The sequence below is a fragment of the Mus caroli genome, unplaced genomic scaffold, assembly GCF_978045245.1.
Source record: "Mus caroli unplaced genomic scaffold, Mus_caroli_1 scaffold_17, whole genome shotgun sequence".
Lineage (NCBI taxonomy): Eukaryota > Metazoa > Chordata > Mammalia > Rodentia > Muridae > Mus > Mus caroli.
This window is the reverse complement of record NW_028227272.1, coordinates 51321446-51393534: the sequence shown is the minus strand read 5'-3', so window position 1 is coordinate 51393534 and position 72089 is coordinate 51321446.

The window sequence follows — 72089 nt, the reverse complement described above, 5'->3', positions numbered from 1 at the left end:
TAGAAAACTGGTTAGACAATTATTTATGAATTATATTTCCATACATATGTGGAAATGACACAGTTATGTATTTAAAGGAATCATTTAATAAAAATAAATCTCAGAACAAATAAATAATAAAATTTTAATAGCATAAACTAATTCTATACACATAAGTGCAAAATATATTTTATGTCATATTAAATATTGTATGGAATACTCATTAAATTTTATTCTAGAAAATCCATACGACCTTGGCTAATTTTATATTTCTGGAATTTCGTTGCATAGTTTAAGAATTTTTATATCTTGCTGGGTGGTGGTGGTGCATGCCTTTAATCTCAGCACTTGGAGGCAGAAGCAGGAGGATTTCTGAGTTCGAGGCCAGCCTTGTCTACAGAGTGAGTGCCAGAACAGCCAGGGCTACACAGAGAAACCCTGTCTTGAGAAAAAAAAGGAAAAAAAAAAGAATTTTTATATCTTAACTCATCATCATTTAAAAAACACATTTGTAAAGCAAATTATGTGCACAAAAGTTTGCAAAATTCTTTGAGTGGAACTGCTCTTTGGTACAGCTTACCCCAAAATTTAATCGATCCATCCATGAAATTTGAAAAAGATTAATTGTATTTAATATGTTGTTTTTCTTGTGACTTCTGTTAAAACAAACAAACAAACAAATTAACAAACATAACCAAACTCATTCATTACTATGAGAAAAATTAAAATAGCCACCTTAATATATTGATACAAATTCTAGCAGAGATCAGCTTCATGATCCTAAATAAGACATCAAAACAGCATCCCCACACCACACACACACACACACACACTCAAAACACACACTCACGCAACATATACACATAAGACACACCACAACACATGCACACACCACACACAGACACACTCATACATGCACACACACACACATGCACACTTAAGCACACACACACTCTCATGGTTAAAGCACCTGCAGGTCATTTCTTTCTTCTCTTTATCCAGTTAAAGTTTTGCTTTTCTCATTGCTCCTCCATTTCTTTGTCAGCATATTTGGCTCCATGCAGTAAAAAAAATCTCTTATTGTTATTGAATTTCTGTTTCTGTATGCAGGGGCATGGAGTTTTCTGTGGAATGTCCCCAGTGCTAAAATTCCCCTCAGTGAGTGCTTTGAGAGAACCCATGGTTAATCCTTCAATTCAATATGCGAATCTGTTTTTGTTTTTTTAAACAGAGGACATGTGGGTGTTTCAAAAACAGATATGCATTAAATAAGTATTTCTGCAATGTTACAGTTGTTAGAGCTAAGAGACTTTTCTAAGCCATGAAAAATGAAAGAGCAGAGCCAAGGAGGAGGCTGAGTTTCCAAGGGCCTGGCCCTGCCCATGTGTCCACTAGGCAAAGCAAAATTGAAATGGTTGTGTTCTTTGAAAAGAACATGTGCTTATGTGTGAGCAGAGGTATTCAAGCAGTCTCCAATGCACCTGGCTGCCTGCCCAAGGTGGGAGAATTTCAGTTGGCATTTACTTCCTAATTCCTACTTTCACATAGTTACAATTCTCTCACAATCAGCATGCAATTTTTATATAATTACAAACTACATAAAGAAGCTATTTTTGCTGTGAAAAAAATAATGCTATTCCAATGCAATCCAATATGTCTTACAATAGTTTTATGAAATCTATTATATCTGCTTCTCAAAGAATAATTTGAAAGGAGAAATGATTTTATGTTGAATGGTCTCTTGGACTCTGTTTCTTGAAAATATTGCCTCTCATTCTCATTCTTAAGTGGTAACACTGAATGGAAACTTATTTTCATAATTTACTTGCTTTTTTATTGTTGAATTATATGTGAATAGATTTCCCTAGTGATATGTTATTTAAATTTGTATTTTTAAATATGTATCAAATGATTGATTCTGTGTGTATGTATTTTTCTGTTACTTTTACTTTCTACTTTGCCTTAACAATGAAAGGGTCATCTTGCTTGAGGCAGATATTATCCTTGGTTCTTAGCTTTCTAGAAAAAGGATGTTATATAATACATTGTGTTCATCAAGTCTATTTTCTGTATCCAAAGAAGAGTTTTATACTCTCTATCTATGTATCTATGTATCTATGTATTTATGTATCTATGTATCTATGTATCTATGTATCTATGTATCTATGTATCTATGTATCTATGTATATCTATGTATATCTATGTATCTATGTATCTATGTATCTATGTATCTATGTATCTATGTATATCTATGTATATCTATGTATCTATATATCTATGTATCTATGTATCTATGTATCTATGTATCTATGTATCTATATCATCTATGTATCATCTATGTATCATCTATTATCATCTATGTATCTATGTATCTATGTATCTATGTATCTATGTATGTATGTATGTATGTATGTATGTATGTATGTATGTATGTATGTATCTATCTATCTATCTATCTATCTATCTATCTATCTACCTATCTATCTATCTATCTATCTATCTATCTATCTAGTCACTACTTGTCTATTGATTTTTAGCATTTTATTAATATTTCACTACCTTGAGTATTATACTGTATAATTTTATTATACATATCTATTTTTTCTCAGATTTTCTTACATTGTAGGCATAAGAAATCAGTAAGAAACTGGCATTTCTTTTCAAACATAAGATTGAGGTTTTAAGTAAGGCTAGCACTGCTGTAACTGCATTCTAGAAACTGCAACATGTGGCGTTTTAGAATTCCCTTTCTTACTTCTTCCTTCCTTCATTTATCCTTCTTCCTTTCCTCCCTTCCTTCATTCCTTCCTTCTTTATATTCTTTTTCTCTCTCTTCATAAAATGCTAAGTATATTCTAATTTTGAAAAAATAAACAGTGCTATTTTTCAAACATAAATTATTTTTCTAGTTATATTTTATTTATGTATATCCCCAAATGTTTCACCTGCTTCAGGAACCCAGCATACTTTTTCCACCATCCCACATCCCCTTCGCAGTCATTCATCTGCCTTTTATGTGCCTGGGACGTCAGACCAGTCTTTATATGCTCTCTGGTTGGTAGATTAGTTTCTGGAAGCTTCCCGGGGTCCAGATATTTAAGATGTTTGGTATTCTTATGGGTTGCCAATCCCTTTTATTTCCTTCACTAATACTTCCATAGGGTTCCTGGACCTCAGTCCAATGCTTGGCTGTAAGTACTTGCATCTGTCTTAGATGCTGGTAGAGCGAGCCTCTCAGAGGAAAGTCATGCTAGGCTCCTATTTTCAAACACAACATAGCATCATTAACAATGACGAGGTGCAGTGCTGGGCAAAGGGATGAATCCCAAGTTATGCCAGTCACGGGCTGTCCATTTGTTCAGTCTGCTCCACTTTTGTCCTTGCAGTTCTTTTAGACAGAAGTAGTTTGGGGTCGAAAATTTTGAAGGTGGGTTAGTGTCCCTATCCCTCCACTGGGAGGCCTTATCTATCTGCTACAGGTGGTCTTGTAAGGTTCCATCTTCCCACTTTTGGGCATTTCAGCTAAGGTCAACCACATTAAGACCTAGAAGCCTCCCTGGGGTTTCTGGGGACTTTCTTGAGGTTCCTCCCATTGACCACCACCAGTAGCTGCATTTTTTTTCATTATTTTAATGGAGGGTTTCTATTTTGTCTCAACCCATACCCGATACTGTCTCCTTTTTCTCTCTTCTCCTCCTCCAGGTCTCTCTCTCCCTCTGCCTCCTATGATTGTTTTTTGCCCCTTCTAAATGGAATTGAATCATCCTCAAATTGGGCCTTCCTTCTTTCTTAACTTATAAGAGAATTTTGGATGAATCATAGGTCTTCTGTATTTTTGGTAATATCCACTTATCGATGAGGACAGACCATGCATGTCCTTTTGAAGATGAATTGCCTCATTCAGGATATTTTATTGTTACATCCATTTGCCTTCAGAACTCATGATGTCCTTGTTTTTAAGAGCCGAATAATATTCCATTTTGTAAATGGACCATACTTTCTTTATCCAGTCTTCAGTTGAAGGACATCTAGGCTGCTTCCAGTTTCTGGCTATTATGAATAAGCCTGCTTATGAATAGAGTAGAGCATGTGTCTTTCTGATATTTTGGAGCATTGATAGGGTATATGCCCAGAAGCAGTATAGCTGGGTCTTCAGGTAGAACTATTTCCAGTTTTCTGAGGAACCAAAAGGTTGATTTTCAGAGTGGTTGTACCAGCTTGCAATACCACCAACAATGGAATAGTGTTCCCCCTTTCCAAATCATTGCCTGCAACCTCTATCACTTGAGTTTTTGAACTTAGCCATTTTCACTGGTGTGAGGTGGGATCTTAGGATCAATTTGATTTGTATTTCCCTGATGACTAAGGATGTTTAACATTTTTTAAGGGCTTCTTTGCCATTCAAGATTTCTCTGTTGAGAATTCTCTGTTTAGCTCTGTACCACATTTTTAATTGGGTTGTTTTGGTTTTGGAGTGTAATTTCTTGTGTCCTTTATAGGTTTGGGATATTAGCTCTCTAGCAGATATAGGGTTAGTGAAAAAATTTTCCCAGTCTCTAGGTTCCTGTTTTGTCCTATGGACAGTGTCCTTTGCCATTGATATTGAGAGATATTAATGAGTAATGATTGTTATTTTATAATAATTTGTTGTTGGAGGTGGCTTTATGTATGTGGGATTCTCTTCTTTTGGGTTTGCTGTGAGCTGATTAATTTCTTGTGTTTTCATAAATATAGTTACCTTCCTTGTGTTGGAATTTTCCTTATATTATCCTCCGTAAGCCTTAGTTAGCGGGAAGATGTTTAATGGAATATCTAAGTTTCTCCATCTATGGTGACTGAGAGTTTTGCTGGCATCTGTGGTCCGTTAAGGTCTCTAAGGTATCTGTCTGGGATGTTCTGGCTTTCAGAGTCTCTGTTGAGACGTCAGGTGTGATTATTGCAGGTCTACCTTTGTATGTTACTTGTCCATTTTCCCTTTCAGCATTCTTTCTTTATTCTGTATATTTAGTGATTTTGTTATTATGTAGAGGGGTGATTTTCTTTTCTGGGTCAATATATTTGGTGTTCTCTAGCCTTCATTAATATTTGTATCTATTTTTTTCTTTTAGGTAAGGGAAGGGTTTTGTAGGGTTTTGTTTGTTGTTTGTTTTCTGATTTTGTTGAAGATATTTTCTTGTCCTTTGAACTGGGAATCTTTTACTTCTTTGGTTGCTATTATTCTTATGTTTGGTCTTTTCATTGTTTCCTAAATTTCCTAGATCTTTTGGGTTAGGAACATTTTAGACTTGGCATTTTCTTTGACTGATTTATTGATATCTTCTGTAGAATCTTCTGTGTCTATTATTTTCTTTTTCATCTCTTGTATTTTGTTGGTCTTTCATTTGTAATTCCTGTTTTCTTTCCTAGGTTTTCCATCTCTAAGGTTGCCCCCATTAGTATTATCTTTATTGTTACTATTTCCATTTTAGGTCTTGAACCAACCGTTGGTTTAATTGCTTCATCTTTTTGATTGTATTTTCTTGTATTTCTTAAAAGGATTTATTTGTTTACTCTTCAAGGGTTTCTACCTCTTTGCCTGTGTTTTTCTGTATTTTTAAATGATTAATTTATATCCTCCTTAAAGGCCTCAATCATCTTCATGAGATGGAATTTAGGGTAAGAATCTCTTTCTTCATATGTATCAGGATTTTCATGTGTTGCTGTCATAGGAGAGCTAGGTTCTGATGGTGCAAAATTGTATTGGCTTATGTCAGTTATGTTCTTGTGCTTGCTTTTTGCCATGTGGCTGTCTCTGGGGTTAACTGCTCTGAGCACCTTGGATTGGAGTAGGCTTCCTCAGAGGCAAGGGAAGTTGTGTGTTTCAGGTTAGAACAGGCTTCCTGGGAGGCAGACTGGGCTGAGGGGTTGGGGAACAGGCAATTGCATCTATCAAGGTTCAGGTGGAGGTCAAACCAGAAAGATGATGGGGCTCTGGTAAGTTTGGAGAGATTCTAAGTTTTTTTGGACTCCGTGGGTGTCCCAGGTACACTCATATGCACACACACACACACACATAAGTATATATATTATTGTGATTGTTTTTAATTCTATTAATGTAGAGAAAGTTATATTCAGTTTATACTCTTATGATTTTTATAAATTTCTTATACTTTTCTTAGATTTAAAATATATTTTTCTTCAGTTAAGTATTATGTTTTGTATTTTTGATTTGGCTTATGATATATTTTAGATATTTGTTCAAGTATGTGGTCTATTTCAAACTAAAAATTTTAAATATTTTCAAATATATATCCAGCACCATAGAGCAATTTTCTTCCCCACTGACTTAAATTTTAATCCTCCTTAAAATAAATATTTTAATACACTTATATAATCTATTTTGTGTAAGTCTTTAGAGTGGTGAGTTACGGGGTTAGATATGCTATAGTAGAGGATGAATATGATACATATATGTGACGTAAAACACTTAAAGGCTAAATAAAAATTATAGTATAAAAGTTAGAGATGTTCATTGAAACACATTGAATTTATATATTGTTAGCTCGTCTTACTTAGGTTTTCATTTCTGTGAAGAGACACCACGACCAAGGCAACTCTTCTGAAGGACAACATTTAATGGGACTAGCTTGCAGGTTCAGAGTTTTATTCCATTGTCATCAATGTGGGAGCTTGTTAGTTATAGGCAGGCATGGTGCAGGAGGAGCTGAGAGTTCTACATCTTACTCTAAAGGTAAACAGAAGAAGACTGGTTCCTAGGCACTTAGGAGGAGGGTCTCAAAGCCCAGCTCCACAGTAACACACTTCTTCCAACAAGGTTACACTTATTCCAACAAGGTCAAACCTCCTAATAATGCCATTCCCTGCGGGGCAAGGATATTCAAACTACCACAAAGTTAAAGTAGAAACTTCTCTATTTAAGATATTGAAAATTTGAATATATTGCCTCTACTTGTTTAATCATATTTAATTTTTCTAAACATTTCAGAGGTTGTATTCTAGAAAAATTTTCAACATTACTCAAGTAAAAAACCCCTTGTCCTCATAGACCATATGCTATCCCTTAATTATCATATAGTATGAAATATTTTGAAATTCCCCTGGCATCTATTTTGTTTTCCATGCATAACCAGAATTATGCTGCTCAACTATGCAATATTAAACCAGAATTATGCTGCTCAACTATGCAATATTTGGTACTTATCCAGAATCCAGTGATATTAAAACTTACTTATATTTAGGACTGTCACAGTCATGATTTAGTCATTTAAAGTATGCAATATATTCTTTATACCCTACATTAATGACTATCTTGGATAACAACGTACAATCCCATCATTGTTTGGAAAGGGGTAAAGGTGTGTCACTCATATAAAATCACAATATGCTTTCCTAGATAGATATTTATTTACAATTATTAACTTTCCCCATAGAGATATTTACTGAATTTCTGTTTGAAGCATGTACATTCATAGAGTTAATGACCTAATAATAAATATCCCCCATTTTTTAAGATAATACTTTATTCTGAAAGAATGTTGCATCCAAAACTAAAATATAATATACAAATCACATTTTCACTGTTTGTAGAGTACATATTTTCCTATATTAGCATGCATCAATATAAATTACACTCTTCAAATATATAAAAAAAATGAAACATATATCATGGTAAATATGGAAATGCCATTTATTTTCCTTTGACTTGCTTAAGTATACATGATTCCTTTTCAAATAATATATGTTTTATATTTATGGTACATTTCTTAACAGATTTGCCCATTCTGATATGCAATTTATAATTACTCATTTAAGCATCACAATACATAACTGATGACTATTAATTAATTTGTGTGAATTTTCTGCTTGTCAATCTGCTTTGTTGTAAGTATTGATATTATTTTAATTTTTCTTTACTTTATCCATAATTTGAGTGAAATTCAGTGTTTTTCTTTTTCTTTTATTGTTATCCCTTGAAACTGCACATTATTCTTAAATTGCACTTAGTATTTGTGATTAATCATTTGTTTGTTCTTCACAGACATGCATTTCCATATTTTTCATCTCCTAACTTCTGTTCTGCTATGTTTATCATGTATAGGCTATCACCATACATAGTACTTTAAATTAACCATTCATGTATATTTAAATAAACGAAAGCAAAATAGATGACCTTTCCATTTTACCATGATATGTTGTCTTGTTTTTTGAAGATTTGATATTCATGTATGCTAATGACATTAGAATATTTGTCCATGTTTTCTCATAAATAATGTTAATGATACATCTATCAGCATTTAGTTTTCTGTGACAAGATACCTAACAAAAAATATCAGGAGAAGGAAATAGAACCACAGGCTACATAAGTATAAAGTTGACTAAACTACTACTTTGTGATAAATGGTATTTTGCACTGTAATTTTCTGTTTCCTAGGTTGTTTGCTGACTCAGGGTCTCATGGAGAACAGATTGAGGTCAAACTTTGCATGTGCCTGAGGATGGACTTGAAATCAGGATGCTATTTCCTCTCCTACACAGTTACTGAAATCACAGGCTTTTGCTACCACATGTACTGATACCATTCATTTTCACGTTATACAGACTTATAAGATGAGAGTATCATTAATTAATACTTCTTCTTTATGGAAGTGTATTAACCAGTTGGTTGTACCATTCCCATAATTTCTCCAGTTTTGATTTCCGATCATTCTACTGCTTTTTGATGTTTTTCAAGCAAAAATTTTAAAACAAAAACATATTATGTGGTTTCAGAGAGACTAATTTTCTCATTCATATTCTGTTCCTGCATTTCCCAGTTGTAGGACCTCTCCACTCACTGTCTATTTGATATTTATTCTGACCAATTTCTTTTCTTTCATTGTGAGCCTCCACACATATACTGACTCACATGCTCCTCTACTTGTTTTTAGCTTATTAGTCTTGATCCTTTTATTACATGTCATACTTTTGACTTTAATATTTATAGTCTGTTTTTCTTGGTTACCATTTATCTATCACTAAGCTTATCTATTAAAAAGGAAACATGCATTGCTTTAAAATTGCAAATTCTTCATACAAACATAATACTGCCTAATTCTCTGGTGATTCTTTCAATACTAGACCACTTTTCTTATACTTTACTGGGTGTAATTATAATTGCTGCCTTAAATTAACATCCTCTCATAGGATTGTGGGGGCAACTTGAGTAAGTCAGTATGTCTGCATGCAAAACTGAGAACAGATCAATGTATTTGGATCCTTCATATGTACAGTAACTGAAGTTCCATTCCTAGAAGAATAACCTTGTATATGTATCAGACAATAAAATTTTACTAATTTTAATTAAAATATAATCTGATCATGTCTCGCATCCATGTTTCATCCATGTTTCATCCATCCAGTCCTCCCTTCCATTTCATAAATGTGAATTTCAATCCAGTGCACTTACTGATTCATTGGACTATTTATACTAAGAAAGTAGTTCAAAATTTTCTTGTTTTAATTCATCATTTTTCATTTGACCCTTATTGTTGAATTAATTATATCACATATACAGTTAGATTGCGAATATTGTCTCTAATTGTCTGAATAAATTACTAAAAATTCAGTCTCTCTAACCTGTAATTATTCACCTATTTGTTAATGAAGACTGTGGTATTCTGCTGGGGAAAATAAAAAATTTAGATGTAAATATTTTACTGGTTTTTGAGTTTCATTTTCATTATTTTTCTAATATATACTTTCTAGTCAATGAAACTATTTTTTTTTTGTCAAATACTTAGTTGACAGTCTCTGTCTGGCTTAATTTGCTTAATATGATTACCTCAAGTGGCATCAATTTGCATTCAAAAGATATATCTTCACTCGTTAATACAACTCAAAAAAATGTATTGTCTTCGTCATGTCTTTTGTTGAAATCTATGTTAAGTGACTATGGAGTTCATGTATGGAATTAAAAATCCTTTCAGTTTCTAGCACAACATTTAAGCATCGTGATATAGTTTTATTTACCTCTTAATAATTACAAATTATAACTCATTGAATCATTAAGAGATCTCTATTATTTTAATCATTGTACTTTTCTGCTGTAGTGGTTTTAAAGATAAAGTACTATTTTTCAGCTTTTTTAGTTTTCTGTGGTACGTCAGCTTTGTTTCACATACACTAAACAAGTGTGTTACCATGAGCTATATTTACCCGAACCACTTTCAACTTTATTTTTTAACTTACGAAGCATATCATGGATTTTTTGAAGATTTTTTAATTAGATATTTTCTTAATTTACATTTCAAATATTATCCCCTTTCCTAGTTTCCCCTCCAAAAACCCCCTATCTCCTCTCCCCTCCCCCTGCTCACCAACCCACCCACTTCTTCTTCCTGGCCCTGGCATTCTCCTATACTGGGTTATAGAACCTTCACAGGACCAAGGACCTCTGCTCCCATTGAAGACCAACTAGGTCATCCTCTGCTACATATGCATCCTCGGCTACATATGTAATTAGACCACGAGTCCGACCATATGATTTCTTTGGTTGGTGGTTTAGTCCCAGGGAGCTTTGGGGGTACTGGTTAGTTCATATTGTTCCTCCTATGGGACTGCAGACCCCTTCAGCTCCTTGGGTCCTTTCTCTAGTTCCTCCATTGGGGACTCTGTGCTTTGTCCATGGGATGTTAAGCATACCCTATTCACCCCTGTGTGACTATATTAAGCATCTTTTGCAATTTGCAATTTTTCATTCTTTATGATCCTGTGGTTAAATTTCCCAATATTTATCTTTTTATGTTGTCCTGTATGTTTGAAAAGCTGTTAGTAGTTAAATTTTCAACAGTATAAGTAATATATATATATATATATATATATATACACACATATATATATATATATACATACATATAAATGTGTGTGTGAAATATAAATATATGCAGAGTAACATGTTCACATAAACCAATCTAGCTTTAATATTTATTTTGTTAACATAAAAACAATCACAATTAGAGATTTGCAAAAGAATAATGGTAATTATTTGGGAGGAAGGGAATATAATTGTCATAGAAAGCTGTAGGCATATCAAAGAGATTATAGCTGGAAACAATTTTTAAAGGCAGGGATGAGAAATATTATACCAGATGTTTTCAAACAATAATTTTTTAACATAGCTGGGCATAATCCGTGTTGTCAGTCCTAAAATAAACAGATAGCCTGGATGATGTCCTTGGACACTTTTCTACACAAGGCTCATTTGACTGCTGTAAAGTTTGTGATATTCCTGCTAGACTATCAAAATTAAGAACCCTTCCATGGAGATGGATAAACAGGTCTATAAGTGAGATTTCTTGTTGCACAAACAATGGAAACTGAGTTTGCATCCTCAGAATCATTACCAAGCCAGTTATGGTTGTGGATGGTAATCAGTCCTAGTGGGTGGGAAAGAAGAGAGGTGAAGAACAGCTGAGGTTTGCTGATCAATCAGCCTACCCCAAGTTCCTATCTTATTGTTCTCTGAATAGTCCTGTCTCAGTAAAACAAGACACAAAGCCATAGACCAGGTACCCTATATTTGCTGGACTCCACATTCATGTATCCGTGCCTGTAGCTACACACACAATCTTTTGTACACACACACACACACACACACACACACACACACACACACACACACACACAATTATTATTATAACATATTTCTGGCTATATTTATTTTTCTATTAAATTTGACAAAGTTACTCCAATTGATTCTGAGTATGTTTGTGTTTCTTTCAGATTTCCCAGTATGCTTTTTTTCTCAGCTAAAAATCTTTCCAAAGGGCTAAGACTTGGATTTACTCAGTACTTCTTGCAAATTATGAAGTACCCAGGAATCTATTGACTAAATACCAGGTATGTATATATATTTTCAATTGAATATAAATTAATTTTATTCATTATTTCTTCATTGTTTTGAAGAATTGTATAAATATAATTCACTAGATTAAAGAAATTTAGATTCTTGATAAAATGTATGTTATTTTGAAACTGAGATGTTGAAATTAATAGTAATAATTAGTTTGGATCAATGAAAGTTGGCACTAAATTGAGTCTTTTAGATTGTTTAAGGGTGGCAAGATTACTTTAATAAACTATTGAGTTTTGAATTTTTCCAGCCTATGTTTGTGGACTTTCTTATCTAATTTACAGAAAATTGGTTGGAAAAAATGAAAAATATGTATGAAAGAGGGAAATTTTACTAATTATGGTCAATTAATTTTCACAATTTATGGGTATACAGCTGTACAGTTTAAATGTAAGCATACATTCCAATTTCTTTAGCAGAACTGACCCATACTTTGCTTTCAGCTCTGTAAAGGGAACTACAGTATAAGTTAGCAGACTAAAATGTCATTTATGGTCCTAAAATGAAGAAGATTGGATTTATTCATTTTCATCTCTCAACAATTGCTGTGTCCTTGAATTTCTCCTTCTCTGCATGTTATAAATGTGGTTAATCCATTTCAAAGCAGATGAACTAAGTCCTATTTGACAGCACACTAATCACAGAAATGATAGTAGGGAGGTTCAAATGCAAACAAATTCCATCTTGCGAATTTTTCTTCTTTTTGCATAGCATTTTGGTGTTAAAAGGATATGTAGATGAACTTACAACTACTTTTCTTTCTGACAAACATTAGGAAATGAAAAATATATACAATTTTAAAAAGCAAATAAATACTTTCAATATAGTTCATGTATTTCAGGCACAGTGTTTCTATAATGTCAAACAAACTTGGAAGACATAAATAACATATGAACAATACACACTCCTGTAATTTAACACCTGCTGCCTATGAATAGGCTGTGGCATTTTCATGCTGAAGTGTGTACGAATGCAATATGCTGCATTTTCCCTCCTACCATGGAATATCTTGAGCAATGCTGAGAGCATTTTGAACTTGGCTATATCACGTTTGTTCCGAGGCTCCATATGCACTCCCCCCATCCCCAATCAGACTCATGTTACCTTATATGCATTCCAAATTGTAAATGTCACTGCACTGTTTAAGCGTGACTCCTGCAATAAGAAAAGAGGAACTTTTACTTAATAAAAATGTAATAAAGAAGCAGATAGTTGGAAAATATTTATAACAAGATAAAACTTTTGGTGCAATATGCTTATAAGTTGTTGATACTAAAATGAAAATGTTGTGGGCAAGATTTTAGACGGCACAGAAGGTATGTAGTTTACTAGTACAGAAGGCATTGTTCTTTGACTATCTGAGACCTATTTTGAAATACATTGTATTTTATAAAATGTAGACTATTTTCCCTCCTCTTTCATATTTCCTTTAGGTTTGAGTGTCTTTGATACAAAAGGATGTGCTTAAAGTACCAGATTTCAAAGATTCCAGAAAGATAAAATGACATTTTCAGAACATTATGAAATCTTTTAAGTTTTATTATACTCTCTGGTCCTTAGAAATAGGAAATCACAAAGCTTTGTTTTCATGTTTAAAGTGAGAATAATAAAAGAAACAGGTATGGCTTATGAAGGATATTTACTGAGCATTTAATAAATCATATTTCTGTACTAAGAATGGATGAGCTCAGGAGATGCTTACCAATTTCTCATAACAAAGAGAACACACCATTCATCCTCATAACAACCCAAGACAGTACCAATGCCTTCATAGAGAAATAAAAGGTACACCAGGCAAGTAAAAGATACAGCCAAAGTCACAGCAAGAAGAAAATAATTGAGAATACCCAGAAGTAGAGTGGCTTTGTATTCTTCCCTATTTTGTTGCATTGCCTCTCAAGTAGACACTAACTGTGATACATAAGACCATTTTGTTCCCTCTTCCTCCTAATTCTTACTTTAAGCCCATGTGGAAAACACTCTAGATATGTGTCTTAGTCAGAGTTTCTATTCCTGGACAAAACATCATGACCAAGAAGCAAGTTGGGGAGGAAAGGGTTTATTCAGCTTACATTTTCACATTGCTGTTCATCACCAAGGAAGTCAAAACTGGAACTCAAGCAGGTCAGAACCCAGGAGCTGATGCAGAGAACATGGAGTGATGTTCTTTACTGGCTTGCTTCCCCTGGCTTTCTCAGCCTGCTCTCTTATAGAACCAAGAGTACCAACCCAGAGATGGCACCACCCACAAGGGGACCTCCCCACTTGATCACTAATTGAGAAAATGACCTACAAATGAATCTCATGGAGGCATTTCCCTAACTGAAACTCCTTTCTCTGTGATAACTCCAGCTGTGTCAAGTTGACACAAAACTAGCCAGTACAACTGATCCCTTGTCAACTTGACACATAAACACATCACTAGTAAGCCTCAACCCTTAGTTCTTATTCATCCCCTAGATCTAAATAACTTTGAAAGTCCCATAGTCTTTACATATTAAAAGTTCAATCCCTTTAAAATATTCAGTATCTTTTAAAATACAAAGTACTTTAAAATTCAAAGTCTGTGGGCTTCACTAAAAAACTTAACTTCAAGAGGGAAAAATATCAGGGCACAGTCACAGTCAAAAGCAAAAATCTATCTCCAACCGTCCAATGTCTGGGATCCAACTCACGATCTTCTGGGCTCCTCCAAGGGCTTGAGTCACTTCTCCTGCCATGCCCTTTGTAGCAAACACCTCCTCCTCTAGGCTCCAGCCACCTGTACTCCACTGCTGCTGCTGTTCTTTGTAGTCATCGCATGGTACTGGCATCTCCAAAACCCTGCTGTCTTCTACTGTAACTTGGCTTTAACAATAGCTTCTCATAGGGTCTCTTGATGGTGCTAAGCCTCAACTCCTTTGCATGACCCTTCAGTCCTGGACCATCAATTGCAACTGAGGCTGTACCTTCAACAGTGGTCTTCAATGGCCTCTCACAGTGCTGAGCCTCAGCTCTGCATGACCCTTTCATGCCTTCAATACCAGTACCACCTGGGTTACTCTTACACTTTACCAAGTCCCAGTGTAGCATGAGGTACAACCTTGGTTATCTCTGGAACACAGCCTCTGTGCTCTCAAAAAAACCACTTCACAGAAGATATGACCTCAATGATGCTGGTCTCTTTTTAATCTCCACTAATTTCTTAGCTCCAGCTAACCAGCATCAATAGTTCCAGTAATGTAAAGTTTTGCTTTAGTAGTTCTGGTATCTTGTTAATCACAGCTGATTCTTCAGCCCCAGCTAACCAGAAGCACAGAATCTTCACAATCCAAAATAGCAATGTTCTTGAAAAGAATCTTTAATTTTCCCGCTGAAATTTCACAAGCCAGGCCTTCATTTTCTGCACTGTTCTCAACATTATCTTCCAAGTTCCTACACAATGTCTCACAGAGCTCTTAACACCAAATGGATCTTCTAGCTCAAAGTTCCAAAGTCCTTCCACAGTCCTCCCCAAAACAGGTCAGGTCACAGGAATATCCCTCTATGCTGGTACCAATTTGTACTGGCTAGTTGTGTGTCAACTTGACACAGCTGGAGTTATCACAGAGAAAGAAGCTTCAGTTGGGGAAATGCCTCCACAAGATCAAGCTGTAAGGCATTTTCTCAATTAGTGATCAAGTGGGGAGGTCCCCTTTGTGGGTAGTGCCATCTCTGGGCTGGTAGTCTTGGCTGTGTAAGAAAGCAGGCTGAACAAGCCAGGGGAAGCAAGCCAGTAAAGAAAATCCCTCGATGTCCTCTGCATCAGCTCCTGCTTTCTGACCTGCTTGAGTTCCAGTCCTGAATTCCTTGATGATGAACAGCAGTATGGAAGTGTAAGCTGAATAAACCCTTTCCTTCCCAACTTGCTTCTTGGTCATGATGTTTTGTCCAGGAATAGAAACCCTGACTAAGACAAATTGGTACCAGTATAGTGGGCTATTCCGTGACAACCTGACCATGTTTTCCGGAGGACTGTGGAAGGACTTTGGAACTTTGGGCTAGAAGATCGGTGCTAAGAGCTCTGTTGAATGTTATGTAGGAACTTGGGAGATAATGTTGAGACAGTGCAGAAGATGGAGGTCTGGCTTGTGAAATTTCAGAGAAGATTAAAGACTCTTTTTAGAGCCATTGTTATTTTGATTGTGAAGATTCTGTGGTTCCGATTAGCTGGGGCTGAAGAATCAGCTGTGATTAACAAGACACCAGAAATACTAAAGTGAAACATTTGTATTACTGGGACTATTGATGCTGGTTACCTGGAGCTAAGAAATTAGCTGTGATTAATAAGAGTCCAGTATCCTTGAGGTGACATCTTCTGGGAAGTGTTTTCTTCGAGCACACAGAGGCTGTGTTCTAGAGACAGTCAAGGTTGTACTTTGTGCTGTGGCTGGACATGGTAATAAGTAAGAGTTACGAAGGTGGCACTGGTTTTGAAGGCATGAAGGGGTCAAGCAGAGCAGCTGAGGCTCAGCACTGTAAGAGACCATGGAAGGCCATTGGTGAAGGTGCAGCCTCAGTTGCAATTGATGTCCCAGGATTGAAGGGGTCATGCAAAGGAGTTGAGGCTTAGCACCATGAAGAAAGCCTGTGAGAGGCTATTGGTAAAGCCTAGTTACAGCGGAAGATGGCAGCATTTTGGAGATGCCAGTACCATGGGATGATCACCAAGAACAGCAGCAGAAGTGGAGTACAGGCATCTAGAGCCTAAAGGAGGAGGTGTTTCTACAAAGGGCAGAGCTCGAGAAGTGACCCAAGCCCTTGGTGGAATCCAGAAGATCAAGAGTGGATCCCAGACATCTGACAGTTGGAGTTTGATTTTTGCTTTTCATTGTGACTGTTCTCTGATTTTTTTTTTCTTCTTCTTGAAGGATTTATTTTAGTGGAACCCACAGTTAAGAGACTTAATTTTAAAGACTTTGGATTAAGAGAGATTGAAATTTTAAGAATTTTCAAAGACTGTGGGACTTTTAAAGTTGTTTAGATCTTGGGGATGAATAAGAAACTAAGGGTTGAGGCTTACTAGTGATGTGTTTGTCAAGTTGACAAGGGGTCAATTGTACTGGCTAGTTTTGTGTCAACTTGACACTGGCTGTAGTTATCACAGAAAAAGGAGCTTCAGTTGGGGAAATGCCTCCATGAGATCCAGCTGTAAGGCATTTTCTCAATTAGTGATCAAGTGGGGAGGTCCCCTTGTGGGTGGTGCCATCTCTGGCTGGTAGTCTTAGTTCTATAAGAGAGCAAGCCAGGGGAAGCAAGTCATTAAGAAACATCCCTCCATGGCTTCTGCATCAGTTCCTGCTTTCTGACCTGCTTGAGTTCCAGTACGGACTTCCTTGGTGATGAACAGCAACGTGGAAGTGTAAGCTGAATAAACCCTTTCCTCCCCAACTTGCTTCTTGGTCATGATGTTTGTGCAGGAATAGAAAACCTGACTAAGATAATTTGTTTATATATCAACTCGATATGTGTCCTCATTTTGCAATGGCATTTTCTGAAAATAAATAAAATTTTCTTTTAATCACAATTATTATTCTAATAGTATAGATTAATCTTTATATGTAAGGATTTGTTGATGGTGCTAACTAAGAAAAGTAAATTAAAGTCCTTGAGCTGAAGTGGGACAGATTATATAATACTGGTGACATACTGACCTGTCCAGCAGGTCCAGTTATTCGAGGGTCTCGAGGGGACCTTCTCCTAAGAACCAAATGGGGGGGAAGAGAGAGACGAGGACCAAGTGCAAGAATGACATGGAAACATTCTGAGTGGCATCAAGTTCCCACTTATTAGCCAGGCCCAAGTTTTAAATGCACAAGCAAAAGGGGAAGTACTTCTCAGCAGGAGGAATGGGGCAGAGGAAATGCACCTCAACAGGAGGGATGGGGCAGCAGAAATTTTTCTTTTGGCAACTATGTGGGGAAGCAGGAACTTGGAGGTATCAGGGTACATCTTGAGGTCAGGACATCCGGAGTTGACTTAGGGCTGGAACAATCTGTGGTTGTTCTCGAAGTGGTGCATCGGTGGCCCGCTTTTGACCCCCTTTTCTTCTTGGGGGGAGAGGCCCAATTCAGAGATCAGGACAATTGTGTTGTCTTAATAGCTCCCAACAACATACCCTTAGGTCAGTTGGTTGGTTCTTATTTGGTTCTGAGAGGCTTTCTTACTGTCTATTCAATTATTATTTTATTCAATTTTGAGAAGATCCTTTCAAGTACAAAACCCAGGGCTAACATGCAAGATCATTGGGCACAATGACTTTATGGCCAGCTTGTTATGTCATGAGGCCTTTATCATAGTAATCAAGGGAGCACAAAAATATTTTCATTCATGTGTTTACCTTGCATTCTTGCCCCAATTTCTTTTTCTTTCTTTTTTTTTTTTTTATTTAACCTCAGGCCCACCCTAAGAAGTCGCATTCATTTGGTTTTACTCATCCACTTTCTTTTTTCTTTTTTTAAAGATTTATTTATTTATTCTATGTAAGTACACTGTAGCTGTCCTCAGATACTCCAGAAGAGAGCATCAGATTTCGTTACGGATGGTTGTGAGCCACCATGTGGTTGCTGGGATTTGAACTCGGGACCTTCGGAAGAGCAGTCGGCGCTCTTAACCACTGAGCCATCTTGCCAGCCCCCCAATTTATTGATAAAGTTGTTGAAGCTTATCCTCACAACCTGTAAAATATACTTTCTAAGAAAGGGTCTCACAGGGATGCTTATTGATGAGAAGCACAAGTCACTCTAATAGATGGGAGAAACCCCTAACCTTTACATATGTACCTTTTGCACTGCTGTATCTGGCATTTGTCTTTATTTTTGATTAGTTCTTTGGGTGAATTTTTCCATCTACTCACTTGTTTTGAAGCAAGTTTATTTCCCCTACTTTTATCTTCTCATTCTCTTCTGAATGAAATCCTGCCGAAATTGAAGGTACTTTTCTTTAACCTCAAAACCGAAGACTATATATTATCCTGTGTCAGTGTGATCCTTCTTATGCCTTTCTCAGTGACTAGTGAGTTTCACATGCACAAACAAAACATTTTCCTTTTAAATCTTCAAGTTTCTAGGGCTCCCCACAAAGTTCTTTGATGAATTCATGAATGGGATTATTCACTGATTGTTACTTCACGTGATCAATATAATATAGTAATTCAAATTTTATGATTCCTTAGTGATTTACTCTATAGGTAATATACCATGTATTCTATGGTGTTAGATACATCGAATATTTTTAAATGTATTTGGCTGTTGAAATACTAGTTATAAGTTAGAAAAAAACATACCCAGATAAATGAAGATATATAGGAAATAGGAGTTACTAAAATAGAGATAAATGATAAAAAGAAAAGACCAAAACCTAGTTGAAACAAATATATCAATGGCAGACTTTTCAAGGCTGAAATACAAGGGAAGGAAGCCAAGAGAGCTGTCTAACCTCACACCAGTGATATTTTCTAATAACTGTAAAATGTAACACCATTTTCTTTTCTTCTTTACTGCCACACACACACACTCCAGTGAAGTCTGCTTGACAGGCTGAGAAGCCTAAAAGCTACTCATGAGGCAAAGAGTTTCACAGAAACTCACCTTCTGGAGTTTTGGCATTATCATTTACCCACATACTCATACCCTATTCCTGCATTGTCTGGTGTATGGAACTAAGAGCTTATAATCTGGCAGGAATGCAGTAAAGAAGTTACCTATTCAGTAACTAATTGAGCATTACAAAGGATGGAGCCAGTAGCTAAGAGCTGGTCTACAAAATATTTACTAAGAATAGTAACAAATATCACCCAAACAAGGGAATACCAAAATAGAGCCAGGGAATCCCACTGAGATAGAAATCTTCAGTACAGGCTACATTGCATATTAGAAACAAGTTGGTAAATTCTTCTGACAAATGGAGAATCTCCGGTTACTTAAAAGTTACACTCATATAAGAATTTAGCAAGGCCTAAGAGATAGGGGGGTTGTGATATTGCATTATTCATGAGGTCTGCTAAGAGCAGAACCCCCTGGTGCTAGCCTTCACAAGGTTCAAAGGTATAGCACTAGAGTGTGTGTAATCCTTACCTGTCACTAAGATGACCATAGTCAGGACTGCTTTATCTTTACTGTAAACATCTACCTGGTTTCAGTAAATCCTTTTGAAGTCATTCCTTTGTTTTGTATCAGGTAACTTCAATGTATTTTGCCTCCTTTGTATTTTCTGTACTATATAAGATTGGTGTACTTTGTGACCTTACATTCAGATTCTACACAATCTCACGTGTTGATCTGTCTGTCACCCACCGACTCCTTGTCCATCTGCCCCAGAGTCTCGTTCCATGCAGACAAAGGGACCCAGAGGGTCTGCAGCACTTTACCAATGTTTGAAATTAATCTTGGACATTTGCCCTCTCTACCCAGAGAGATGTTGGCATCCAAAACTCAACAGTTATTTTGTTTCAATTGTACAAAGAGAACATTGAAAGTGCAATTTGCTTACAATGCCTTGCACATCAAGTTTATTTTCAACTCATCTCTACTTATTTACTTTTAATTAGTTAGTTAATGCTGAGAATAATGTACCTATTTCCTATAGAAAAGCAATCACTTATCTTCTGTTTATGAGCGTTTTGTTTCATAGAGTCCACATGTTTAGATCCAATTAACTCAGACTGTAAATCTTTGTTATCTCCAACCACTGACATGTACACATTTAGGATACAATTCATCTCACCCATCAGGTTTATGTGCCATCTGATGCACTCCACCTATGCGTGAAGTCCTTCAACTTTCTCTTGATGCATTGTCCAAATAGTCCAAATGTGCTGGCTGTTTTATGTCAGTTCCATACAAGTTCATTTTGGTAGAAAGAATATAAATTGAGTATATACCAGCCTCAAACTTAGTATGAGGGGAGCCTGTCGTGTGGCCACATGATTAGTGAGTACTGTGAGATGGACCAGATCACTTTTGGGGGTTGATATTTCTGGGATGGTGATCCTAGATGCTATTAAAAAGAAAAAAAAAGCAGATGGATCATATCATGGGGAGCAAGTCAGTAAGTAACAGTACATCTTTAGCTCCTACATCAAGATTCTGCTTTCACTTCCCATGATGATAGAATATAATGTGGGATTGGGGGCTGAAATAACCACTTTCCTTTTCAAATCATTTTTATTCATGGTGCTTTAGTCCAGTAATAGACACAAAACTCAACTTAGACACCAAACCTAAGTGGCAAGGCAACAATTGACCATTTGGCTTCTTATAGTGTACAGAAAACCTGATAGTACCCTCTGTTAGTGCTCTTTTGAGTGCTCTTAGTCTCTTTTATTCAACTAACATACCTCATATACTGTCTGCGAAATTTTAATGCTGTCACAGTACTAGGTTATGAACCTTTCATTAGTAATTTCTATCTGAATATACTAGAGCTCATGTAAGTTATCAATCTGAATAAATTAGTGTTAGTTCAATAAAAATGACTCAGAGTTGAATAAATCCTTATTACTAAAAGCACCCTTAAAAGAACATAAAAGGTAAAAATTACATAACAAATACTATGTCGATGCTACAAGGTTAGCTTGAAGATTTTGGCTACTGTTCAGGACATACACAGAAGACTATAAGTTCATGGAAATACTTAAACATAATAAAAGCAATATACGGTAGACCAGGAGCCAACATCAAACTAATTGGAGAGAAACTTGCAACAATTCCACTAAAATCAGGTACTAGGCAAGGCTGCATGTACACTTTCTCCCTACCTATTAAATATAGTACTTGAAGTCCTAGCCAGAGCAATTCGACAACAAAAAGAGATCAAGGGGAGACAAACTGGTAAGGACAAAGTCAAACTATGACTATTTGCAGATAATATGATAGTATATATAAGTGACCCTAAAAATTCCACCAGAGAACTCCTAAACCTGATAAACAACTTCAGTGCAGTAGCTGGATATAAAGTTAACTCAAACAAATCAGTGGCCTTTCTCTACACCAAGGATAAACAGGCTGAGAAAGAAATTAGGGAAACAACACTCTTTACAATAGTCACAAATAATATAAAATACCTCAGTGTGATTCTAACTAAGGAAGTGAAAGATCTTTATGATAAGAACTACAAGTCTCTAAAGAAAGAAATTGAAGAAGATCTCAGAAGATGGAAAGATCTCAGATGCTCATGAATTGGCAGGATTAATATAGTCAAATGGCTATCTTGCTGAAAGCAATCTACAGATTCAATGCAATCCACATCAAAATTCCAACTCAATACTTCACAGAGTTAGAAAGGGCAATTTGCAAATTCATCTGGAATAACAAAAAACCTAGGATAATAAAAAAATATTCTCAACAATAAAAGAACCTCTGGTGGAATCACCAGAACTGACTGCAGCTGTACTACAGAACAATTGTGATAAAAACAGCATGGGACTGGTACAGCGACAGACAGGTAGATCAATGGAATAGAATTGAAGACCCAGAAATGAACCCACACAACTATGGTCACTTGATCTTTGACAAAGGAGATAAAACCATCCAGTGGAAAAAAGACAGCATTTTCAACAAATGGTGCTGGCTCAACTGGTGGTTATCATATAGAAGAATGCAAATTGATCCATTTTTATCCCCTTATACAAAGCTCAAGTCTAAGTGGATCAAGGAACTCCTCTTAAAGCCAGAGACACTGAAACTTATAGAGGATAAAGGGGGGAAGTACCTCAAAGATATGGGTACAGGGGAAATTTTCCTCAACAGGACAGTAATGGCTTGTGCTGTAAGATCAAGAATCTACAAATGAGACCTCATAAAACTGCAAAGCTTCTGTAAGGCAAGGACACTGTCAATAAGACAACGAGGCCACCAAAAGATTGGGAAAAGATCTTTACCAATCCTAAATCTGATAAAGGACTAATATCCAATATATATAAGGAACTCAAGAAGTTGAACCCAACAAAACCAAATAACCCTATTAAAAAATGGGTTACAGAGCTAAACAAAGAATTCTCAACTGAGGAATATCAAATGGCTGAGAGGCACCTGGAAAAAAAGTTCAATATCCTTCCTTATTCATCAGGGAAATGTAAATCAAAACAACCCTGAGATTCCATCTCACACCAGTCAGAATGACTAAGTTCAACAATTCAATTGAACGCAGATGCTGGCGATGATGTGGAGAAAGAGGAACACTCCTCATTGCTGGTGGGATTGCAAGATGACACAACCACTCTGGAAATCAGTTTGGCAGTTCCTCAGAAAATTGGGCATAGTTCTACTGGAAGATCCAGCAATACCACTCCTGGGCATATACCCAGAAGATGTTCCAAATTGAAATATGGATACATGCTCTACAATGTTCACAGCAGCCTCCTTTATAATAGTCAGAAGCTGGGAAGAGCCCAGATGTCCCACAACAGAGGAATGGATACAGAAAATGTGGTACATTTACACTACTCAGCTATTAAAAACAATGAATTTTTGAAACTCTTAGCAAATGGATGGATCTGGAGAATATCATCCTGAGCGATGTAACCCAATCACAAAAGAACACACCATGTTATATACACACTGATAAGTAGATATTAGCCCAGAAACATAGAATACCCAACATACAATTTAGAAAATAGATGAAACTCAAGAAGTAGGAAGATCAAAGTGTGGATACTTTGATCCTTCTTAGAAGGGGGAACTAAATACCCATGGAAGGAATTAGAGTTACAGAGACAAAGTTCAGGGCTGAGACTGAAGAAAGGACCATCCATAGATTGCCTCACCCAGGAATCCATCCCATAAAGAACCACCAAACATAGAAACTATTGCAGATGCCAATAAGATTTTCCTGACAGGACCCTGATATAGCTCTCTCCTGTGAGGCTATGCTAGTGCCTGGCAAATACAGAAGTGGATCCTCAGTCATCTATTGGATGGAACACATGGTCCCCAATGGAAGAGCTTCAGAAAGTACCCAAGGAGCTGAAGGTGTCTGCAGCCCTGTGGGTGGAACAACAATATGAACTAACCAGTACCCACAGAGTACCTTTGGACTAAACCACCATATGTAGCATATGTAGCAGAGGATGGCTTAGTCTCGGCCACCAATGGGGGGAGTAGCCCTTAGTCTTGCTAAGATTCTATGCCCCAGTTTAGGGAAATACCAGGGCCAGGTCCTGGGAGTGGGTGGGTTGGGGAGCAGGGGGACAGGGAGGGGATTTTCAAAGACTAAACTAGAAAAGGGGATAGCATTGGAAATGTAAATGAAGAAAATAGATAGATAGATAGATAGATAGATAGATAGATAGATAGATAGATAGATATAAATGGAAAAATTTAGACAACTTCCCCTGAAACTAGGAAAGGGGATTGCTTTTGAAATGTAAATGAAGACTAATTAATTAATTAATTAATTAATTGAAAATTTAGGCAACTTCCCCTGTCTAAAAATGTATTAGACATCGAATGCTATCTACAATTATTATTGCTATTCCTATTCACTCAGATTTTTGTCTTCTAGATTGGTGTTTAACTATCACTACAAATCATCTTAATGTTGACATTTTTTCCTATTGGATTAATTATTATTATGTTTATTTGGTTTATATCTCACTCACTGTCTAGCTCCTAGCCTCCCCTCACACAACCCTTCTACCCTCCCTCTCTTTTTTTTTTCTCAGAGGGTTGGCCCCTCCCTGTGTATACTACCCCCTCCCCCCAACACACACACACACACACACACACACACACCTTGCACTTCAAGTCTTTGTGAGGCTAGGCACTTCTTCTCCCATTGAGGTCAGACAAGGCATCCCAGCTAGTAGAGCATATTCTATGTACAGGCAACAGCTTTTGGATTATTCCCTGCTCCAGTTGTTCAGGATCCACATATGTGTAGCTGCATATCTGCTACATATGAGTGGGGAGGCCTAGATCTATCCCATGTATGATCTTTGGTTGGTGGTTCAGTCTCTGAGAGTCCCCAGTTTTCAAGTTAGGTAACTCTGTTGGTCTTCCTATGGAGTGGCATTTCTTATGAATGTCTTCCATTAATAAAATTCCAAATTAGAAATGAATAACAAAGGAGTTATTCATTTGTGTGATCTCAAATATAAATATGTTTATAATTTGTAGTTTAGACAAAGTACAATGTACAATCAAAAATGGAAAATACTAGTGACCTATCTTAGTTAGACTCCATTGCCCTCTTCATAACATTACGTTTGAATCTTTTCATATTTTATCCATATATTTTTGGAAATTGTTTTAAGAAAATATGCACCTCTACAAATTTTAGCCATGCTAGTGATCCTATGCATACACATCTTAGAGTTTATATAGAATTTCAGAATTACATATTTGCATTTTTCACATTCAGACAATTCTTATAACAAACTTCAACTATCAAATTCAATTAAGGAAGTCTGTGTTAGACTTTTTAAAGGCAGGTGGGGAAACTAATTTCTCTGATTTTTTTCTCGAAAATTGTAATATTCTTATGATTAATAAAATTCTGACATTTTTGATGACTCATTTATGATAAAAATATTTGGAATTACTATTAAGTGGAAAATATGTTTTTTAAATAATTAAAATGTAAATGTAATTGACTGGTTTTGATTTTAAAAGGAAATATAATTGAAAAATAATTTTAAAATAATAGATACAGGATTTTTATAAGGAATAGAAATTATGAAAAGAAATGAGAACCTAGGTAGTGCAGCTTTATAAAAATTAAGGCAAGTTCATTTTCAACAGGATAATCATGCAGCATACAAAACTAGATATTGTTTTGTGGATCTTGCTTGTTTAGTAAACCTTGTCCTAATATAGCAGAAAAATATAAGCAACAAAATGTGAAGTGTCATATAATTGTATGTTTTTATCATTACTAATATAAACATGCCTTTATCTCAGGTTTACTTTTAGCCAGCTAGTAGGGTAGAAATACTAGTGTTCCTGCTTGCAAATGATGTCTTTGTAACCAAAATGCAAGCACCCTATGGAAACAAGGATATGTTGCATCTTTAGTAGATATTTTTCCAAGAAGAACCAAATGGGATTTTATTGATTTGAAGAGCATCTATTCTCTTTTTGCCAAGCTATTCAGGGAGTCTTGTGATTGTGTTGGGGATAGTAGTGAATAAGTCGAAGAGATCAGGAACAGCACAAGAAGACCCAGAGTCAACAAACCTGGGATCAAGGTGGTCTCACAGAACCTAGACCACCAACCAGGGAGCACGCAGGAGCTCGACCTAGATCCCCCATCCATTTTTTAGCAAATGTGCAGCTTGATCTTCATGTTGGTCCACTAACAAGTGGAGTGAGGCTATCTCTGACTCTGTTCCCTCTCATTGACCTCCCTTCCCCTACCTGGAATGCCTGGTTGGACTTCAGTTGGAGAGGATGTGCCTAGTCCTTCAAGTCCCAGGATGGGGTGATACCCAAGGAGTCCTTCCCTCTTCAAAGAGATGTGGAACAATGAGGAGAGGGAATTGTAAGGTGGAACTGGAAAGGTAGGATAGAGGGTGGCTGTGATGGGGAGGTAAAGTGAATATGAATACATAAATAAATACATACATGAATACATATGTAAATGAATAAGTAAATAAATATATAAGTGGACAAAATCTTTTAAAAAAAAAACAAATTGTATGTAATTGTATCCTTGATGAAAATTTAAGGAATTGAGATATAGGGCCAAATACAGTTGTTTGGGGTTATGTCAGGAGAGACACATGATACAGTGCAAATAGAGATTCTAAGTCACCTGTGGTGGGGGTTTCTTAATTTTGAAGTGGGGGGGGGTAGACTGACCAATTTAAAAATATCCATACACTCTCATTTGATTTTGCATTATCTCCTAGGGTGTGTGTATAGCTGTCTCTTGTGAGACTATGCCAGGGCCTAGCAAACACAGAAGTGGATGCTCACAGTCAGCTATTGGATGGATCACAGGGCCCCCAATGGAGGAGCTGGAGGAAGTACCCAGGGAGCTGGGGGGATCTGCAACCCTATAGGTGGAACAACAATATGAACTAACCAATACCCCCCCCCCCCCCCAGAGTTCGTCTCTCTAGCTGCATATGTATCAGAAGATAGCCTGGTTGGCTATCAGTGGAAAGAGAGGCCCATTGGTCGTGCAGACCTCATATGCCTCAGTACAGGGGAACGCCAGGGCCAAGAGGTGGGAGTGGGTGGGTGTGAGGGACTTTTGGGATAGCATTGGAAATGTAAATGAAATAAATACCTAATTAAAATAAATAAAGTTTAAAAGAGCCAGGAAGAGTGTATGGTAGAGAGTTATTGAGGTATACATCTCCAGTCATCATCAGTGATGGTTAATTTCAAGTGCTGCTCTCCCTTCATTATAAAACTGTATGTATCTTTTAGCAGTGTCTGTAAAGGTGTTTCCAGAAAAAAATGGTGGGTGATTCCTTTGATTCAGTGGAACTCAGGCAGAAATTGAAAGGCTGTGAAAAAGAAGTCTTTTTCTCTCTCTTTTTCTTGGAAGCTGGGACCTTCTTCTGTCCTTGGGTTTCATAATTGCAGCATCTCTGACCTGTGGACCCTAGTGCATTTAGCCAGAAGACATTGACATAGGTTCTCTATCCTTTCATCTTTTGCTGGGAGTTAAGGTTTTCTGGTATGTAGAGTTTTAGACCTGGACTCAACCACATTACTACCAATGTTCCAGTGTTTCCAGTTAGCATGTGATTTTCCATGTGATATGGGAATTCACAGTCTCAAATAGCTTATGTGCCAATCCTGCTGATAAATTCCTTCCTATAATTCATCTATCTATGTATATGTGCATGAATCAATCCTTATATTGTCTACTTATGCATTTTCTTTCTACTTCCTTTGTCGTTAAGCCATAAGGTTTATTGCACAGTTCTTGAGGAGGAAGCAAAAAAGTTACAAATTCAATAGAGAATCTCTTTTCACTACAGTCATTCAGGAACCAGCAGGTGAACATGGGCACAAGACAAGAGATGTTGGTGCTAGGATTTTGTATGTCTGAGTCTCCCACAACTTGAACAATCAACAAGTAGAGTAAAAAGTTGATTCCTGGTGATCTAAATAGACTATGTCTCCAGGTTCACTTTGGAAGGTGTATTTCCTTTCCTTCTGGTGTGTCTACTAACACCTGAGAGGCAAGAAGGAGTAGTCAGCCTTCTCCTACCACAAAGGCTACTTGAGGTCTCCCATCTACAGCAGCAATGGAAGACTTGGAAGGGTGTTCCACAGGAGGATACAACTGGAGCTTATGAAATAATTACACAGCTAAGTCACAAAGAAAAATTCCCCAAGTCAGATGCCTGCTTTGACCTCCCTTTCATAAGGCTCCAAGGTTTCTGCCTAGTGCTGCTAGATGGCATGTATTGAGCCTGGTGTCAACAGCCATCACATAAAGAGACCCTGTGTGACATGTGCTAAAAATACTAGGGTTTGGCAAGGAAAGGAGCTGACCTTCCAGACATCAGGAAAGGCTTTCAGCATACTTTACCTGCAGTATCAATGACTAGGGCACAAAAGACTATGATTACTTTCAGAAACATGGGAACCTATTTCTTCTTAGTAGTTCTGTGTAGCTTGAAAGCTAAGACATTACCCAGCATTGGGGAATGGATACTCTAGCCTAATGCAGATTTCAAACTGATAGATTACATAATGATGTCTCACTGTGCCTTGTAAACATTTTTCAGCAAATATGACTTCAGAGATCCATGTCTCATCTCAGTTGTCCCTGTGTGTATTTGGTATTTGCTTAGAGCCTGCTAAATATCAATTATTGGGTTAATTATTAAAGTCCTTTTCAGGAACTATATCATAGGGTCTACTTATAAGGCAGGTCTGAGTCTAAGAAAAATTATTGCATTTTTATCTCCTTCCTTATGAGACACAGACATACCAGGCTGCTGTATCAATTATGCTGCCCTACGCTTCCCACACACTCATTAAATGTGAGAGAACTGTGACAAAATAATGAGAAAATTGTATTTTAGTTATTTCCTAACATTATCATATATGAATTACAGTATCAGTTTCACATACCTTGATGTGGTTTCCCCCTTTCACAATCCTTTCATAACAGTTTTTCTCTAGAACATTAGGTTTTGTCAGTGAGTCTAAAACAAAATGTATTAAACTAAAGTAAGTAAGAGAAATATTCTGGAGTTAAAATATACCAATTGATTTTTAAATTGGTTGCATCAAATTGCTTCAAGTAAGCAGCTGTGTCATTTTCATATGGTGAATTCTTTCCACTTTTACCTTAAGCAAAAGGCTATGGGTATAGCTGATGTGCATCTCCCTTAGTTTCTCTGCCAGAGGTTTATGTGGAGCTTTAATAGGCAGGGTCAGACATGAGGTGGTTAGGTTGCTCTGTATAGTGTCTATGGAAGAAATGTGTATAACTCTGGTGAGATCCCTGTCAGTTCTCCTGGAAGCAAGTTTTATAGAGAATGAGCTTGGTGCCTGGGTTCTTGAACTTATTCCTTAACATGATCTCATTGGCACATAGTCCTTACTTGACCATACCTCTCAGGCCAAACAGCTGTGGCTGATTAATTTTAAAATATTAGCTGCCAAAACTGCATGCTTAAGTAACAGGTTTTCTTTTATAAAGCATTGTGATTGATGGCTCAATCATATGTATTCTCTATTTGTGAAAACTGTGGCAGGTAAATTCTTAACATTCTGTTGAAACTACCAAATCTATTCTCTTCTGTTTGTTACAGCTACTTCCTATACTGGTTTTGATTACATTTTATTTTTAAGAGTTGTTGATTTATGTAAATGAGTACACTGTAACTGTCTTCAGACACACCAGAAGAGGGCATCACATGCTATTATAGATGGTTGTGTGCTACCATGTAGTTGCTGGGAGTTGAACTCAGGACCTCTGGAAGAAAAGCCAGGGCTCTTAAATGCTGAGCTATCTCTCCAGTCCCCTGGTTTTGATTGCTTTTTCCCTTTCATTTCTAGAACAATTTGCTACATTTGTTCACATTTATTGGTAAACTAACATTACATCAGGCTTTTTGGTAATAGAATAATTCTTACACAGAATTAATGACTATACCTTCACCACAATCATAGACTTTGGATTGTCAGGATTCTACAGTGTTCACTAGGAATTCCTGCGAAGCAGCAAGAGCTGGAGTCTCATGCTAAATACACGCATACCTTGACCAAATCAATCAATGTCATGATCTGTGTTGCTTTTTTTAAAATAGAGTTTATTAAGGGCATTGAAAGCAGAGATAGGAGGGTAAGAGAGAGAGAAAGTCTGAGAGAGAGAGAGAGAGAGAAAGGAGCAGAGAAGTAGAGGCTGGTCATGAGCATGTGGAGGGGGGGGGAAGGGAATGTGGAGAGAGGGGGGAAGGGAGGAGCAAGAGAGCAAGAGCCTACTGTTGCTGTTGCTTCTCATACAAGTTTTTATTGTGAAAATGGTTAGTACACGTCTGTTAAAGTAGAAGAAAGTGTAAATGGCATGTTTCATGTTATGAATAAATAAATACAAGTTTTAAACATTAATATAGAATAAAGATATGATTAGATACCGTTTGACCTAAAATTAATTAGTATTAATGTTGGAAAAATGTATTTGTTCAAGAGAAGTTTTCTTAAGTACCTAATACGAAAAAAAAAAAAACCCAAAAAACAAAAAACAAAAAAAGATCCCAGTTTCTAACATGGTAAAGCAATGACTCTGTCTCTAAAAAATTCACTTGGGTGTAGTAGATAAAGCATGAATTGTGAAAATAGGTAGTTTGTATCTTGAGTGCATTATTTGGTAGTACCCTGAATCCAGACAAAATTTTTAGTCACCATAAATCCTATTAGTACCATCTGTAAAATGGAAGATTATAATAACATTTTCAGAATGGCTGAGAATATCTCAAAAGCTAAATAAAGATCTAATAAATAATAGATGCATGGTTAGCTATTTCTATTATATTAGATTTCCTAAGTTGGGTTGAGAGATTTAAGTAGAAGTTTCTATTTTTAATATTTGTATCTGTAGCCCTCAGCACAGTAAAAGCAGTACAAACTATAAAGGTGTTGCTGGATTCTAATTGTTGCCATGGTTACTGTTGAAACAACCTGATATATATGGTATTTTAAAATGACATTGTTAACATAGTTATATGATGTGTATTTTCTGAAAGAGACTTTTGTCTCTAAAGAACACAGAAAATTCTTGAGAAATAAATCTTGCTAAAGTCTTCCATGCATATTTGTGGAACATAACATGGTAGTTATGTTACCTTAAAATGATAGATTTGAGGTAGAGAGGCTCAACTTTCTTGAACAACATGACTTAATTGCAGGTGTTTTCTGGATTGAGTGTCATAGGGGAAAAGAAAAATGAAAACAAAAAGGAAGGAAATATATTAAATACTTCTATGGTTTCATGTACAGACAAGACAAACAAATGTAAGCACCACCCACAGTTTTGTTTTCTGTAATACCTTTCTTTATACTCAGTGGTGCCAGTCAAGTTCTTGGTGTATATGCTACAAAATTAAAAGGAGACAATAATAAGCTATAATAACTTACCATCAGAAAACTCTATGAGAGGGTTTGAAAAAAATCACGGTGAATTCCTAGTCAAAGGAGTTCTTCCCATTCACACCTAACAACCTAACCATATGCGTTCTCTGAGAACAATAGATAATATTTTGTACTCCATGTGCCCGGTGTGGAGGTTTGTGTGGTAATTGCCTTAGCCCTCTTTGTCCTAGTTAGGAAACAGATCTTATCAGACCTACATGCAAATGTTCCCACTGAGTCTCAAATAAGTTATTCAGGCAGTTGTGAGAAACCATTCTAAGTCCTTAACACCCAGCATGTTTTTGACTGCTGCTATTATCATGTCCTTGTACTGCTTAGTTTGAGTTTTCAAGGATGCTATTCCTTTAAAGGCACAAGTGTTTCCCACAACCTGACAGACTAATAAAGCTGACAGCCAGTTACTACATTGCTCTGAAACAAGACCAATTGTTTAAAGATTCTGTATTCAGTGATAGCCCCAAAACTGAATTTTAGGAGGAATGTGTGCAATTCGGAAATACCTTGGATGAGGAGAGAGAGTTGACCAACAAAGGTGGAACAGAGGTTCCCAAAGCACAAGCCAGGAGAAACTGAAGAATTTGAAACCATGAAGACCTTTGAGATAAAAGAGGTTAGATTTTAGCTAGTATGTGATTTTGGTATGAAATTAAAAAAAACGAATGTCATTTTCTAATTGTAATTACTAATGAAAAGTATTGCTTTCAAATTATGGATAAATATAAAAATCAGGATATATTCAAGGAAGGATAGAAAAACAGGGGAAATTAGGGGGATTGTGATCAAAAAGTAACCTGACTGACGTCTCGTCCTAGTTAAGAGTAAGGAATTCCAGCACACTTGCCAGTATTTGCTGGGATGACTGTCTACAGAACCTCTCTCTCTCTCTCTCTCTCTCTCTCTCTCTCTCTCTCTCTATCTCTATCTCCATATACCTATACCTATACCTATAAATACATACACACACACACACAGACACACACACACACACCACACACACACACACACACACACACATATATATATATACATATATATATATTTGTCAATATAAAAATATAAGTTTGTCAAATCTTTGATAGTCATTTCAGAAGCCAACAAAATCACATGGCTCAATCAATATTCTTAAAACTTCACATCTAATCCTTTCTTTGTTTGCTTCCCCCACCCCCAGAAAGGAGTATTAACCCCAAGTTAAAAATCTAAGTTCAATTTCTTATATAACAAGAACAACAACAATAATAGTAACAATAATAAAGACAATTCTGGTTCATGTTGCTTTTTCTTACAATTCTTTTTTTGTGACAGGTCAGAATTCTACTTTACTAAAGAAGAGGTCTCTAAAAATAAGTCCTTATCTGCATCTCAGGCCCATGTCTTACTGTCCCTGACACAACAGACTCTACAATTATCAACCAGAGATATTTTCCTATACATTGCAATTTTTGAAGACTGTTTATATCATTCCTGTTTAACACCTTTTTTTTTTTCCCCATGCTGGAGATTGAACACAGAATATCATACATGTTCAGCTATCAGGGAGCTGCAGCTTTTGTATGTCTACCAGAAAGCATTAGTTAAACAGAAACATGCACTACTTTCACAAAAATTCCAATGTTAAATGCATTAGTAATTGCACCACTTGCTTCCTTGGTAACCACACAATTTATTTTAGATATTTAAAGATATTATTCTAACAAACATTTAAAAAAACTCTTGCTCTCAATATATGGAAAATTGAGTCACACAAAATAGTTAAGAATGTTTGAATTGTAGATAACAGAAACACATTCTGCGGAGGCTAAGCAAGCGATTGAAATTGTACACCAACGCAGTATCGGCATATTTCTGAAAACAAGAAAACTGTATGTACTGATTTTATCTGCTCTTTTACAACTTGAATAAATTAAGTTTGTAATAACATGGAACATTTTATCTGGTATGCATGATGCTAAAATACTTCTCTATCATACACTCAGGCCTGACTTTTGCCTGTTTCATAAATATTATCCAATCTGGAAGGATAGCAGCATCTCTTTTCATTATTATATTCTAACTTCTACTATAAAATTTCTATGTGACCATCATTACCTAAATTTCAATGCTCATTTTCTCATTTGAGTAATGAAGAAATTGAACACTGTGGCTCATTTAGAATTTAAAGTCTATTCCAAGTACCCATGATTCTTTGATTAATTTTTATTTTTATTTTGCTCCTACTATAATCATGTGCCCTATTAAAGGATTTTGATGTGTATTTTATTCTTTTGATTTACTTCACAGTCAATAGGTGATGTCCACCTATTGTTCACTAATAGTTGAAGCTGATTTGATATTGATGAATACATTATGTTTCAAAAATCACCTAGATATTTGTAAAGATTCTTCCAAATACTAATTTTAAATAAAGGTTTTTCCCATGGTGAACATATGACATGTGTCTCAGAATTTTATATTTTTATTTAGCCCAAATCAGTAGAGTAATTATTTTGGTCAATTAGAACTTTCATATATTGCATGGAAAACAATTTCTAAATCTGTCTTAATTATTTGGCAAATGCTTTTTCTCTGGTAGATATTTTAAAGGGTAACTTAAGGACATTGTTAACGATATTGTTAACCCCACCCCAAATCCTTTTCTGGTTCAGTAATGGTAAATGCACATTTTAATCTTGAAATATTAGGAAATTAGGAATATCATTTAGTGCTGTGACCACATCATTTTTCAAGAAGACATATAAGGACTAGAAAGGGTTTATGTGTGCAAATAAGGTTTTCTTATGAAAAACCTCACACTTCCTGATAACTTACTGAATTTTACACAATGATGTTGGAAGTTTCATATGTTCATAAATGTATTGTCTTCTTTAATCATCCTGAAGGAATCAAAATTATTCCAAAGACATGCACTTGTCTTCCTCCCCTTAGCTTTAAGACTATTGAAAATAATGGGCTTCAAAAATTAAAGTTTACTCAGCAGTCTCATGATGAGGGAAGAAAAAAAATGTATGCCTTGTGCCAGCAAGAGGAAACTTTTCAGCAAGAAATTTCACTTAGTTATGCCAACTTGTTAGAGTACTTTGTAAGAAAGGTTAAAGTTGAGACAGTGATGGGTCAGTGATGGGCTAGATCAGAGCTTTGATTAGAAATGTTTAGCTATGCGTATCTCTTGCCTTATTTTTATATTCACCTCAATTTCAGGACCTGGAAGATGAAGACAGTCTTTATGTGTATGTATATACATATCACTAAACATGCACAAACATATGTGGATGGGTGAGTGTGGATGGGTGTACCAACGATAGCCAATAATTGGACTGGACAATCAGAAATTTAGAAAATATCTCTTGGCAAAATATGTAAGAAAGACATTTGAGGAAAGAGACCATTCCAAATGAGCGAAGGATATGAATTGGCTGTGTCCATGTAAATATTCACTAAAGAGTGAAACCAACAGTGTGTGGGGAAAGTCGACAATCAAACAAATATAATGATTCATTCTATGAAAAGTAGTCAGCAGCTTTCTTAAGCATCCTAGACACTGCCAATGATCATGAACAAAGTTGTCAAGGTGTCAGAGATGTCATTTCTGCATGACTTCAACCACATAGTTTCTACTCAGAAAGACTGATATAGGTATGGCTGGTATTGATTACCACACTTGCCAGCAGTTGTCATTATCATTGAACCTATAACATTGTACTATTCTTCAGGGTAACCAGCCATTGACCTATTGTCAGATTGACTACATTGAATGACTACCACTGCATAAAGGTCAGTGCTTAGTCTATAATGGAATCAGTGCTTAATTCTAGGTATTGACTTATCTTCCGTGCATAAAAAGCTAGAACGACCATCATGGACTTATATTATCCATGGTCATTGTGTCTTATACAGCATTGCTTCTGTCTGTGAAATTTACTTTTCAGCCCCCAAAGTACATCAGTGTCCCTGTTCTAATGGAAATCCCTAGTCTGACTCTTTCCCACAATGCTGACCCACCTGAGTTAATAGAACTCCATGTGATCTACTCAACAAATTTACAGCTTTGACTATGTCACAGTTGGTTTGAAATGTGGTTACGTTGAATAAATTCCCTTTCTTTGCTTTTCACTATAGTTTGTCTCTTTATTTGACCAACTGAGGACTGACTGGTGACTAAGCATAGAGAAAGATGGAAAATCAGGGTTCCCTTTCTGGGATCTTAGTCTCTTTAATAAAGGAAGAAATGACTCAAATGGAAACTCAGAGACAATTTTATTAGCTTTTCAAATAAAAATCCTCAAGGCAGGCAAGCTGAAAACTTCAGAAGCTCTCAGTAGGAGAGAGGAGGAAAGAAAGAAAACAAACATTCCTGCTGAGGCAGAGTGGGAGTCAGATAGGCAGCCGCAGGTCAGAGATGCAGTCTTTAGAGAAAACGCAAGGCAGCACAAAATTTTGGCAAAATGCAAGGTGTTCAAAAAATATTCACAAAAAAAAAAATTAGAAAGAAAAGAGGATGATTTATATGATTCTGAAAAGCAGGCTAACAAATGAAGCCGTGTGCCTGCAGTCTGTAAGGTAGTGTAGCAGTGACTGAGGATTCTGGGAAAAAAAAAAAAAGTCGTCTTAGTAATGAGTGGCTTGAAGTGAGCCAGCTTTCCTAGGGCTGGTCTCTTTGGTAGGTTATTAATCCTGTCTAACTGGACTGATAAGTCTCCACCCAGGCAAGGGGTTGTATTCTCTTCACAGTAATGGAGCTTTATGGTTCTTATAAGTGTAGATTGTTAGGGGAGCCAGAGTCTAGGTTCAGAACTTAATAGCCCCGATAACATTCCTATAGAACCTGTGCTTAGTGTATTTATCCTGTGAAATATTGAGAATAAAAATCTCAGTAAAGGTAACAGGATTGTATGCTATATATTTTGGTCATGCTTTCTCCTGCACCACCTTACCTGTAAAAATAAAAAATCCAATCTGTTCTTCAGCCAAACTCCCAATAGCTCCTATGTAATGAATTAAGTGATTTGGGGGAAAGAAAATGGGTAAAGGGAGAGACTGGGGCCATCTTTTAGATAGTGAAAGGATTATTAACATATCAAGAAGTATTTCCATTCCTATGGTCCTTATGTCTTGAGTAATGGTATTAAAATTAAAAAGCATCTCATAAGCTTCGTGGTGAAATAAAAACACAAGGACAGACAATTTTTATCCAAAATCAGGCAGTTCTTTATAATTGTTCTTTAAACCACAAATTACATTCACCTAATTAATTAGTTGATGTTGGCTAAGCAATCTGAGGATGAAAGGAATTCTGAAAGTGTTAGAAAAGAGCTCAGTGCTTCTTTATTCATCATTGTATTTTAAAATGTTTTTAATTGAAATTCAGTTATGTCGCTTCACCTTCTTGTTCTTCCCTATGTCCAACATTTCCTATGTCCATTTTCCCTAGGTAAGTTAACTTAACTTTTTTTGGATCCACCACATAAACCTCCTACCCTCAAATTGATCTCTCTCTCTCTCTCTCTCTCTTTCTCTCTCTCTACCTTTCTCTCTCTCTCTCTCTCTTACACACACACACACACACACACACACACACACACATGCACACACGCACACACACAGAAAGAGAGAGAGAGAGAGAGAGAGAGAGAGAGAGAGAGAGATGCAAGCACAAAATATATGAATAGAAATAGAACCTGATGAGTCCATTTTTATTGGTTGTTTGGATATGGTTACAAGGCTGATCATTAATTCTTTTCTCAAAGACCCAGAACTTAGGAGCTGACCGCAGTGTTCCTAGATGAGGACACATGAACAAATTCTCCTTGAAATTTCTTCAGGACAGAAACTTCTAGTCTACTGCATGTTAATATCTGATCTTGAGGAGAGTTTGTACATCAATCTTCATCTTTTTTATATTTTACTAAACACAAAAATCCTTGTGAAAATAGGAAAGGGTGCTCTGTTAATGGTAACTAATTGACAAAATCACTTAGAACTGTGCTTATTTTTTCACATTCCCCTTTGCATGTGAAGAGCTCTGGACACTGCCCCAGCATTGTTTGTGAAGAATCTCCAGTCATCAACAGCACCATTCAATCAACAGCACCAAGACTGCTCTTCAGGTGTCACTATAGCATTCTCTATGACAGACATAACTAGTAAAATACTTATGTATGTGTGCATTTGGATGTAGAACACTATCACCTTCACTGTTGCTCCTCTTAGGCATCCTTTCTAAGACAAAATGATCACTCCAAATACAGAATTCAACTACTTTCCCATTAAGCAATGCAAGTGACCAAACATATTTATATTGCAAAGATGATTACAATTATGAACTGATTTGTTAACATTTGTTAAATCCAGAGAAGTTATCTTAGAAGAGATAACATTTTGATCTCTTTCTTGAAGTATAATTAATCCTTGTTTTTACAAGTAGTCTCTATTTAACTCCAACACAGTATAACAATATAAAAATTCTTAGCAGACAATTAAAAAATAATTTATTTTAATTTAATTTTCAATTACCCCAATGATACCTCAGTTTTTCTTTTTTCTTTTTGTTTTTTGTTTGCTGGTTGGTTGGTTGGGTTGGTTTGGTTTGGTTTGGTTTAAATTTGATTTGGTTTGGTTTGGTATGGTTTTTTGAGACAGGGTTTCTCTGCATAGCCCTGGCTGCCCTGGAACTCACTCTGTAGACCAGGCTGGCCTCGAACTCAGAAATCTGCCTACCTCTGCCTCCCAATTGCTGGGACTTAAGGCGTGCACCACCACGCCCGGCTAAACCTCAGTATTTTTTTTTTTTTTTAAAGATTTTTATTTATTATATGTAAGTACACTGTAGCTGTCTTCAGACACTCCAGAAGAGGGCGCCAGATCCCATTACGGATGGTTGTTAGCCACCATGTGGTTGCTGGGATTTGAACTCTGGACCTTTGGAAGAGCAGTCGGGTGCTCTTACCCACTGAGCCATCTCACCAGCCCCAGTATTTTTAAAGTAACCAAATAATAGGTCTTATCATTTTACAAAAATGCCAATAATTGAATATGTATAATTATTAACTTTTACTAACACAATGAAACAGATAAAAAAGAAATGGTGATTATACTTTTGTAACCTTTTAAAGTTTGCTTGAAAGCATTTTAAAAGGACATGGCATGTGTTGTCTAAAATGAATGAGCATTAGTCAAATAAAATGCGCTTCCAATGCGATAAACATATTGTGATTTATTATTTTTCATGGCTTGGATTTGAAAAGGGAGTTACAGCATTTTTAAAGAATATATTGAAGGAACCATGTAAATGCCTTAGTTGATGTTCTATAATTCAAGTAATAGTTCACTCAATAATAGCCAAATCCCTTAGAAATGATCCTTGGCATTTTGGAAAAAAAAATAATGTTGAAAGAAAGAAATAGAACTAAAATGGTCTAATATATTTAATTTAGATCTGTCAAGAGTCAGCTCACATAATTCAGAATAAAGCTGAGAATGTATAAAGTTAAAAATAGTTTGGTGTTAGACAACATTAGAGGATAGGCTGAGAAGATATGAAGTTTAATTTATTTTCTTTTCCCCATTTAATAAAACACTTAAAGATAGAACATTTGCTAGCGCACAGATGCCTTTTTCTGTACTTTGCAATGTCATTTTTCCTGATCAAAAGAAGAAAAATGTGTGTGTGTGTGTAGTTTTTTAAGTGGCCATACTTACTTAGTACTGGGTGTTAATATTGTTGCATCTGAAAGGTAAATGACAGATTTTAATCTGTGTATTTATAACTGCTAAATAGGACTGCCTTTAATATTGTATTTCCATGTGTTAACAGTAACTTAAATCTTTGAATGTATTCTAAGTTATGAAGCCAAGAATTTGTCTGGCACACAGTTCAGGGATTATCATGAAGAGAGGGTTAGTGGATTCTACCAACTACTTGCAGTAAGCCAGTGGGATGTAATAAACAAGGAGAGCCTGGAGCCAGACCTCATAAATTCAAGTCTCATCATTAATATCTGAGATCTTGAGAAAATGATTAAGTCTTTTTCCTCTTTTTGCCATTTTATAAAAGAAATAATAGCACTAATTTCTAGTGACCCAAAAACCATTTATTAAGTGTAAGTAAATAAAGTAAATTTGTTACTACATTTAGCCAGACCAAATTATATAATGTTATATATCACACACATAAGGGTAGAAGATATAATTTTAAAGGTAACTGAGTTTTATTCTTATTCAAATGTGTGCTAGCAAATACCACATTCGCTAATTTAAGAAGACAATGAGTTTGAAGAAGAGGAAAGGCTTTTATTTTAATATGAAAATGTTCAAATCCAGTTATGATTTTAACTAGCCACTTGTGCACACAAGAACTGTGTACTGTATTTTAGAAAAAATTATACTTGGAGTGAAAACTGAATCCTTGGCCCTACATGGTACAGCTAAGAATTTAACAGAGATAGTAAAATATGAGAATTCTGATTAAAATTTGAAGCAGAGCTTCTTAGCAGGATTATTTTGAATAATATAGGGACTCACTTATGTCAGCCATCACAGTATGTCTCAAAATTCTGCTGCCCATGTTAATTTCAGCTTCTGTGACCTGGTATCTGTCCTACATCTAGATGAGAGCATTAGAAGCAGGACATTCACTTCTTTTCTATTACATTGGTACCTAGCCACATGTTTGCAACAACTCTGGTGAGAGCCACAGAAGACAAAGTTTTAAATGTTCAACATGGGAGGAAATGGATAAGGGAGTTAGAAAAGATGAGAACTTGTACAGCTCATGCAAATCAGGATAATGCCATAAAGCTGAACTAGAAAGACACAAGTTGAGGAAGTGTTGGAAAATTTGAAAATCTGTAACTACTTGTTATAGGTCGAGCAGTACATTTTGTTAAGCATCTGTATTCTACTTTTTTGCAAGATACTTGATACCTGTACAGGATTTGTCCTGCTTACTTTCCTGTTGCTTTCTAATAGCTGATGCATCAAAACTGTTATTTCTTTCATTTGTCTGCATCTCAAAATTCCAATATTTTTCATCCTGATTGTAATTACAATATAATATCTTTGAGGACACCTTATTTCTCCTTACTAAAATTAATGTCAATGCAAAATAAGAAATAGTATCCACTTAGCTTCTCTTCTTTGTTCAGTACTCTTTGTATCTTAAATTTCTTTGCTAAATAGAAAAGGAAATACATCACAGAAATATTGAGGTTAGATGAATACAGATAGGTATGTAGATAAATAGTAACACACTAAATCATAGATACTATAATGGTAGTGTAATTTTTATGATACTGTGATCAAGAAGTTTTATGGGGTCTACATAAAACAAGAGGTACATAAAATTATTAGGAACTGTGAAGATGAACTTAGATCAGAATTCCTATTGATCAGAGGTGAAGAGTCCTCCTCCCAAGTCCCACCCACTTTCTAACTGGTGTGATCATTTTGTTCCTCCTTGTAAGTAGCACTGAGGCACCCACACTTTGGTCTTTCTTCTTCTCTACTTTCATATGGTCTGTAAGTTGTACCATGGGTATTCCAAGATTTTGCAGTGAGTGCATACCATGTGTGTTCTTTTGTGACTGAATTACCTCAGGATGATATTTTCTAGTTCTATCCATTTGCCTGCGATTTTCATGACGTCAACCTTTTTAATGGTATGCCATTGTGAAAATATTACCATATTTTCTGTATCCATTACTCTGTCGAGAGACATCTGCGTTGTTTCCAGCTTCTGGCTAGGAAGAGAGGAGAAAAGATAAGGTATGAGAGGAGATGAGGAAGATGTACAAAGAATTAGGAAATTGAACAGAGGCATATAGTAATGGGGAAATGGGGAACTTGTGGTAGCCAACAGAAAGTTTCAGAGGCCAAGAAATCAAGAGGATCCCAGGACCCAACAGGGATGACATTAGCTGAAATACCCAACAAAGGGGAGAGAGAATCTATAGAGGCCATATCCAGTGGTTAGGCACCACTGCCAGTTGATGGATGATGAGGCCACCCAGCCTTCTCAAAATTTTAACCCAGAATTGCTCCTGTCTAAAGGACATACATGGACAAAGAGTACAGCAGAGACTGAAGGAAAGGCCATCCAGAGACTGCCCCACCTAGGGATCCATCCCATATGCAGACACCAAACCCAGACACTATTGCTGATGCCAAGAAGTGCTTCCTGAGAGGAGCCTGGTATAGATATCTCATGAGAGGCTTGGTCATAATCATGTGGATGCTATCAGCCAACCATTGGACTAAGCACAGGAACCCCAATGGAGGAGTTAGGGGAAAGACTGAAGGAGTTGACGGGCTTTGCAACCCCATAGGAAGAACAATAATATCAACCAACCAGACCCCCTAGAGCTCCCAGAGGCTAAACCACCAACTAAAAATTACACATGGAGAAACCCATGGGTCCAGCTGCATATGTAGCAGAGGATGGCCTTGTCTGGCATCAAAGGGAGGGGAGGCCCTTGGTCTTTTGAAGGCTTGATGTTCCAGCAAGAGCAATGCTAGGGCAGTGTGGCAGGAGTGGGTGGGTGGGTTGGGGACCTCCCTCGTGGAGGCAGGAGGAGGGGGTGTTATTAGGGATTTTTTGGTGAGGAAATCAGGAAGGGGGATAACAAATGAAATGGAAATAAACAAAATAACCAACAAAAACATTTATAAAATAGATATAAGGTGTTTTAAAAAAAAACAGGTGAAATGTCTTGGGTAAAGAAAGGATATTTAATATTCTTTTTTTTCCTACTTCTTTCTTGTATGTTTAGCATGTATAGTGGTCTACAAGGCATGCCTTGACATCAGCATATCTTTACATACCTCTCTCTCTGCATGCACTAATGCCTAAGCCTAGGTTCTATCAGCACTTTGGATGGCATATGTTTATTCTCATTTACCTTGTATCCTCTAACTGAAGCTGGTAACATTACAAAAGAAACAGGTAGCTTTTGGCATTTTATTCCTATTTTAGGCCTCATATTGTATCAAATACTGACTTCAACACAGTTTTTGTAATAGTCCTATGAACAACTAGAGTTTTATTAGCAGTGTTATGAGCAATGATAGTGCACAATTTGTAATTCTCCTATTTCTGGTGGAAGCATCTAGAGTAGCCACCCATCTATCAATAATTGTGAATAAGGAATTAATAATTAGTGAGTTATCTATCCTGCTACCTACCAATAAGAAGATACAGGAGTCTCTGTGTCACTGTTAGTGTGGCAAAATATTCTAAGAAAATAAGTAGAACAGGGCTCATTTTGACTTAGCAGTCAATAGTGATTGACTTCAAAATAGTGGATAAGTGTTGGCAGCTGGTGGCAGGACAGGAAGCTAGCTGATAACATTTTCATTCATACATATGAAGCAGCAAAGAGAAACAAGAAGTGGGATGGCACTATAAAGCCAGGAAGTACATCCCTCATGATGTCTTTCTCCTGAAAGGCTGCCACACCCTGAAAGTTTCATAACCCGCTAAACCATCACTGTCAAATGAGGAGAAACATGTGTGCAAGCACATGAATGACAGTTCTCACTCAAACCTTGACTTTCTTTCTTTAGCCATCATGGGCTCATAGATATCTCATAAGGTAAATTGCACTTGGTCTGACTGTAAAAGTCTCCATCACTTAGGCTCAACAGTTCAAAAATCTCAAACCTATTGTGTTTTCTCAGACACAAGTGAACACTTGATATTGTTTATTTTTCCTATTTTTATTTTATTGATAATAGTGGTTTTCTTTTCCTTATGTAATATATCCTGATTAAAGTTTTTCCTCCCTCTGCCCCTTCCAGTTACCACCCACCTTTCCTCCCATCTGGATTAATTCCCTTTTGACTCTTATTTGAAAACAAATGAAGATTTAAGTGATAATAATTAAAGATAACACAAAATAAAAAAATTAACATATTGGAATAGGGCAGAATAAACAAACAGATGGAGAAGAGCCCAGGAGAAGAAACAAATAAACAAAGTATTAACAAAGAAAGCCACTTGCTGCTATAGTCGGGAATGCCATTCAGCTAAGGATTTTGCTAACTGCTTTCCTATAAGCACTCTTAGGGACAACCAAGGACTCACTGTGTGTATGTGCACAACCACACCAGCATTCATATGTGAAGGCCAAAGATGCATCCTTGATGTTGTTCCTTGGATGTGGTCCAATTGACTTTGGAGGTAGACTCTCTTATTTGGCTGGTTAAAATATATTCAGTAGGGTCTTGTCTCTCCCATTATTCGACAATTTCTTTTAGATTCCACATGCACACACACACACACACACACACACACACACACACACACACACACTTACATAGACATAACTTCTACTCTATTAGTTTCCCACGTTGTCTATCAAATTTCCCTTAATATTAGCTGCCTCTGCCCGTATTCCCTCCTACATCCATCTTTCCCCTTTCACTCCACATTTTGTTCCAGCCCACCAAATCCATCCATAACTATATATCTATTTCCCTTTGCTAGTACTATCTATCTATGCCACAAGTACCTTATTATCTACTTAACCTTTGTGGTTCTATGGACTGTAGCTTTTTATAAGTGCCTTAACAATTAGTATCTACATATAAGCAAATACATACCATTTTTGTCTTTCTGGGTATGTGTTACCTCACCCTGAATGTTTTTTGTTTGTTTGTTTCATACATTTACCTGCCAATTTCAAGATTTCCTTTTTTCCTGGCTAAGGAATATACCATTGTGTACATATACCACATATTATTAATTCTTCTCTTAAAGAACATCAAAGTTGTATCCAGTTTCAGCCTATTATGAATAGAACAGCAATGGATGTGGTACGAATGTGTCTCTATGACTCTATGGCAAGATTTTGAGTGTGTGTCCAATAGTGGTACAATTAATGGTAGATTAATTCTACCTTCCTGAGGAACTGCCACACTTATTTCCACATTGGCTTCTGTCTCCTGAGATGCTCTGCCAGTGCCTGACAAATACAGAAGTGAATTCTCAGAGGCATCCATGGACAAAGCACAGGGTCCCCAATGAAGGAACTAGAGAAAGGACCCAAGGGGCTGAAGGGGTTTGCAGCCCTATAGGAGGAACAACAATATGAACTAACCAGTACTCCCAGAGTTCCCTTGGACTAAAGCACCAATCAAAGAAAACACATGGTGGGACTCATGGCTCTAGCTGCATATGTAGCAGAGAATGGTCTAGTCAGTTATCAATGGGAGGAGGGGCCCTTGGTCCTGTGAAGGTTCTATGGCCCACTGTAGGGGAATGCCAGGAACAGGAAGCAGGAGGGTGTGAGTTGGGGAGCAGTGGGAGTGGGAGAGCATAGGGGATTTTCAGAGGGGAAAATAAGGAAGGGAATAACATTTGAAATGTAAATAAAGAAAATATCTAGTAATAGAAAAAAAAGAAGTTTGTACTCCCAACAGCAATAGATGAATGTTCATCTTTCTTTGTATCCTCTTCATCATGAGCTGTCACTTGCTTGATTTATTTTAACTATTCTAATGGGTATAAGTTGTGATCTCTATGTAGTTTTGATTTACATTTCCCTGATGACTATGAATGCTGAGCATTTCAAGTGTCATCTGAGTTTCTCATTCAGTTGGATCTGTACCCCATTTTAAAATAGGCTTCTTGTTTTCTTAATATCTAGTTTTTGAGTTTGTTATATATTTTGCATATTAGGTTTCTATTGGTTGTGTAGTTAATAGAAATCGTTTCTCATTCTGTAGTTTACATCTTTGTCAAGATGCCACTGTCCTTTGCAATGCACTAACTTTTCAGTTTCCTGGGGTCTTGCTTATAAATTGTTAATCTTAGTGCCAGTGCTAATGCTACTCTCTTTCAGAAAGTCTTTTCCTATTTAAGTACTTTCAAAACTGTTCCCTACTTTCTCTTCTGTGAGTTCCAGTGTATTTAGCTTTATGCTGAAGCTGAGTTTTGTGCAACTTGATAAGTATGGATCTACTTGCATTCTTCTACATGCAGACATCCAGTTTAACTAGCACTGGTTGTTGAAGATGTTGCATTTCTTAGAGTGTGAACCTCTAGATTTTTTAAATTTTATTATCTCAGGTATCCATAGGTATATGAATTTATGTTTGGATCCTTAATTTAATTCTATTGATAAATGTGTCTGGGTTTGTGTTGATAAAATGTAGTTTTTATTATTACTTTTAACTTGAAATCAGTCATGGTGATACCTCCAGCAGTGCTCTTACTATTCATGATTGCTTTAGATATGCTGATCATTTTTTTTTGTAATTTTAGTGTGTGTGTGTGTGTGTGTGTATGTGTGTGTGTTTGTGTGTGTGTATTTCCATATGAAGCTGAAAACTATCCTTTCAGCATTAGTGAAGAATTGTTTTGGAATTTTGATGTGGATTACATTGAATCTGTCGGTTGCTTTTGGTAGGATGGTCATTATTACTACATTAATCCTACCAATCTATGTGCATTAGAGACCATCCCCTTTTCTGGTATCTTCTTCAATTTATTTCTTCAATGCCTTATTTTTTTTAATCATAAAAGTCTTTCATTGGTTACCCAAATAGAGTTTATATTATTTCTTACTATTCTGTAATGTATTATTCTCCTAAACTCATATTCAGTTTATTATTTGTATAGAGGCATGTTCATCATTTTCTATTGAATTTTGTACACAGCTACTTTGCAGAAAGTTTCTATCAGTTATATGAGTTTCCTATGAGAATTGTAGTAGCACTTATGTATACTATATCATTTGCAAATAAAGATTATTTGACTTCTTCCTTTCCAATTTCTTCCCTTTGCTCTCCTTCAGTAATCTTATTTCTCTAGCTAAGACTTCAATTACTATACTGAATAGGTATGGAAAGAGTGGAAAACTGTCTTGTATTTTATTTTAATGAAACTTTCTTCCATTTAAGTTGATGTTGGCTATAGGTTTATTGAAAACTGCTTTTATTGTGCTTATTGTGTATTCGTAATCTCTCTAGGATTTATATTATGAAGAGCTGTTAGACTTTGTCAAAGGCCTTTTCTATATATAATAAGATGATCCTATCAGGAAAAGCACAGCCATCACACTCCTAAGACTCACAGAGGACAGGATCAGAAACAGGAACAAAATCTCACAAAACAAAGACAAGATTAGATATCTGTATATAGAATTACTATCTCCCCAAACCCAGATACCTTGATCCACATGTAAAAACACAATAAGTAACAACCAAGGACGATTATTTCCACTAGAGCCCAGAAGCCCTTTTGGTTCCCAGGGAATGCTTTATTAGAATCAGGGGCTATGTTAAAGCAGTGAGTAGGAGGAGAGACTTTACTGGGAGAAGATTTGTGTGATGCACAGAAAATGGAGTTTGAGAAGAGTTGTCTTACCAAGTTATCTGCTGTACATCTGGGGATGGAACTAGGGAACTGTTTATGAAGGAGAAGAAAGACAGGTGAAATTATACCATTAACTTACCTGTTTCTGTGGATAGAATTTCAGTTCAATCTCTTAACTATGTCTCTGTAAATTAAAAGTAATATATTGTACACTTCATAAATAAAATGGCTTGGACTATGCCCTTTCAGTAGGGAAAAATAGGTACATAGAAAATATTGGACCAAAGGAAGGCCACATGAAGCAGGGAAATTATAAAACCTTGAAACTCTAAGCTAGCTGTATAGGATTTCAGTTTTAAAGAGCTTAAATGACTTCTCCAACTTTGCTGCCTATGGCATACATCTCTCTCTGGCTAGTTCCACTCTGTTCTGCAGCTTGCCTTGGCTGGTACTCATAGCTATGCAATCTCCAACACTACCCCCAAGGCTTCTCTTTCACAGCTTTAGGCAATGGCCTCTCAGAGACTCCTTACAGAGACTCCAATCCCACTATGCTCTCTCTGTCCTATGTAGCTTTCTAAATCCATGGAAGAGGTATCCATGATCCTGTTAATATTTTATATTTCTTGTCTTCATAACTTGTACCATATGGGCATGATAGTGCCACATTCAGCTGTCAGATTGGAAAGGGCCTTGCCTCCCCTCCAAAGATCAAAATGGAGCAATTTATGAATGTTGAAATAATTGCTTTCTATAAAGTCAATGAATCTTGTTTTTTTCACAAGTTAGTGGCATCCTATGTGGGATTGTGCCTTCAAGGAATCTTTCCTGTTGTTTGAGTGTATGCTTTAGGCTTCTCTTCAAAGTCAGTTTCACTAATAATTATTTTGTGTTTTTAGCACATGACTTGGATGCAACTTTAAGCTTTCTAGTTTTCTTTTCCTCTCCTAACTTTCATTTTCACCTTCCTACTTGTCACTCTTCCTTTATTGTACATTTGATGAGAGTAACTAATAACAAAATGACAGAGACTCAATGTTATGCTATCTGCTAAAGTATTTAGTCCATTCCTAGTCCATCCTTTAAAAGTTCTCAATACATGGGCAAAACCTATCAAGATTCTTTAGGAAATAACACTTGAGTAGCTTCTAGCCCTGTTCCTAGTATAATATTTGTATTGCTCAGAAACCTCATGAGTTGGCCTCCACAGTCTGTTTCACCTCATCACCCTGGATAGTAGTCGGGTAGACCATTAAGCTCTGATTACAGAAATAGATTTTTTTTTTTCAGTTCAAAATACCAAATTCTTCCACATGTTTCAATAACAACACTGTCAAATTTTTATAACAACAAAAACAACAACAATAACAAATCACTCTCCTGGTTTGTGTATCAGTTACTTTCCATTGTTTTAATGTACTCTGGTGAAAAAAACAGAGTATTTAAATTTTATGGTCCCAGACAGGGCTGGAGATTCTATAATTATATAGAAGACATGGTAGTATTTGGCTGAGGCAAGAATCTAGATCATTACATTTCATACATACATAGGAAGCAGATAGATAGATAGATAGATAGATAGATAGATAGATAGATAGATAGATAGAGAGGGAGGGAAGGAGGGAGAGAGGGAGAGAGGGGGGAGAGACAGACGTAGAAATAGGGACACATTGACAGAGGCAGAATGAGAGAGGCAGAGGGACACAAAGACAGAGAGAGAGACATGAACTCAGAGACAGAGAGACAGGGACAGAGACAGAGATCGAGAGGTAGAATGAGGATTTGAACTTTCAAGCCCTTCTCCAGTGGTGGATTTTCTCCTTCAAGGCCCTACCTCCTCCATATTCCAGAATTTCACAGTGCCATCACCTGGAGAGGAAGTGTCCAAATATGCAAGCATATAGGGGACATTTTTCATTTTTCTCACATAGTGGAAAATTTATAATTGAAAGTCATTTTAAAAATCCTGAAAATTGATAGCAACTTTGTCTACATGCATGTTTCTGCTTTTAACCTGCAAACTTTAAATTTAAAATTTTTAAAAAGTTGAACTTGTAATTACTCACTGTAATTCTTGCATAAATAATAGCACAAAGAAGACAAGTACACCAGATCATAAGCTATTAGAAAACACTGAGGATGAAAGGATATTTAAATAATAGCTTTCTAAGAGGATGTTAGGCATAGATATATACAAGACATGATACTTCATGAAGAAAGAGATTTCATATTCAATAAGAACTGGTTGCTCTAAGTAAATTACATAAACATTTCTCCTCATGTGATGATAGGAATCACCTTTAAAATATGAATCTTGCATATTTTATTGTGTATACCTCTTGTTTTCCCCTTCTCTTCATAAAACAAATTACAGCCATATGTTAATATGATATTTGCATATTGTTCCTCCCTAATAGTTCAATGTTCATTGATTTCCTTATCCTCTTTTTGGAAAATGAGGCAATCCAATGGAGAAGACTTCTACTTTCTTAACACAACAGGGCACTGCATCATAACCAACATACATTATACATTCTTTCATCTATCATAGTCATTGCCCTGCTTTGGTGAAGACAGAATGACACTCATGTCCTTATTAACACTGAGAGAAAGAAAATTAAAAAAAATAAAACAGGAGACATAAAAACATTAGATCATAAATTTTGCATTTTCACATCTGTCATATTCTTCACCTTGTATTTATTACTGCTTTTTTTTGGAGGGGGGGGTGCTTAGTGCATATTTTACTATTCAAACACATTCATTAAATGTTTATAGCAACTCCTTTTTTCCCCTAATGAATGTATTTACTTCTCTCTGTGGATTGTTACTCTGTTATTTATCACTGTGCATTTCTGTTTTAGATAATGTGAGCCTACTGTGAATTACTGTTGTGGAGACTTTTCTGCTCCCTCTGCAAATGTCCACTTAACAGGGTATATAATTCTCTCTCTCTTTTTTTTCTCCTGCTATTCACTTGAGCCACTAACATTTGGATATTTTATTAGACCAGGTTCTAATTGCAATAACTTAACTTTTTTACCATGTTCTCCTTGTGCAGAAAGCCCAAAGTCATGATGTTTGATTTAAATGAAAGTTTTTCCTTCTGTGGCCAGCTTCTCTAACAATATTGTCAGTTAATTCTTTACAGTGAGAAATGGTAACTCCTTTCATTAGATAGATTTATTTTAATTAACTAGAACAATTCATGAATGTTTAAACTACAGGAGAAATGAAACCTCATAATCAAACATCTGTGTATGTATATCACAGCTATAAGTGTGAGGTTTTCTTGATTTCTTTCTCTCCTTCTTTGCAAAACCTTTTTAAAAAATTAAATTTAGCTTATAACCCAAGCTGGCCTTAAAGGTATTTTCTTCTTACCTGAGTCTCTCTCTCTCTCTCTCTCTCTCTCTCTCTCTCTCTCTCTCTCTCTCTCTCTCTCTCTCTCTCTCTTTCATTCATACATATATTTTATTTATTTTTCATTAGCTATTTTCTTCATTTACATTTCAAATGCTAGCACCAAAGCTCCCTATACCCCCTGCTCCCCAATCCACCCACTCCTGCTTTCTAGTCTCCTACATGCTGAGATTGTTACAGGTATGTAACATTTTTTTTCAGGTATGCCAAATTTTATTAGATATTTTCTTTATTTACATTTCAAATGTTATCCCCTTTCCTAGTTTTTCCTCCAAAAATCCCCTATTCCTCCCCCTCCACTCCCCAACCCACCTACTCCCATTCCTGGTATTGGCATTCCCCTAAACTGGGACATAGAGTCTTTACAGGACCAAGGGCCTCTCCTCCCATTGATGACCAACTAGGCCATCCTCCGCTACAAATATAGCCAGAGCCACCAGTTCCATCATGTGTTTTCTTTGATTGGTGGTATAGTTCCAAGGAGTTCAGAGGATACTGGTTAGTTCATATTGATGTTCCTTCTACGGGGCTTCAGTCCCCTTTAGCTTCCTGTGTATTTCTCTGGCTCCTTCATTGTGGACCTTGTGCTCCGTCTAATGGATGACTATGAACATCCACTTCTGTATTTGCCAGGCACTGGCAGACCCTCATAGAAGACATCTATATCATTCATGTTTAACTCTTAACTGGAAAAATGTAATTGTTTGATAAAATAATCTATTATTCATAGTTTACCTTAGGTCCCCCGTGCTTTATTCTTAATTAATACTAATTGATATACATCAAGTTTAAAATGAATTGGCAATTTCTGTAATATGAGGAGAGGAGTAATAATTGTATATAATACTTTCCTGTTTATAAATCAGGGGTTATTAGGTGTTCAAGTATGGTTAAAATTAGAAGCTTCAGTGGCTCTAGCCATTCTAATTGCCTCAATGTGTCTAGACCAATGCCTACAGAGTAACAAAGAAAAATAAGCACATTTAAATAACCACACACTAAGTATAGAAACTCTAGTATTGGTTTATTATAAGAGCAGCCTTGGAAAATGAAAACTCTTCTGACACCATCCAAACTGCAAATAAGCTTTACTTGCAGTTATGAATAAGGAATCCCATTTATTTTCTACCATTATTTGTTTTATTACTAATAGTAGGCTCTTTGTGCCTCCCCTTAAGAATGATAATAGCCAAGGAAGCCATCATTGTGAGAATCTCAGACTATACATAACATTAGCATCATCACCATATATTAAATGTAATTGCAATAAATTATGATTGCCCTCAAATAAAGTCGTTGTCCCAGTGTTCCAGGAGGAAGAGCAGATTTATCAGATAGTCTGCTTTGCAATGAAAGGCCGTCATTAGTAATTTAGCTAGACCATTTACACTTATTTAATAGTCAAAAATGTTAAAATCCCTTAGAGATTTTGTAGTTAATAGAATTAACCTATCGTGTAATTAGACATGTCTGAATTAAAGTCCTTCTCAATGATAATACCTACAATAGAAATATTCTCCTGGGAGAAAAAGATTAGTATTCACATTAGTGGTAAATTCATTATGAAGACCACATTTACTCTTGTGGTCTCTCATCCCTGAAGGATAAAAGCTGTATAGATGTACAGGTTTGCCCTTGGTAGGTGAATGTTTAGCTTTTTATAACTCAAGGAATTTTTTTATTATCATAATCCCCTAGTTTTAATTTTAAGGAAAACAATTATGCGCTTTAAGTTTTGGGGGCTACTTAGAAATGTAGAAATACTCCAGGTAAAACTGGTGGAATGACACTTTGTTAAAATTGGTAAGAGCATAGATAAGAAGTCAAGCAAACATGTGTCATTCCTCCACTGGACTTTTTGAAATATAGAACTCAGTATTCCTACTCAATCTTCGTTCAGAGGCACTCTTCAGAAACTAGGTCTAAGAGCACAGATAACTCCATGGCAGTTAGTAATACTATTACTTATATGCCTGTTTATAATATTACACATAAAAAAGTACAAATGCAAAGAATCTCATAACCTTTTCTGTCTTTTGCCTTACTAATTTTTAATAAATAAAATCTTCTGTATTCACTTCATTAAGTTATTTTTATCATGTCTGTCTGTCTGTCATTTCAATGATTGATACCGAATTACTGGTATTTGGCATTGTGAACAACATAATTCACAGATTACCTCTTTTAGAAAGCGTTAAATGCATGTTCTTATGACTCTCCGCCATAGGAGAAACCTGCATGGCTCATGAACATAGTTTTATTTAGCACAGCACACAACATAGAATGTGAGAACTAAACTTCTCATTTGTACTGCTTTGAAATACCGTAAGTTCTTATTAATTAATTTGTTGAAGTCATATCTTCTTCGATGCAATGAAGAGTGGAAGAGTTCCTTTATACCTTCAAATTTCAAGAGACTTTGAATTTAGGTAATGAAAAGAGATTTGAAAAATTTGAAGGGAATGGAACAGAAAATGTGCATAATACAAATTATGAATGATGAAGATGATGCTAATGAAGGATCCAATAAAAGGCACAGAGGCCATACAATACATCTTCTCAGAGAAGGCACCCTAGGAGTATTTGCTATGGACTTTGGTGGTTGCTTATTCTCACCTGGAGCTTCTTCTCCATTCCTTGTGTCTACTCCAGCTATAGCTCAAATTGCTCAGGAACATGCTTGTTCTAGCGGGAGTCCTTTCTGGTAACCATGGTGTTCTGGGTCTGCACACAAACAGGATGCAATAACTGTGGAGTCAGGCAAAGTATTTCATCCTTGAGGAAGTCTCTACTAGCAAGTTTCCTGACAGAGATGCAGAAGAGGATTTCCAACTGAGTCCTAAGGAAGGTTAAACAAACAGTAGTTTTTCATGTTTGCCATAAAAGCTACAGGGAGTGTGAAAAACCATCCTGGTATAATAACTATGCAAAACTTTAGAAAACATGCTTCCGCAGACTCTAGAGGTACAAACCTCACCACAGCTTGGGCATCAATATTTAAGATTTAATGTCTAACCTGCTGGGTTATGTTCTTTTTAGAATCAATTATTTCTTTCAAATTCAGTATAGAATAAGCATATTGATCCCATACCTTCCCTGTTATTATATCACATAAATAATTAATTTAGGGCAGAGAGATTGATGAGTCCATAAAAGTACTTGTCTAATGAATATAAAGACCTGATTTTGGACCATAGAGTTCTTGTAAAACATGGTTGGGCATGACTGTACACATGAAATCCACTGGTGCCAAAAGAGGTCAGTGTTCAAAAGAAGACACATTTCAAGGGAATGGGGCAAATAATGATAAAGCAGGACAGCTGGATTCATGTCTTTCCTTTGCATAAAAGATATGCAAACACACAGACATATGTGTGCATGAATCACACATGCATATTTCTTTCTTTCTCATATGCATACTCACACACATGTCTGGGCATATTCCACAACAGCAGCTTTATCTTTCTCTGTATCACTCTGGTTTTTTTGTCTCTTTTTCTCTCTAACACAAACACACACACACACACAGAAGCAGACACACATGCACACACAGAGAAAGAGGGTGGAGGGAGGGGGAGAGGGTGGGAGGGAGACAGGAGAGAGAGAGAGAGAGAGGAGAGAGAGAGAGAAGAGAGGATCATGTATTATTTTAAAAAATATGTTTGGGGAGGAGACATGGAATAGGGGTTTTCTGAGGGGAGGGGGACTGGGAAATGTATATAAAGAAATGTAAATAAAGAAAATTTCCAATAAAAATTTTAAAATTAAAAAATGTTTTAAGGTTCAGAAGAGATTTTGCATAAGGACATTATAATATTGCTTGTTTGAATTAAGACTAGGATAACAGTCAGCATGGCTAAGATGAAAAACTCAGGTGACAGCAGATGCTGGCAAGGATATGGAGAAAGGAACACTCCATTGATGGTGGGATGGCAAGCTGGTACAACCACTCTGGAATTCAGTCTGGTAGCTCCTCAAAAAATTGTACATAGTACTACCTGAGGACCCAGATAAACCACTCCTGAGCATATGCCTTGAAGATGCTCCAACATGTAATAAGGAAACATGTTCCACTATGTTCATAGCAGCAGTATTTATAATAGCCAGAAGGTGGAAACAACCCAAATGTTCCTCAACAGAGGATGAATACAGAATATGTGGTACATTTATACAATGGAGTACTATTCAGCTATTAAAAACAATGAATTCATGAAATTCTAAGACAAATGGATGGACCTAGAAAATATCATCCTGAGTGAGGTAACCCAGTCACAAAAGAACACATAGGTATGTACTCACTGCTGAGTGGATATTAGCCCAGAAGCTCTGAATACCCAAAATACAGTTCACAAACCACATGAAACTCAAGAAGAATGGAGACCGATGTGTGGATACTTTGGTCCTTCTTAGAAGGGGGGAACAATATATCCATGGGAGGGGATACAGAGACAAGGTGTGCAGTAGAGACTGAAGGATATGCCATCCAGAGATTGCCCCATTTGGGGATCCATCCCATATATAGTCACCAAACCCAGGCACTATTGGGGATGCCAACAAGTGCTGAGTGATAGGAGCTTCATATAGCTGTCTCCTGAGAAGCTCTGTCAAAGCCTTACAAATACAGAAGTGGATGGTCACAGCCATCCATTGGACTGAGAATAGGGTCTCCAATTGAGGAGCTAGGAAAAGAACTAAAGGAGCTTGAGGGGTTTGCAGCCCCATAAGAGGAATAATAATATGAACTAACCAGTAACCCCCCCAGAGCTCCCAGAGAATAAACCACCAACCAAAGAGTACACATGGACCCATGGATCAGCTGCATATGCAGCAGAGGATGGCTTTGTTGGATATTAATGGGAGGAAAGGCCCTTGGTCCTATGAAGGTTCAATGTCCCAGCATAGGGGAATGGCAGGACAGGGAAGGAAGAGTGGGTCGATTGGTTAGTTGGGGGTGGGGGGAATGAGACAGTGGGTTTTCAGGGAGGAAACTAGGAAAGAGGATAACATTTGAAATGTAAATAAAGAAAATATCTAATAAAAAAGACTAGGATCCTTATGGATAAAATTAATTAATTTTTCATTATAAAGGACACAAATGCAAATCCTGGGAGGAAGATTAGAAAAAAAATATAGTTTATAGTGGTTTAATTATTTTTGCTAATGTTAATCAAAAGGTCTATTTAAAGGAAATGGATATAAAATTATTTGGCTTTTATACTACCTGCCTATATGCAAGGTTGAGGTAAAAAGACTAAACAGTAGCATATGCATAAATAACTAATTGGGTATAATTACTAGGAGATCAATGAATGTTAAAATAGAGTATCATGGGCTAAGGGAGATGTTTACCCAGGCTAAAACAGACACATTAGTTAAATACAGCATAAACAAGAACAATACATAAATGAAATGCAGTAGAAAAAATATGAAACACATGAGGTTGTAAGCTGACCCTCTTGGTAACTTTTCTGCCACATGTGCAATAGAACTTGATCTTGTATTCCTAATATTCTGATTAAAATCCAGATGTGCTAATAAGTGCCTGTATCCCCAGAGATGGTAGTGCCCATATTAATTGTTGCTAATGCTCATTTTCCACCAGTGTAGACAAATCAACATATTCCATGTTCAGTAAGAGATCATGTTTGGTAGATGAGTGAGAATGGCCCCTTAGATTCATATATTTGAATAAATGGTTCCTGTTTAGTGATTGGTTAGGAAGGATCAAGAAGTGTTGTCTTCTTATAGGAAATGTCACTGGTAAGTCAGCTTTGAGGTTTGAAAAGGACACATGAGGCTCAAGCTTCAGGTCTCCCAGTCCTCTCCTAATCTCCCAGATTCTAAGTCTTCCAGGCTGCCAGTCTGTCTGTCTCTCTCTCTCCCTCTCCCTAAGCCCACTCCCTTTCTCCCTATCTTTGATACTCTGGGCCATTTTGGATTGGATATAATCTTTCAGCTACAGATCAAATGCCATGCCTGCTTGCATGCCACCACACTCTCCCATAATGATCATGGTTTTACTCTCTGAAACCATAAGCAAGACTGCATTGAATACTTTTTTGTCTTGGTCATGATATATATTTCACATCAATAAAAATGTAGCTAACACAGTGAGTGTCTATAATCATAGATATAGTGTACAGAGATAAATGATTGCTGAATATCTTTGGAAAGCATGTATAGATAAATAAGTAAACTCCAAATTCAGAAGAGACTCTATCTTAAAAATAAAGGGGGTATTAATCAAGCATAACACCCAGTATCTACCTCTAGCCTACACACATACACACACATACACACACACACACACACACACACACACACACACACACACACACACACTCACACACACCAGACTTACATACATACACAAAACACATGCACAAGTATATGTGCGTACAGGTAAAATTAGACACATATAAAAACAAATAAATATATAAAACAAACACAAAGCAATTATACTTAATAGTAACATTATGTTCTTAAGTAGAACAAAGGGATGCTCTTATTATTATTTGTGCTATTATTTTTCCTTCTGGTGAAAGAAGACCTTTATGTTTTTAAAAATTAAAGGTATTTTAGAAAAAAAAGATTATCCTAATGTACAATTTATGATGGATGTGTTTTTTAATCAGGGCCAGGCTAACACCAGGGTGTATTTAAAAATAAATGAGGCTGGAATTCTTTTTGAAAAAAAATTAGTCATAAATAAAGTTGGGGTTTAGAAAGAAGGACTAGCAGGGTAAGTACCCAGAACTCTTAGGGAAAATTCCACTGAGTGTTTTCTCTTTAAAATCTCATGCATCCTCTGAAAAATTATCAGTACAAAACAAAAGAAACTAAGAGTGGTATGATACTTAGTTTCTTTGTGGAAGAATCGAGTATATTTGTGAATAAGTTTATATTCACAGTAGACAGGGAAATAGAGAAGTGATTTGCTAAGCAGTGGCTGGCTGGCATTGGTAAAAAGATGTGACCAAAGCAGGGAAAGGAGACATCTCCCTCCACATGAAAAAAATAGCACTGATATTTATATTCTAAGACAGAATCTAGAAAAATAGGTATTTCTATCTCACTGATATTCCTTTTGGGGTGGGGGAATCTGTTTATCAATGTTCAAAACACCCTTCACTTGCTCATCCCAAATTTGTGAAACTGTAAACCCAAAATTTCATGTTTTTAAAAAAAATTTTAGTTTGAACATAAGTCTTTATATAGCACAGGCTGGCCATAAACTTCCATGGCAAAGAGAGTAACCTTGAACTTCTGATCATTTTCCTGCTCAGAAGTTCTAGTATTAGAGGTGTGTGCATGGCAACTTACTCATTTAGTGCTTGGGACTGAACCTCATATGTACTTATGAAAAATTAAAAAACAAATGCCTTTGTTATGAGGTTTGTTGTGGTTAGGAAATTATGAGAATATGGAATGGATCTCTTTGTGAAGACAGTTGACTTTAGAAGGCAGTCTTTCCGAAGATATGCACTGCAAAAGCTTCTTTTAAATGTTATACTGTGAAAAATTTAAAGTGTGCTTTCAATTTTGCAATTATATTCAGTTTACAGTCTTCGTCTTTCTATTTTTGTTTGCTTTGTTACTTTCTTTTGCCTTTATAGCATTTATTTCAGCAATACATATATTATAACAGTGCACAACCTAAAAAGCCAATGCAGTGTTAAGTAAATGTATGTTCCATTAATTTAAATAATATATAAATTAAAAGAACAACCAAAAACATGTTTTAAGTAGTTAGCACTTTTCAAAATCATAATCTCTTGATAATGATCTCCATATAATCTCAAGAGTAGTTTCTGCAGAGAGATTTCATAAGTGTTTCTGAGCAACACCATTATGGTCTGATAAATCATGCAAACTCTGAAGGTTTGTAATTTAAATGAGAAATATCATTTCAATTTTATGTTTCATAATAGATTTGCCAAACTATTTTGCATTACTTTACATTCATTCTCTATATTATCTTACTCTATCTTGGGAAACGTATCAGGAAAGATACTACGTACAGCTGAGATCCCTGGGAGGTGACTTAAAATATAGCTGTTTTGGAAAAAGCTAAAAAATAGACTTAACAACAAAATGATCATTCTGTATTGCCCCGCAAATGATTCAACTACAAAATGGTGTCCCATTTGGCCTCATTTATGCAAGTAAAATGAAGACATTAATCTAATTATACTTTCACACTATTTGTAGATAAAATATATCATTTTAAAAGGTTTCCCTGCATGTACATTCTTTTATCTAGCCTAAGTAGGTCACTTTATTTGCTCTGCCTTTGTCCATTAACCTATAATATCTAAAGATATACAGCCTCTATATTTTCATGTTATCCTTAATAGGATATACAAATATATTTCAACTACATAATTTTGGACCCAGCACACAGTTTTGTTTTATGTATCTTTAAAAAGATTCATTGGTATATTCTAAAAGAGTGAAAGATTCTTGAATTCTTTATAATTAAACTTATTTTTATTATATGTGTATTTGAGTATTCTGCCTGAATCTATATTTAGATTGAATGCATGCTGTGCCTGTGGAGCACAGCAGAAAGCATCAAATCCCCTGGGACTGGAGATACAAATGATTGTAAGCTGTCTTGCTCTTTCTGGAAATTGAACCTTGGCCTTCTGTAAGAGCAGCAAGCACTCGTAATTGCTGAGCCATCCCTTTAGTCTCTGTTTACGATTCTTACTTTTTCCTTTTATTGAAAATAGATTTGTTTCTCACATAATAGACTCATGTTGCAGTTCCCTTCTCTTTACTCCCCCAAGTTCTTCTCTACTTCACCTCCCATCAGAATTCTTTTATCTCATTATAAAAGAAACTAACTTCAAAGGTATAGTAATAAAACCATGATAAAATAAAATATAGAAATACAAAACAAAAACTAGCACTGTTTTAGATCAAAGGGTTTGTGGCTGGGTTGATGTTAATGTTTCTTCTGTGGTAGCATGCAGACATCATAAGAAATCGCCACATATAAGCGAAGACATGCCATAGTTTTCTTACTTCATCTGGATTTCTTCACTCAGGATGACTTTTTTTAGTTCCTTCCACTTACTTGAAAGTTTAATTATTTCATATTTTTTCTAACTGCTCAGTAATGCTCCATTATGTTAATGTTCCTGATATTCTTTTATTCATTCATCTATTGAGGGGCATCTATGTTGTTGTTGTTGTTTTTTAATTTCACTTTCTTCCTGTTACAAATAGAAGAGCAATGGTCACATGGTTGAACAAGTGTGTCTTTAAAGAATGAAGCATCCTTTGGATATATGCCTAATAGTGGTATAGCTGAATATTGAAGTTTATCAATTCCCACCTCTCAGAGGAATTTTCACATAGATTTTCATAGTGACTGTACAAGTGTCCTTCTTTTCACCACACATCATCAGATGCTGTCATTACTTATGGAAGGGGATGGAAGAAAAATGATAAAGGGGGAAACACAGGTAAAGAAAACTACCACCAATGACCTTCAAAAATCTCATAAGGAAACTTACTAGTGTGAAAACCTCCCAAAATACATCATATTAACTAATCCAAACGGAGTCACTGATAATGGAGAAAGTACCCAAGTAGATCTTCTACACCAGAAAGCAAAGCCTTCAATAGAAAGAATGAGTTTTATTGTGTTGAGTCATTAAATAGTGGGGTCCAAAGGATGCTCCGAAAACATCACAGCCTGTTATCAAGGCTATTTTTTTGTTCTGTACAACTGGATGGCAATACCCTATTGCTAAAGACAACACTTACTCATGTCATAAAACAGGAACACATCAATCAGTGCCCGACTAGAACCCCTACTGACTATGATTCACACTGCTCAAAATTATTCTGCATGACATTAAAGAGGAAGATCATCATAACTATAACCCAGCTGTAAGCCATATGCCCTACAACAGAAATCTATTCTGAGGAATAATGGCACAGATATTACAAAAGTAATGTAATCACTTCCTTTTTTTAATGACATTTAGGCCTACTCTTTGAGATAGAGTCTGTACCTGACACTGCTAATGAAACTCTCAACCTGAGACTATATAGAGCATGTTTCTAGAGGAAAAGAAAAACACAAAACAAAATGTAAAAAACCCAGATATCATGTTCTGCTAGGAGAACATAGCAATAAAGTGACTAGCAATGACATAAAGTTATACACATATGAGTGACTCAATCAGCTCTCATCAGAGAAGCTTTTTTCTTGCAGTAGGTGGGACTTAACACATAGCCCTACAACTGAGCAATATGCATAGATTCCAAGAGTATGTGGAAGAGGAAGCAGAAACGTTTTAAAGAAAAAGAGTTTGACACATGATTGGAGGAAAAGATGTTCTCTCAGATATAACAAGACTAATATGTATATGAACTCATGAAGACTAGCATCATGTTTAAAACCTGCACAGGTTCAAAGAATATGGGGTCCCAGTACTGAGGGTGGTAAGTGAACATTGGGTCCCACCTCTTACAAAGAAGCTTTTTAAAATTTATCCCATTGTGGCAAATGGAAGAGTAGAGAGAAGAAGAAAAACATTATCAATATATATTAAGAAAGTAAATGTAAATCACATACAAAGCCATACTCATTTTGTTACTTTGGAGAAAAAAGTTTTCCACTGTATTCAGCAGCAATGAAGAAACATAGAATGCATATGTTTTTCTAATTCATTAAGTAACCACAAAAATGAAACAAACACAAGGATCAAATCAAGTCCTGATTCCTACTAATTATTGTTTATTTACATGTACTTTTTATTACTTCATACTATGCTTTCCTTTCCCCTATTTAGAAACAATATAAATATATGGCTGTTAACATATATTTCTCTAGGAATATACAATTATCATTAATAAATGAATCTACAAAGTGTGAATTTATATAATATCAATAGACTTTCAACACCAAATCTATTAGTTAGCTAGAGAGCTAATACTGTTAATGAGGCAGAACACAATTTTACAGAAATAGAATTGTTTTTAATTTTAATAATATTTAATAGTATTTAATAAATAATTTAATAGTATTTAATAGTATTGTGGAGTTCTTTATTCTTAATGCATCATAGGTAACTCTACAAATAAATCTCTATGGTCTTTGAGAGGTTTTATGGGTTTTATAGTGCTGTAGTGCAGCATAAATTAGAGTATGTTCATGTGCAATAAATAAGTATTTTTTGTTCTTTAACCACCTCAAGAAGAAATCTAAACTCTAAAAATATTTTCAACTTTAAAACTAAAATAATTATTAAAGGGCTTTAGTTTATCTGAACATATTTTACTTAAATTTTGAGTTTTGCAGATGACTACTTTTAATCCTTAAAGATTTATGCTGAAAAAAAAAAACTAAAAAAAAAAAAATAGCTGTCACTAGAGGTACAATAAGTAGAATGGCAAGCCACCTTCTCAGGTTCTTTCAATCTCACATCATAATGAGACCAACAAAAAAGTTTCTTAAGCATCTCCTTCTTGACCTATGTAAAAGTCATTTTTATTCTTCTACATTAAACTCAAAGATCTCATAATCTTCCCATATTGAAGAGTGATTTTAATAAGCCATGTATTACTGAGTCCAGGTAGCTACATGCTACTACAGAAAATGCTATGGAGTTATGTGAATAATATTTAGCTGAATATCATGTCAGTAAACTTCAAAAAAGTAGGATAAAATGAGTTATCAGAACTATCATAAACATGAGCATACAAAGTCAGGAATATGTTTTATTTTCTCTATTCATGAAAAATTCATGAGATGTTTGGAACTAAAAGTTGTTTTTTGTTGAAATTCATTTTGAGTAATTTTATCATATTTAAAATGAAAGGATAAAAAGACGGATATACAATAAGGAAATGCTCCTATCTAAGTTCTATAACTGAACTTCAGCTCTGTAGTTATGCACCAGATGACCATTACTCAAAAGGTAAATTTACTGCCTATTGCTTTGCTATAGAAAGTTAAAGAAGAAGAAAATAATACCACTCTTGGCTAAGGTGACAGAAAAATAACATGGTGACTATTATCACATGAGTAAATACTTTGAAACAGATATTGCAACTGAAATTTCAACTCATGAAGCTCTATGGAAATCTGAATATTTTATTTAAAGATAAAGTGTTAAAAATGTTTTTGATTATTCATTTTGAAAATAACTCTGTCACTATGCTTCCAATATTGGCTTAAAACTTAAAATTGACTGTAAGCTCTCAGAGACTTAATATTTCAAGTGTGAAACACTAGATCTAGATACCACATTCCTTGCATTAACATGTACACACACACACATACACACACACACACACACACACATACACTTATACACATACACATACCACACACATAGGCACAAGCACCCACACCATACAACATAACATATACTTGCATGCCCTCATACACATACACACATTCATATACAGAAAAAAAATTATGGAAAACTTTGTATGTAAAAGAAAATATCAATACACTTTAGAACAAAGTTATGATAAAAACTCTATATGTGAATAATTAAGGAAAAGAGTTATAAGAAAAGAGAAATAATAGCATTATCAATAAACAGAGAGCTTAATGTGCCTGATTTATATCTATGGTTTCTTTTATAAAGGAATAAGGACACAAACATCTTAAGAAATGAAAGTAGACGATAAAACTATAACCTGGTAGAAGTTGTTTATCAATTCATAATTCATACACAGACATATCTCTCTATCATTAATCATCTATCTATTTATCTATCTAAATATATAGAGAGAAGGGGGAGCAAAACCATCATGAAGATAGATCTTCAACACTTTGATTTAAACCTATTTAAACTTTATGGGAAGATTTTTCAAAGGCAATATAAAACAAAAACCATCAGCACACAAATAGAAGATGACTAATAACTACAAATGACTCATCAAGTATAAGATAGAACAGCAGTGTAATAATGAAACATCCAGAAAAATAGCCAAAGATCCTCTAAAATTCTTGAACCTGTGTCCAAGTTAGCCTTGGCAGTCAATCACTACTTAGAATGACCATAGAGAACTTAATGTCTATAGACATGTCAGTGAAGGATTATACTGATTGGTAATTTCTGTAAGATGGCTCACCTCTTTTGGGCAGCATCCTTCCTTGAGGAGATGATCTGAGAAAATAAAAAGGCTAGGAAGCATGAATTTAAGAGCTAGCCAACAAGCAACTTTCCTCCATGGTTTCTCTTTCACAGCCCTGATTTAATTCCTGCCTTGGATTCCCTCAATAATGGACTGTCTGATGTAGAATTGTAACCCAGATTAATCCTATTCTTCTCTAAAATGATTTTGGGCAATGTGTTTTATTACAGCAACATAAAGAAACTTTGAATATGAATATGTAGGAGTGAGAGTTTTCAAATATGAAAATATATTGGATATTTTCAGAAAAATAAGTTTTAAAAGGGGTCCTCACATTCCAAGAAATGTTTAAAAATTAAAATTTCAGTGGTAAACTTTATTTATAGACTACAAAATATTAACATATACTGCACTATTAGTATTAGACATCATTAGATTTAATTTAATTAAGTTTACATATACATTTTTAACAATATTGTAATATTTAATACCTTAAAGATAGTAATTTCTAAATAAAGAGAGAAAAGATATTTTGAAATTCATATATAGTATATACAGAAATTAAAAATCATCAACTAAAATGCTAGAGGAAGACATGTGTAAATACAGCATTCTAAATTTTTACCTGATAATGAACTGCAGAGTGGTATTGAATAGTATAGAAATCCCATGGAAATTATTGATTGAAAAATACTAGAAAGCATCCTTTAATAACTGAATAAATGAGTATAATAGAGTCTTGAATGTCATTCAGTTATGTGACAAACACAGAAAACCAAAAACATGGGATAAAGCATAGATAATATTTATCTAGAGTAGATAATAGTGAATTTGACTCATAGCTATTAATAATCCCAATAATATGATTATCTCATGTAGTGATATTCAAAATAATCAGACTTATTTATGTTTATATATTTTTAAGATTTTTTTACTCTATGTATATATATATATATATGTATGTCTAGTATGTATGTGTACCATAAGCATGAACTGACTGTGGAGACTAAAGGAGAGCATTAGATTCTCTAGAAACTTATTCCAAGAGGTTGGGAGCTTAGATATGACTTCTTGGAGCTGTTTACTAGACCTCTGGAAGAGAAACACATCTGCATGTTTCAATCATTCTTTAAGTCTCTAATATATTTTTTAAAAGACAGTTAATGTTTCACTTATCAAAATTATAGAAATCATAATAGGTCAGAAAGATGTTTTATTTATGGAACTCATGCTTTAGTATTCAATTAGTTTTTGAATCAAACATCATTGAAATAATTTGTAAATCATTGTAAAATGAACTCTTTTACGTATGATAAGAAGAACTCACTCTCCATTTAGTTTGAAAATAAATTTACCATAAATTTAAATGTAAAATTCTGGGTTAAGTCCAAATATGAAGAACAGCCTTTTATTCTCACTTTAAAACAAAACAAAACAAAACAAAAACAAAAACACACCAACAAAACAAAACAAAACTCTCTAAATTGAGGAAATGCTTTCTCAATTTACATGGAATAGTAATTGTTCCTCAGGGCTTTTATGCTGCTATAAAGTCGTATTAAGTATAGCAAGCAGCCCACAAAGGCTATGCTTTTTAGTCTCTTAGCGAATTTGCCATTTATATCGAGTACATACAAAAGAAAAAAAAACACTATTGAAAGAGAATAGAGAAAATCTTTTGATTTAAAAAGAATTAAGGCTATCATTTGATGTTCTAAAAATAGTGAAAATCAGAGAAGACATATTCCAAAACAATTCCGTTCAGGTTTGTCTTTGAAATATTCATAGATTTATAAGCTATGCATATGAAAGCAAGAACAATAAAGTAAAACATTAGAAATTATTGTGAAGATCATATGCCCCAGTACAGGGGAATGCTAGGGCCAGGAAGCAGGAGTGGGTGGGTTGGGGAACAGTGTGGGGGAGGGTATAGGGGGCTTTGGGGATAGCATTTGAAATGTAAATGAAGAAAATATCTAATAAAAAAGAAAAAAAGCACAACAACAAAAAAGAAATTATGATAATAAATAAGATTATTATAAGCTAGATTCTCAGTTAGGAATACCAACACTGACGCTTTGAGTTCCATCAACGGGATCTATGCCACATATGTGCACATATAGACACATACCCAGAAGTGCATACACACACTAAATAAATCTAATGTTCTTAGAATAGTATAATACTATTTAACAGCAAAAGAAGGAGTTATCATATCCATCTGTTACAGAATGAGAATAACACACACTACTATGACATATATTTTCTAGAGGTAAATAACTCATACAACTGAAGTAAAACGACTCAAACTATATCAAGGAAAATGACATTAAGACTGAACAATGCACAAATGACCTGAAGGGATAATTCTCTCGAATTAAAAAGCAAATTAGAAATAACTCATACATGCTGGGAGCCATGGCCTCAGCCATGGCCTTGTGGATATTTTCTAGCTTACATAAGCAATCCTGAGAGAACATTCATGGTCTTAAAAGTAAAAATGTTTGTGGCTAAAGAGGACACAGGATATTCCTTTGAATTCATTCCTATTGGAATTCTATAAAAGTGTCCTGTGTGTTGAAGAGGATTTAGTTAAAGGGAGAACAATTTTCAGTAGGAAGTAATGCTACTATGGAAAACAATATTGAGATTTCCATAAATATTAAGGATAGAAACACCATATGAATCGAGCAAGTATAGATGTGCATATATCCAGAGGGGAGAAAGTTCACGTCTTGAAGACACATCTGTACATAGTGTGTACGCAACAGTACTCCCTTCATCAAAACAAGAATGAATAAGGAGGTAGTATATAAATACTGTGAAATAGTGTTGAGTTTTATTCCTGGATGAGTGTAGAGGAGATTATGGTAAGGTGATTAGGCTAAACAAAGAAAGACTATAATGTATCAATTTAGTTGCATTAGACATTTTTCAATGCCAAACTGAAAGCATTGTAATTTAGAGTGTCAATTTCCAGTATGTGAGTGTGAACAAATGTGGATGTGCCAGTCAAATGGAGTTTTGATTCAGCTGGATAGGATGAATAAATTAAGATATCATAGAACAAGGAAAATGTAGTTAATAAGTAACTGTTATATGAAATTTGCTAGGATAAAATGCTTTAACCATTCCATCTCAAAACGTCAGTATATCAGATGATGGAAACAACAATTTGTTGGGTCTCTGCAAACTCTATGGACAGCAGAATGTTGACCTGCATGAGGCAATAAGGAAGTCAGCTCAGCATGACTTAATAGCTTGTGTTGGTTCAAAAGTCTAGAGTCTGACTCTGGGTAGTTTATTGTAGACATATTTTAGTACACTACAATTTGGAAAAATAAATCCTGGCTCAAAACAATTCTGTGTGTACAATGAGATAAAATTACGTTCAAGAATTTTTTCAAAAATATGCCCCATAGTCCATAAAGATGGGTTCTAAATATGAATTCTATAAATAAACTACATGTGCCTAAGGGCCTGGTGAGGATCTGGTATAATGTTAGTCATACCATTAGCACAAAGATCATCTAGGTGGTTCTGTTTGTAAGAGTCTGGGGGAATCACTGGTCATACAGATAGTGCAACGATCCCCAGCTATTAATTACTTCCATTCCTAGCCTTCTGGGAAGAAAGCAGGTTATATATTTCTTACTTTGAAGCAACAACCTATAATGTTTAACATTCCTGGTTTCCCTAGTTCTTAACTGTGAGCTGTGTAAGTTCTTAATGTATTTGTCTATTCTTACATGCAACAAACATGGTGGAGAAGAAGAACCCTTGAATTTTTGGAGTGAGGAAAGTGTGAGAGGAAAGCGGGGAGCAGAAGGAGACTATATATAAGTATAATTTTAATGAAATGAAAATTAATAGAATAAAAAGTACAATTCAAAGCAGTTTCTACATATGCAAGCACAAGGACTTTGTAGTCTCTATAAATTTTGGCTTAATAATTCCACAGTGTAAATGTATCTCATCTACATTGTATTCCATAAATATATAAAGATTTTATATAGATATACACTGATACAACTTCTGCCATGGCAATGTCTTGATAATTTAATCACTAGTTAAAGTCCTGTGAAGGCTCAATGCCCCAGGGTAGAGAATGCCAGGGCAGGGAAGCAGGAGTGTGTGGAGGAACACCCTCATAGAAACAGGGAGAGGGAGGATGGATAGGATGTTTCCAGGGGGAAACCAGGAAAGGAGATAACATTTGAAATGTAAATAAAGAAAATACCCAAATAAATAAATAAACAAACAAACAAACAAACAATTTAGCACAAAAAATCAAATATCAAAACAAATATACCTAGAAAGCTGAACAGATTAGTTTGGCCTACCCTATATTAAGCGTGGCCTGAGAAACATATACTAGAGTATAGTTGTGAAGAAATATCTAGCATAATTTTGATTTCCTAATAAAGTGTTAAGTGCTCCCTGCATACATACAGTCAGGTATTATCTAGGCAGATGGTCTACAAAAACTCAAAACATTACAAGGAAAATGACTGGCACCAGAGAACTATGCAGATTATCTTGTAAAGTATCCTACCTACCAACTCTTGTCATCATGCTGGATACTTGGAATCTGTCATAACTCCACCCCTAGACTCCTCATCAAAGAAGATTCTTACTTTAGGAAAAGCAGGAACCAATGACAAAAGACATAACTAGTCAACATTCAGAGAGCTGACACTGGGTACCTAGCCCTAGTTGATACATAAGCAACACATTTCCTTCATTCAAGTCTCAGGGTGCTACATGGAAAAGGAGTCAGAAATATTCTAAGAGCAAAATGACCAGTAAGCCTGCTGTTATATTATATATTCCAGCTATAACAGGGGAGCTGCAATCATGAAATCTCAATAACATGACTGCCTAAACAAGAGCTGAACCATTCTATCACCAGAGGACAAAACAATGTAAGCAAAGGAAATTTCACAGGGCTCCCTCCACCTGTAGATGAAAAGCTAAAACACAATTAACAAGTGCTTTGAAAGGGAGGATTAGTCTTCCCCAGGGATGAGTCCTTAGGAGGGTAATCAAATAAATACTGATCATTGAGCCCTAGAAGCAAATACAGGAAGGAAACATTAAACAGATGAACTAGGTGTACTTTACAGTTATTTGTCTCTTTCTACATGGAATGAACATGGTGGAGAAGAGGAATCCTTGAATTTTTGGAGTGAGGAAAGTATGAGAGGAAAGAAGGGAGCAGAAGGAGACTATATGTAAGTATAATTTTAATGAAGTAAAAATGAATAGAATAAAAATTGAAATTCAAAGCAGTTTCTACATATTAATCCCATGAGTGTGAAAACATAAAAATCACAAGATCTTAAACTGGCTATGTTCCACTGAAAGCTGGAAATGGTATGTATAATGAATAAGAAACAAACATATAACTTAAAATGCAAGCAACAAAATTATAACAAAATAATCAGACAGAAATCAAACTGTAGATTAAAATATAAATAAAGCTTTGTATAAAAATCTGTAATCTTTATATATATTGGATATTAGATCCCTATACGATTTGAGATAGGTAAAGATCCTTTCCCAATCTGTTGGTGGCCATTTTGTCTTATTGACGGTGTCTTTTGCTTTGCAGAAGCTTTGCAATTTTATGAGGTCCCATTTATCGATTCTCAGTCTTACAGCACAAACATTGCTATTCTATTCAGGAATTTTTCCCCTGTACCCATATCTTCGAGGCTTTTCCCTACTTTCTCCCCTATAAGTTTCAGTGTCTCTGGTTTTATGTGGAGTTCCTTAATCCACTTAGATTTGACCTTAGTACAAGGAGATAGAAATTGATCAATTCGCATTTTTCTACATGATAACCGCCAGTTGTGCCAGCACCATTTGTTGAAAATGAACTCAAGAAGGTGGACTCCAGAAAATCAAATAACCCCATTAAAAATGGGGCTCAGAGCTGAACAAAGAATTCTCACCTGAGGAATACCGAATGGCTGAGAAGCACCTGAATAAATGTTCAACATCCTTAATCATCAGGGAAATGCAAATCAAAACAACCCTGAGATTCCACTTCACTCCAGTCAGAATGGCTAAGATCAAAAACTCAGGTGACAGCAGATGCTGGCGAGGATGTGGAGAAAGAGGAACACTCCTCCATTGTTGGTGGGATTGCAAGCTTGTACAACCACTCTGGAAATCAGTCTGGCGGTTCCTCAGAAAATTGGACATAGTACTACCAGAGGATCCAGCAATTCCTCTCCTGGGCATATATCCAGAAGATGTCTCAACCGGTATGAAGGACACATGCTCCACTATGTTCATAGCAGCTTAATTTATAATAGCCAGAAGCTGAAAAGAACCCAGATGCCCCTCAACAGAGGAATGGATACTTAAAATGTGGTACATTTGCACAATGGAGTACTACTCAGCTATTAAAAAAATGAATTTATGAAATTCCTAGGCAAATGGATGGACCTGGAGGGCATCATCCTAAGTGAGGTAACCCAATCACAAAGGAACTCCCACAATATGTACTCCCTGATAAGTGGATATTAGCCCAGAAACTTAGGATACCCAAGATATAAGATATAATTTGCTAAACGCATGAAATTCAAGAAGAAAGAAGACCAAAGTGTGGACACTGTGCCCCTTCTTAGAATTGGGAACAAAACACCCATGGAAGGAGTTACAGAGACAAAATTTGGAGCTGTGACGAAAGGATGGACCATCTAGTGATTGCCATATGCAGGGATCCATCCCATAATCAGCTTCCAAAAGTTGACACCATTGCATACACTAGCAAGATTTTGCTGAAAGGACCCAGATATAGCTGTCTCTTGTGAGACTATGCCGGGGCCTAGCAAACACAGAAGTGGATGATCACAGTCAGCTATTGGATGGATCACATGGCCCCCAATGGAGGAGCTAGAGAAATTACCCAAGGAGCTAAATGGAAGTGCAAACCTATAGGTGGAACAACAATATGAACTAACCAGTACCCCGGAGCTCTTGTCTCTAGCTGCATATGTATCAAAAGATGGCCTAGTTGGCCATCACTGCAAAGAGAGGCCCATTGGACATGCAAACTTTATATGCCCCAGTACAGGGGAATCCCAGGGCCAAAAAGGGGGAGTGGGTGGGTAGGGGATTGGGGGGGTGGGTATGGGGGACTTTTGGGATAGCATTGAAAATCTAAACGAGGAAAATACCTAATAAAAAATAAATTTAAAAAAATCTGTAATCTATCTTTGAAATTTGTAAACTGTTGTAGAAAATTTTTATCCCAATTTGGGGTTTCTATACCACCTTTGACCATTAATTCCCTGATAAAAGACACACACACACACACACAAAACCTTTATATTTACAATAAGCATAGTACTGGGCAGATATCTATCCTCTACGCTATTAAAATCTATTTCCTATTGATAATCCCAAGTTATTGCTTGCTTTGTTTCATCTGGTGAGGTCTTTCCTCCGATAGGTCAGCCCTCAAGGCCATGTTTTCTTCACTCCTTAGCCATGGGGACTTTCTTTACCTACCTATCTCCTGCTCCCTATGGTTCTCCTCTGAATCCCAGGCATGGAACCCTAAAACCTGCCTATGTCAATTCTTGCCAGCTATTGACTGTCAGCATCTGTATTGACCAATCAAAAATATCATGGAAGCAATGTCACATAGCATCATGTGTGTCTATGTGCAGACTCTCCTCTCTGGGGTAACCAGAGAATTATTTGAATCATTTGAGGAATCAGTATTAGCACTGGAATACAAGCAACATCAGGCCAACTCACTATAGTAAGCCCTAGTTTTCCTGGGACACTTTTGTAGTTACTTGACTGGTAGAAGAAAATTATATTCTCTAATATGCTTCCTATAAAGATGGAGAGATGACTCAGATGCTAAAAGCACTAGCTGTTCTTTCAGAGGACCCAAGTTAAATTCCCAGAATCTATATGGATAATTACAAACACCTATAACTCCAGGGCCAGGGTTCCAGTTCCCTCTTCTGGCCTCCCTAAGCACCCAGTATGCATGTGGTACATGAACATACATGCAGGCAAAACACTCAAATATATAAAATAAAGTTACAATGTTTAAAAAAAAACATATAGCACAAAGTTCATGTGCTATATGTTTTTTTTTTCAAAATACATTTAAGTTAATCTGATGAGATTCCTTAGAAACTTGGATAATACAAGTAAGCCTTTGTGTTAATTGTTGTTAAATATTTAACGATTATAATTTTAATTAAATTATGTCCAATTATTTAAACTATAAATTTAATGAGTAATTTATTTTCTGTGTGTGTGTGTGTGTGTGTGTGTGTGGTGTCTATGTAAAATATGTGATGTATATTTTTTTATGTCATGTTGTAGAGTGGGCATGAACATGCCCTATTTGGAAGTCAGAGGACAATATTTAGGTGTCATCCTTGCCTTTCTATGTTGCTTGAGACAGCCTCTTTCTGACAGCTTATCCCAATTTAGGGACACTTTGCTCATTTTCTGTTGATTCTTGTCTTTGCCCCTTGTCTTTCAGCAGTGACATACTGACTATTACATATATTTGGGCTCTTATGGGTGGCTGAGAACTTGGAAAGTACAGCTAGATCTTCTACCCACTGAGGCATCTCCCCAAACCCTAATCAGTGCCAATATATCTGTATAGTCATTACCTATAAGCAAATACAGAACACTGAGAGCTTATCAGAGGCTGTTCAAGGTTAATAATCATGCGTGCTAATCTTTATAGTGTCAATCATAAAATATTTCATTACTTTGATTAAAATAATAGAAGAAAGAAATTCAC